Here is a 68,976-nt window from a genome sequence, read left to right as displayed (position 1 = left end):
AAATAACTCCCTGTTAGCTTATCACAATTAGCACACCAGATATTTTTCAGCTGTTTGCTCCAGCTTATATATTTCTTTTGCCTCATGAGCATCATTGTACAGATTCAACACAGACAGGTTGGATGGAGATGGAAGGCTCCTATGAACAAAAATCTTTCACCATGATTGGTTGTACCTTGGTTGCTTCATTTCTGAACATTCTTATGATTTCTGCTCTTAGACTTTCTTACTGGATGGTTGTTTTTCATTTTAATCGTTGCTTCATTTATATTCAGAAATCTTTCATTAAAAAGTCTTCCATAATAAAATGGAGAATGACAGAAACACTCACATTTCTGCTTCAGAGCTGCTTCCATTTGGTAATTGTTACCCTCCCTGCGTATGTACATGGACCCCCACCTACTGTCATGGTTCAGTTTGGGTAAATTCAACTTTTCACACATTTTTCTGAGAAATGTAATTTCTAATTACTCACAGTAAATTTGTATATTCAAGGATTTTCCTGTTGAGCATATCTGTAATTTTCAAAAGAAAATGCAGCTTGGGAAGCTGAAACACAGTCACAATGGTACTTGACATGTTATTGGCTGGTGCCAATCCAGGAGCGTCACTTTGTTTTGATTGGCTGTATTCCTAAGAGCAGATATAAGAAAGACTGTAGATATTAGCTTCTGCAGTAGTGCTAAGATGGCTTCCACTGTGCCATACACAGTGTGTGGTTTTTGAACAAAAAGTATTGTACTGCGAAATCAAGCAGGTGTAAGTGTTTTTAGAGGAGGTTTCAGATTCTCAGATTTGGAGGTGGTTGTGGTTTCTAAATGCTGTGAATACAGAGGATCTACTGTACAGCATGTACAATACTTCCCTATTTCTTTAGTCAATGTTCTTTGGAAACTGACTTACCTGTTGTTTTCCTGTTGCTGTTGCTGCCCTTGGACATTCAGTTAAATACTATTAAATACTTTCTTTACCAAACTCCAGCCTCTACGCACTTGGGTGAAATTTCAAAGTAATTTCAAAATTTGACCAGTTGAAACCTGGAGAAATATGTAATTTTAAGGTTGAGTTGTAATCAAGTCTAGAACAGGGAAGCTTTTCTAAAAGTGTTGAGATTCTGCCATCTCCCTTGTTGCGAATGGGGGGTCACTTTGTCAGGGGTCAAAGTTGATCTTGTTCCCTGAAAATTGTTGACTGATTTTCCTTAGCTCACATTGTAGAATAGCCCCATGTTATCAGGCTTAGAAATTCATGCTTTATGACTTGTATAATTTTATGCTTGACTCCTGAGTTGCAGCACCACATACCCATCTTTTAGCCTCCAGTTATCCGAACCTCCCCTTTTGCGCTCTTTCGAGGCGCATCTGACTTGTACCACATTCCCACAACCACAGCGGCTTGTGGTGATCATCAAACAAGATCTCGTATGGCTGTGCTAACATTTGCTTTGTACTTGTCATTATTACACAAGATCAGCTTTGTGGAGTACCTGATATCTTGGTAGATTCATAGTTGTGCCATATTCTTTCCATTTTAAGGGGATTATGGAATAATATTCTGTGAGATCTTCTAAGATCTCACAGATCTTTTCAGTCTCTTTTAATATTTTATCCCCAACCATTCTGGTGTGTCTCTTTCTCTTCAGTGTCAGATCAGAATATGGGATAAAATGTTCCATGAACTTACTTTCATGTTGTGTTGTAAACTTCGAGATTGTCATTTGTCCTTCATTTTAAACAGGCCTGAACTGCAAATCACTCAAAGTTTCTGTTTTTTCATGCAGACATGTGAAGGTACTGACTTGTTTAAACAGGATTTAAGCTTCCAGTTATCTAGAAGTCATTTACTTTATGCAACAGTTGCTTGGATAAATCAGCACGTGAGAAACAGTGAGTGTGCTTCTACTTTCACCTTCTTCTCCTGGTGATCCTCTCTGCCACTACGCTTCCCCCACACACATGCTTCCCACACTAGCATGGATTAAAAGCTAAAGAAGGTTGAGAAGTCAAAGCTTGTCAGCCCTTCCCACTTTTTTCCTTCCCTTTACTTATTCCCTCTCTCAAGCCCTCAGCCTATCAAGCCAATCTATTTTTACCAGTCCAAACTCTGGAACCTTGTTGCACCTCTTCTCATGTACCTGTGGTTTGGGGTGGGTCCCAGTCCAAAACAGGGACAGCAACAACTAAACCAAGAAGACCAATTCCCTGGAATTTTGAAGTTTTTTTCACTCAGCCTATTTCTAATAACTTGGACAAAAAATTATATAAACTTCCCGGTAGTTCTTTCTTTTTTATTTTTGTTTTGTACCTCACATAAGTTTAGGATTTATATTTTTCACAATGCAAGACAAAAGATAATCTCATCTTGAGTACACTTAATTCACCTGGAATTTGCATGGTGCTATTTAACGACAGACTCAAACCCTGACATGGCTCCTGTGTTGAAAACTACTCCAGGTAAGATCTCTATTAATTTGACATGGTTATGTGCTGTGTAAAAATAAACAATTCTTTATTTTCTGAAGCTTTGCTTAGGCCTGTCTATGCTCGCTACAGACTTTAAATAAGTTTAATTTGAAAGCTTTGGATATTCAACAGTACCAGAGCTAGTATATACTCTAACTCTAACTAATTGGGTAACTATAAAGTCAATGTCAGTATAAATAACTTAAAAAACTTCTTTATGAATTACATATTTTGGTGAAAATGTTTTAAATTCTGAGTTTGTAGATGTAAATTACACAATATATAAGCAACAGACATGGTTCAGGAGACTGGTATGACTCAGCAATTTCTGTTTAGCTATAAAGTTAAAAAGGGATTTCATTTAATATAGTTTTAGTCCAGTACAAATTTCATCACACTATTTTCAGAAAAGGAAACCTTAATTTATACCAGATTACATAGAAGTACCACATGTATGACTGGATTAGACTTGAAGATGGCGCAAAAACCTTGAAAAGACCAAATCACAGGCAAAGGAGTTAGCATAGCAAAAAGAAGGAACAGTATCCAGATTTAGCTGATGGTTACCTGGAATTAGCTCTGGCAAAGCTAATGAGCTTCTTACACACATGCTAGTAATTCTCCAAGGGACAGCACGGGCAGCGCGTCCTCAGCGGTGAGGCCATATCGATGCTGATAGGATTCATAATGACATTGTGTCAATGGATTTTCAAGGCTCATCTCTGATTGATAAAGATTAAATCAGAACAAATATTCAGTTTCAACAGAATTATGAAATATTGTGTCTTATGTCTCCTTCTAATATATTTTCGTTCTTGTCTCCTGGAGGCAGTGATGTCTTGGAGTCTTCCACCTTTGGACTAGAGGCCTGCAGAGTGCCAAGGGAAGTAATCCCAGAACCAAAGAAAATCTCACCCACCATTGTAAACTCTCAGTTCACCTTCTGTGTCTGAGGCATCATTGAAGCTGGATGTGAAAATGACAAATCAGAGAGACCCTCAATGTCTGCACAACCTAGCCTACCACCCACGATGGAGGCACCACTCAGTTAAAGTGATAAGAAAGAGGCATATATGGACGGTGACTACAAATAGTTTTGCTGGCTGTAGAAAGACTCAGCTATCATCAGCACCATTATCACTGTCATCAAAATCCTTGTCATCAACACCACAGTTGCCATCATCCCCAGTGCAGCAAACCAGAAGATCAAGGGGGAACTGGTTTTATCTCCTATTACTCATGATCTCATTACTTCCTTGTCAAGCGTGGGCAACCACTTTCAAGGTGGCCCTGGTTGGACCTTGGACATGTGACATCTTATACTCTAAGGCTCTCCCTGACTTGGCAGCCCGCCTTGCCACCAGCCGTATAAACAAGAACCCCTACCTTAACAAAGGCTACTGGTATGACTACACATTGATTAATGAGGACTGCAAGTCAACTCGTGCCCTTGTTCGCTTTGCTGATCTAGAAGGTTACGGTGCTGCTTTCTTGGGTCCTGCTAACCCAGGCTACTGCTCCTCTGCTGCTTTGTATGCAAAAGAGTGGGATGTTGGGATTCTGTCTTGGGGTTGTCTCAAACCCAACATGAAGACAAGAGACATGTACCCTACCTTCCTAAGACCACTGCCATTGTCTGCCCATGTAATTTTTACTGTGTTAAGGTATTTTCGATGGGCTCATGTGGCCATCATCTCAGAAGAAACTGATATTTGGGAAGCCACAGGACAGGAGTTAGCCACTTCACTCAGGGATCTTGGCCTACCTGTCAACCCTGTAATCACAATGGAGAGTGATAAGGATGGGCCTCGGAGAGCTCTGACAAGAGTGAGGGAAGCAGATCGAGTTAGAGGTAAGATGCACTTTACTCAGAAGTCAAGAACTTAAGCCCATGCAAACTGTGCAAACTTGTTTTGTTAATCTTTTTGCAGTAATCATCATGTGCATGCCCTCTGTCCTGATTGGTGGCCAAGCCCAGTACCAACTCCTGACAACAGCCTTAGCTATGCGTATGATAGACCGTGGCTATGTTTTTATTACCTATGACACGCTTCTGTATTCCCTACCATACAAAGACGCAAACTACTACATGCTAGGAAATGATACCAAGCTCCGAAAAGCCTATGATGGAGTTCTCACCATCACCATGGAGTCTGGGGAACGCGATTTCTATGAGGCCTTCAGAGAGGCTCAAAACACCTATGAAATCCGCAGCAGTACTCCACCAGAACAGGTAAGACTTGTTGAGGAATCTAATTATTGAAAGCAAGACACCAAAGTTAACAAAGCATTCTTCCTAAAATGTGTTGTCTGACTGCCCTTTGTTAGGTTTCTCCATTCTTTGGCACCATTTACAACATGATGTACTATATTGCTATGGCTGCTGAACAAGCCCGCACAAGTGGAGACCGTTGGGTATCAGGTGCTGTCCTGGGAGAGAGTGAGGGAGGCTTTGAATTTGAAGGATTCAATCAGCAGCTGCAGGCAGGAAGAAACGGTGAAGGGATGCAGGCTGGCTATGTAGTGCTGGACTACAGCGGCATGGGCACCTCGCTCTACTCCACACATTTTCTTCATGGTAGTCACACAGACGGCAAGACAGGAGGCTTGCAATATCTTGGTCGCTCAGTTCACTTTGCAGGCAGCACTCCCTACACAGATTCAAGTTGCTGGTTTAGCCCGTACTTTGCTTGCACTGGAGGTCAGTGTGTTAGCAGACTAGCATCCATACACTGATGTAATAAATGTGGTAATTTACACAAACGTTTGTTCCTTTTTTTTTCTTTCCAAAGGGATGGATATAATCACATTCTTTTTTCTATTCCTGTTATTCATTTCTTTGGTGGGAGGTGTAGTAAACATCTTTCTTTACTTGAAGTAGGTATAACAGAGTAGGAAAATTACATTTCAGCTTGCTCAGTATTTGTGCTTTCTTAATTATACATGATGTTTTTGTGCACAGGAAACAAGGCAAAGTTGGGTTCAGCTTTGGGAGTAATGGAAACGGTGGCTCATCGAAGGTGATCCTGACTCTTGATGATCTGGTTTTTATCAATACTCAAGTCAGCAAACGGGTCAGTCTCACTGAATCAAAACTGACACCTCTTTGCATTTCCAAATGATTTGCTCTGGCATTACCTTTTTTTCCTCTGTGTGAGCAGAAGCTAAATGATGAAAGTATCATGAAAAGCCAAGGCGACATGAAGACACCTCACCACTCTGTGTCTGGCCGTAGCTACCTAGCCTCCACTCCGGACAGTTCAAACGTTGCTGTGTTTGAGGTAAGAAAATCACACCACGCCAGATGTAATGGATATGTTTCCCACTTTTAGTTCTGTCTGGAGCCTCTGACATTCAAAATGATGCTTATTTTATCTTACAGGGTGACTGGGTTTGGTTGAAGAAAAGTCCCACAGGAACAGTTTCTAGTGTGAATGGCAGCACAGAGGTAGTCTTTGTGAAAGTAAGTGAGCTCTTGAAGTTTGGTCTTGACACATTCTGGGCAGAACCTTTTTATATAATGTGGTGTCAGAGAAATATGAAGGTGGTGTGCTTCAGTAGGAGAGATATGTGAGGGCTTCCAAGGTGTCCAAGAAAATGTCCTGGCCAGAAAGAACTTTGTTCTTGTTCTTTCAGCCTCTGGCAGAAGAAGAAAGTTTTCTGTTTTTGCCAGGTAGACGCGTTGGCCTTGAGGATGTTTGTGTGAGAAAGATTTAATGAGATACAAATCAGAAGTTTAAAAAATTAACAGTTTGTCAACCCTTTTAAATGAGAAATCTTTTACTTTTTCACATGAACTCCCAAATTATGGCAACTTTTCTGTTGTTTTTTTCCCCTTTTGTAACCTGGATGTTTAGATTTTAGAGTAATGATGATATGCAAGGTTAAATTGCATCTTAAGATGGAAGATGCCATGATAGTTGATTTCTTTATATATATAAAAAATTTGGCAAACTGAAAAAGTTGTATTTGTATTCGCATTTCAAAATGACTGAACTTGGGAATCTTTGTGTTCATTGATGTGGAATCTCCATCTTTGATAAACCAAATAATTTAACAACAATACTAAATACTTTTTGGTCACAAAAGAGCAGAGCACAGTGGTTTTGTAAAACATTGAAAAAGTGTTGCTTTTTCCCCCCCTTTCAGCTAAGGGAGATGAGGCACGAGAACCTAAATCTTTTCCTGGGACTGTTCTTTGACTCGGGGATCTTTGGCATTGTTACTGAGCACTGCAGCAGGGGAAGTCTGGAGGATTTGCTGGGCAACGAAGAAGTGCGTCTTGATTGGATGTTCAAGTCTTCCTTGTTAATGGATCTGATCAGGGTAAGAAAGAGTTCTCTCTGTTTTATTTTACACATGACCAGGTTGTCTCATTACATATATTTTTATTTTTTTTTATTATCATCAGGGAATGAAGTACCTGCATCACCGCAGCATCATCCATGGGCGGCTCAAATCCCGTAACTGTGTGGTGGATGGGCGGTTTGTGCTGAAGGTGACAGATTATGGGTTTAATGAAATATTGATTGCACAAAGCATAGACACTGATGATGAAAAGCCTGAGGGTGAGAACACTTACAAGTTTGGAATAAAAAAGTTTCTTTATTTACTTATGCATGACAATTTGCTTATCTATGGTTGTGCATTTTTGTCCAATAAAAAGACTTGCTCTGGTCGGCTCCGGAGCTGCTGCGAGACCCAAGTCTAAGGAGGAAAGGAACTTTCTTTGGTGACGTTTACAGTTTCTCCATCATTGTGCAGGAGATTGTCTCTCGCTCTTCGCCTTTCTGCATGCTGGATATGCCTCCCAAGGGTGAGTAACGTCAGGCAAGATGGTGGTAGATTTTAAGTAATTTTATATATCTAAGGTCTTTCTAAAAATCCTCCTCGTACGAGACAAGGACTCTTAAACTAAACTGTTCCCTTTCATTTCTTCTGTGTTGTGTGTGTCTAATATTTTGTTCGTTTTTTTGTGTTGACAGAGATTATCAACAAGGTTAAAGACCCTCCACCTCTGTGTCGCCCCATTATATCAGTGGAGGAGGCCCCTGTAGAAGTAATTCAGTTAATGAAACAAGCCTGGAGTGAAGATCCGGATAAGAGACCAACCTTTGAGGATATCTTCAAGCAGGTAAAAATCTGAAAATACGTTAATTTGGGATTCTATAATGAACTGAAACTTACTGGGAACCAACCTTCTCATGACAGTTCAAGCACAAAGGAAAGAAGACTAATATTATAGACTCTATGTTGCGGATGTTGGAGCAATACTCCTCTAACTTGGAGGATCTCATCAGAGAGAGGACGGAGGAGCTCGAGCTGGAGAGACAGAAAACAGATCAACTGGTGGCTCAGATGTTGCCCAAGTAAGTATTCATTATGTGAAAACATTACAAAGACATGATGCTATACTCAAAACTTCAGTTGACAACGAGCTACAGATTAAAACAGATGCAAAGGAGGAACATTTTCACTACCAAGTGATAAAAATTAAGTGATGCTGCTTAGTCATAGTGATAGAAAGTCAAATGCTGCATCATTAAAGTGACTGATGGCAATGCAGTTTTTTTTCATTGTGCCCACCTTAAGTTTGTTTTTGTGTGCAAAAATGCACAAACTTCCTAACAGACAAGGCTCTCTTTGTCCTGAAGCAACAGAAGATCCATTTGTGTTTCATGTCATTGAACATAATTTCTATTCGGATAATATAGAATCGTAAAATAAAATTATATATATATATATATATACCAGTCCACATCGGTGTTAAGTGATTATGCTCCAAAAATGTGAATTATTTTGCTGACAGGGTTGTGTTAATTCATTTGACTCAAATTAACAGGGTTAGGTTATGGGTTTGACTCTGTAAAAGTAACTACTTTCTAAACATAAAAGCCAACTAAAATGTAGGATTAGAAAAATCCATAACCCGGATTACTAAATAACTAATATTTTGTTATATTTTGTTCACTCTGCTCCCTCTTCAAGGAACTTGTTATAAGGAACTTTTAGATCAACTGAACCCATTTTGTTTTATGCTTTTAAATTTAAACAAAAAATTATTGAGGCCGATTCTATGAGCCTGTTTTTTATAGCTTGACATTGACTTTTAACTGTGTATTTTTCTGTGTTGTATTTGTTGCTATCTCTTGGCTAGGACTTCCTTGAAAAAAAAGATTTTTAATCTCAATGGGGTTTTTTGTCCTAGTAAAATAAAGGCTAAATAGTAATAATAAAAAATTGGGTCAAAATTAATTCATTTTATTTTTATTTTAATTGGAATGAAGCAATGTAAAGATGACAGCCTCGTCATGTATGAAAAGACTCGACAAAGATCTGAATTTGGAAACCAAAATAAATAGGCTCAAAAATTGAAATAACTTTTCAATTAAAACTGCTACAAAATGACAAAGATAATAAACACAAATAAATATAGATTCATAGCTTGTCTGCTAGTTGAATTTATGACAAATATTTTGGTCAAAGTGTAAATGTTGAAAATGGCTAGCACTAGCTAGCTAACTACTTAGAAGCTAAAATGCTAATATTATCTTAATGCGAATAAACTCACTCTTTAGAGTGAAGAAACATCATCAATGTGTTCAATGAAGTCTGATTAGATTGTAGTATAGTTACATTTAGTGGCCATTGAAGAATGATGAAGCTAATTAGTCACATTTTGTTGAAGTTTTGAAAACACAACTGCAATAGTTGTTAAGAGACCCGAGCGGTGTGTCGGCGCTACAAGCTCGCCTTTCAGCCTTCCTGTCCGTCTTCCAGGACTGTGGCCCAGGCGCTGAAGCTCGGCAAGCCCGTGGAGCCGGAACATTTCAGTGTAGTCACGCTGTACTTCAGTGACATCGTGGGTTTTACAACCATCTCCGCGCTCAGTGAGCCCATCGAGGTGGTCGACCTGCTCAACGACCTCTACACGCTTTTTGACGCCATCATCCCACTGCACGACGTCTACAAGGTCAGCATTTATGGGCTGTTTGCAGCGTTTAGTAAGACTTTATTCTCAATTTAGCATTTTTTTTTGAGTAGTATTGTTTGCATGTCAGAGGAAACTCAAATATTGCTACTTTTTAAAAATGTTTTTGAAGGTAACAAACAACTATTTTACATTGTGTGACGCATGGAATCAAATGATAACCCTTATATCTGAAATGGATTTTGTTCTTTATATTATCTGTTTAATTATTATACAGTGTTATATATGAGTGGATCATAACTTTTTTGCTTTTGACCTACATCACCTCAATCAGACAAATGGCGTCCCTCTGTAAATCTCTCAAACATTGATCTGAGGCTCCTTAAACACGACCATGAAATTATACTTTAAAAAAAAATTGTTAAAAACTGATATACTTCTGGAAAGAGGAATAATAAAATGTGGTGGTGGCCATTATTTCATTTTTTTAATTTAATGTCTGAATATTATTTCAACCAACCCATGCAGTGTTTAATGATACAAAGAGTTGAAAACCTTCTATAATACCATTACATTGTGTAAAACCTAAGAATATAGATGTTCTCTGTAGTAAGGAAAGGAAACTCATCTTGTTTGACCTAAAATAAGAAATTAAAAATAGGCTTTGTCATTTTGAAATTGATTACACAGTTCCTGTTTGTATTTTTCATTTAAATGTGGCCAGTACCCAGCAGCAGATATGGAGTTACTGCCATTAATATTGCCTTTAAAGGAATAAAATACTTCATAACACATTAGTGATTTTTCTTTTGAATGCAGGACAAGGCAGGAGGAGTAGCATCTGACTGTTGGGTTGATTAGCTGATTTCTATTTTTTTTCACGTGTGTTACTGATGTTAGTAGAAATTGTTGGATGATGATACAATGCACTGTTTGTACTCTCCATATCTTGTATGGACTGATATTTGATGTTGTTTTGGCACACTGTATTGCCCCTCATTTTTAAAACTCCTGAGTTTTAATGTCTTTCTTACTTTTTTAATAATTGCCCCTTGGGACTTGAATAAAGCTGAACATGAATTAGCTCTTTAATCAGATATATTTATATTTATTATTTCAAGACAGATGTTCCTTATTTGACACCTATTGGTATTGAGTTGACATTATCTTCACTTGTTAGTTTTCTAATTGTCTTTAAATGAAGGTTGAGACAAAAATCCCGCTCTTGTGTTTGTTCACTTCTTCATTTTTGTGGTGCTCAGGTGGAAACCATTGGAGATGCGTACATGGTGGCCTCTGGAGTTCCCACCAGGAATGGCAATCGTCATGCAGCAGAGATGGCCAACATGTCCCTTCATATTTTGAGCCTGATTGGGAGCTTCAAGGCTAGACACATGCCTGACCTGAAACTCCGGCTCCGTGTTGGCCTGCACTCCGGTGAGCATCAAGTTACTACTTTCTGTTCAGTAATAAAGTCCCAACATTACAACTGCACACCTTGAAATAGCATCTGGACAATTCCTTAAAACAAATGATTGCATTTTGTGTTCAGCGAGCTCTCATGACTTCATGGTTTGCAGCATATACAAACAATGGATCAGAGTTTTCCAAAGCTCTTTTTCAATTATCTAACATGCTTGGCTGCTGCACATATTTATATAGATTAATTTCTCAGATTGATGCATCGTCTGAGAATAAAAATAGCCTTAACTTAAAGACATACCTCTTCTTTGTGTCTCCACTTAGCAAATATTTCCCTTCTTTTATTGCATCTACAAAAACTTACAAAAGCAAAACAATACAATTTTATAAGAAAAGGATCATCCTATCACAGTTTAGCTTTACTTCAGATTTTGTAACACCAGGAAGCTTTAGAAACTATAGGGGAATAAATGAAGAAACTAATCCAAAACATGTTTCAGAAGTAAAAAAATAAAACACAACAAAAAGGCAGGTCATTCAGAGAAAACTTTAAATAAAAGTAAATGATCTCAGTATCATTGAGCCAAAGCGTAATGATCTTTTTCAAGGACCACTAAGAACTGAACCAAAGCTTTGGAAAGTCATTCAGAAATCCCACGGATTCAAAAAAGCGGTACTGTGCAATATTGGATAAAATCAACCTAAACTCCACTTCAGAGTGAATAAGAGTTAAAGAGGAATCTGAGTCCCCAAGCTGCTAAGTCAAGGAGATATTTTTACCTCTTTTATCCTCGTCTGAAACGTGTTCCTGGAACGGTGAAACACTATCCACTTAGAGTGCTGTCATCCTATTAAGACACCGCACACGCTGGACGTCTGACATGGCCCAATGCATTTCTGTTCTCTCCCGGTTAGGTTAGAACGCCATCTGCATTTATGAAAATGCATGTTTATAAACATCTATAGTTACGTATATGTGTTATTCTACATACGACAATCACAGGTCCAGTCGTAGCAGGAGTGGTCGGCCTGACGATGCCTCGGTACTGTCTGTTCGGAGACACGGTCAACACCACATCTCGAATGGAGTCCACCAGTTTGCGTAAGTATCTTTAGATGGCTGCATTAATTTTCTACAAAAAAAATTTATGAGCGTCCTGGGCTGGAGGACAGGTGTATGGCAGTCCGAGTACACGTTGCCTGAGGTTAAACAGGGCTTTAAGTGAGCGGTACCTGCTAATCCTTTAACACTATCAACAGAATTAAAGGGCATGTTGAAGTTTTGGGATAAATGCCAATAATTACCACATTTATATTAATCAAACTCCGTGTACATTCAAATTTAGGCATAAAGCTGAGGATTTACTGTGAAAGTTCTTGTGGCCTTTTAATACATGAAAATTTTTAAGACTTTCCCTACAAGCTACAGTTTATGAGATGTAACTTTTTTGGAATTTAACCAGATGCTTTTGTTTGCTAATTTAAACCATATGGTGGATATTCAGGGATGAACAGATGTGTAGTCAGAAACTGCCCAGTAATGATCTACTGCCACCAAGTGGAGGAAAAACAAACAAACAACCAATCTAACCTCATATCACTGTCATCAGCTTCGGCTTCCCAACTGTGTCCCAATGTACTTACAATTTGAGTAGCATCTATAAAGATAGATTATCCCAACACAAAGAGTTTCTATGTGGATATGTCATAAAGCAATTTCCCTACTCTGAAATGATGTTTCTTCTGCACATGCATAGCTTACAGAATCCATGTGAACCAAACAACAGTTGATCTCCTGAACAGCTTGAATATGGGATACAAGATTCAGGTCAGAGGTCTGACAGAGTTAAAGGTATGTACACTGAAAGACTGACTTTTTAATAATGTGAGAAAAACTGTAAGTCCTTTAGAAGTTAACGCAAACTGTGATCTGATTTTAGGGAAAAGGTATTGAGACCACCTACTGGCTGGTGGGGAAGGAAGGTTTTAACAAGCCTCTGCCAGTTCCCATCGAGACCAAAGAGTAAGAAAACCTTTTGTTTGCTCCCCCAAAATACCTAAACGTTATTTGTCTCGGTGAACTCTTCCTTCCAGAGGTATAGAAGATTTTGTGGCTGCTAATGGCCCCTTCTAGGATCTGCGAGCGCTTAAGATAATTTCAATTGAGTTTCAAATGAGTTACAAATGCATCAGTTGAACACATCTGAATGTTAGGATAACAGTTTTAACTGAAATCCTGTAGTTTTAGCTCCCTGTGCCAATGTGCAGGATAGTTTTATTTGCATTGTAAATGTTTAGAAATAGATCAGTGAGAAATACTGCTTTTACTTCTCCTACTACTACAAAATAGTTTTTTTCTTTTCATGTCTGATTTAGGTCCAACCTCAATATGCAAAAATGTATTCTGTAAATATATATTAAAGTGAATATACTAGATATATTTTGAAAGGCTAACCATATTTATTTGCATAATTGACTTAAGTGACAGAAACGTTAATTGTAAATCTGGGAGTTTCTGAACAAACCACGTTTACTTTCATACTTGTGAACACATTTCAAATAATTTTTTTTAAATCGACTACCTTATCCTGCTAGTTTAGAACTCAATAAATTGTCATCATGAAGGAAAACCTTCTGATTAGGAAATAAGTCTGTCATGCACCAGAACCAAGAAAAAAGCTCAACTGGAATCAAATACAATCTGATCACTTTGTTTTTAGACTCAGTTGCTTAATGGTTTTCCACTAATTTTATTTTGCCTTCGCACACCTGCAACAGAGACATGAAATCCGTCTTGGCGATGTCATTCATCCTTTCCATCCATTTTTTTTCTTTTAAAGTTAGGTATTTAGAAGTTTAAATTATGCACAGAAATACTTCTGTTTCAATTTCAGAGACATAAACTGACATAATTTGTCATAAAATCATGTCTTTCAGCAGCTAATGAAACTCCAACTATTTATGCTGAGTTTCTTTCAGAAGTCTTCCTGGTAGTAGTTTGTTTGTTTTATGTTTTGTTGCTTCAATTGATCCCTAATTAGTATAATCATTTAATTTCAACTCAAGTGTTAAATTTTAAATCTTAAAATAAATATATTTGGAATCCTTTGTGTCTAATACGTAATAAAATGAGTTGCTGACCAATGTGTTTTACCCTTAAGATTGATTATTAATAGATATCAGACTGATAAGAAAAATAATTTTGTTAATGTGACTAAAAGGAATTTTAAAACAAATATAAACAGCCTTACAGTTGTTACCTTTAATGGTTTGTTTCATTAATACTTTTATGTTTTGTAAAGTATCTGTGAGTTGTATTGTGAACAAACAACATAAACCCTTTTTCAGAAGGGGTTTATTTTCTCTAGTAATGTTGAACCTACTTTACTAGAATATAGTTTTTAATAATACTTAGACTTATATTTTGAGTAGTTTCTTTAAGTGTTAATTTGAAAAGACAGTGTGATACATTAGTGGAAATTACTTTTGCTTTAGTCTAAACAAGTAATTGAGGCTTTTATTTTTGAAGAATATAAGTCCTAATTTGTAACTCTTCTGACCACCAGTGTAGGTTTTCATTCCTTATTATAATAATAAGTGTTATTATTATAAAGTGAAGTGACTGATGTGATTGTCACACAAAATATATCCTATCATAGAATCAGTTTAATTAGTTTTCCTCACTGGTTCAGTGTAGAACAAGCTGTGTTAAATGGAGAGTTGAAAAATGTTCACTCCTGCTGTGTATTCCTACTAAATATGCCGTTTAGTCCTGTATTCTCCTCACAGATGCATAAAAACTGCTTTTCCTCTTACAGCGGTGTCAATCATGGTATCGGGCTGGAAGAGATCCCTCCAGACAGAAGACAAAAATTCCTGGATCGACTGAAGAAGGCGAACTAGGCCGGGATCAGGGGCTGATGTTCGAGATCTGGGAAAAGTCATGTTTCTACCACGCCAAAGACGTGCGCGTAACGGGAAGCAGCAAACCCAGGAAACAGAAGCGCATCTGGAACCAGTGATTTTCACATTATGCGTTTTTTGCATTAGTAGTGAGATCACAGCACTTCAATGAAGAATCCAGACTCCTCTGTGCAAAAAGGAGGCAAGCAGAAAAGGATCTTCAATTGATTTCACATCAGTTGTTTTTGAACCAAAAATGCATAAAATACAGCAAGGTCTTTCATGCACATAGCAGGTCTAAGGTGTCAGACAACCACCCAGAAATAAGAGATATCTAGCACTGCGTACCATGTGTTTGGTAGCTGTGCTTCTTTTACTGTACGTATTCCTACTTTTGTGCGTTATAAAGATATTGATCAGATTTTGTCAGCAGCCCAAAAGCTCAGTTCTCCCAACTGCACTTCAGAAGCCCTCATTGTCAAAACTACACATATATTAGACATCAACTCCTATTACTATGAGTTTCATTAGGATTTATTTATCAGCGCCTGGCTCAGTCCGGGTAGTTGAGGAATACTCCGGTCTTTGCAGTACAAATCACAAAGTGGAGTAGATTGTTTATGTGGCATTTCATTTTGAAATTATCTAACATAATCTAAAAGAAGTAAACTAAATTCCCCTGGTGTAAAGTATCTGCAAAGACAGAACAGAAAACGCTTCAGGGACCCTCTCACCATCCAGTACCTGTAACAAAACTGCCAAAATGCTCCATCCCACTGCTTCTGTGGTTTCAAGTCTTTTCAAATGACATGCCAGGGAAAGTGCTGGAGTCTAGCGCCCCCACCTGTTGACTGAAAAATGGCTACATTAGCTTGCACTTACAGATTAGATGCATTTGTCTCCCCAAAAGTACCACCTATAACTTTTATTTTGGCAAGCAGTTAAATCAAATAGATGTTTTTGATCATTTTATGTTAAATTCTCATATTAGTACCCTGATACTGTAACACTGTGTTTTCATTCAGGGTTATCATTTAGTGAGAATTTACTGTATGATCTCAGCCTATTGAGAACATGCGTTTTAAGCACTTTCCGAAGCGACTCACAGTGTTGTTTTTGATGGTGTGCATACTGCTGTAAGCGCTGTATCCTATATATGGCCGCTTGGTTTCATCAGTGCCGTTCCTCTATAGGCAGTCTGTTACAGTAGCATGCTTCATGCATGGCTGATTGCAGGCCTTTATTTAATACAGCATGTTTCTTCCACAATGATGCGCAGATCTTTAGAGTCAATTGGCTGAAATGATCGTTTCCCATGCTCTGCTTCAGCGGGCTAAACTCGATGGATCTCCGTCGCTCAGAGGGAAATGTCCGTGTGTCTTTTCTTCAACCTAGAACTTCTGCTTGGACTCCTCAAGGTTTTTTCTTTGGCTTAATTTGTATATAATGTAAATGTGTACATAGTTTGTGTCCTGCACAATTAGGTTTTTTTTTTGTTTGTTTGATTTTTCTGCTTGGATTTCCTAATTATTTGACTGAACTGGAGATGCAAACAAATCCCAACGGTTCAGTCACAGTCTGCCACAAATCTTATACTGATGTATCAGCAGGCAGGCGATGTCAAGTTATGAACTTCTTCTTAAAAACAGGCTGCAGACTTTTTTTTTGGCAGCTTGCTGATTATCACTTTTGACCTTGCTGCAGTAGTTTAGTGTATAGAGACAAAAACAAAAAACAAAAAAACCTGGACGCCTGATGACTTAATTATCAGGCTGCATATGATGTATTACACACCATTAACTGTTTAGCAGTTCTGACTCTTTCAAGCACGATTAAACCCATGACAAAGAGAAAATCCTGAATCAAGATGAGCAACATGGGAGGAGTGGTCTTTTCTTTCATTGATGGGTATCTGAACAGCAACATGATTAATCCTATTTTAAAGGCAATACCTGTTCTTTTTTTTTTTTTTTTTTTTTTAGATTTATAACCAATTTGCCAAACAGGTAGGTCACGTCAAAACTGAATGGACTGCATTGTTCATTTTGAAAGTGATCTCAGTGTGTTTCTGTAAATAAATTATGGTTTTAGTGAAGATTGTGTCCTCTTATGTCTGACTCGCTGCCCACCATCAGTTCTGCAGAGGCTCATCTCCCAAGTGGCGGCCTGACAGTTGCCTGAATCAATAAAAACGCTCAGTGATGCCAGTACATCAGTGTTAAAATGGCTAAAGAACTGCATTTAAACATGTCACAAGTAATATATTTCCTGTGGAGCCCAATCTCTCAGACAGTCGTGGCTAATTATTAGTTCTTGTTTTGTCTCTGTGAGCCTCAGTGATTCTGCTTTACGGTGGAAAATACTCTTAAAGACATAAGAATGGATCTTAAACAACACAATATCTACAAGAGCCTGTGCGAGATCATTTTAAGAGGTTATCCTCTGAGATATGCTATATTTTACACTCTCACCATCTTAAATGTTGTTTGCACAGTTTGTTTTTTTGTGGCGTCTTTTTGCTGATTGGAGTTCCAGTACCTGACCAGAAATGCGTATTTGCATACATAGATCTTCTACTTGTGTTTGGCATTTAATACTGACCTATAAGTTACCCAAACCTTGTAGGACTCGAGAGATGAGCCAATGTTGTGTCCTCATAGTTATCCAAGCAACAAGCCAAGTTTAACCTGGACGGGTTCCGAGCTATGTGTCATTAAAAACTTCATTTGTTGTTGTTTTGTTTGTTGAACCTTTTTAAAATAACCCCCAGAAATGAAATTGCTTGTGGGACTTGAAATATTATAGCATCAGTGAAGAGATTTCCAAACACCTTTAGACTGAAAACATGGACCAAAGGTTAAAGGTCGACGCCTGTCTCTGGTCCTGCTTTTTGTCTTCTAGTTCCAACAGGCCTAACGTATTAATCTGTAGATACCGTCCATGATTGATTCCTCCTTTTTGCCCTCCCACTTCATTGTCATTGTTCTTTGCTTTTTAAAAACACGCACTCCACACAGTTGTGGTTTTTATTTGGGAATTTGCCCAGGGCAGCATTAAAAGGGACATGAATGAGCTGCAGTTAAAATAAAACGCATGCTACAATCATGTCCCGATTAAGTGCTGTGCTGCTTTTATGCACATGCACTGATGAGACGATAGCACCACCGTGTGTTGAGTTGGCACCCCCGGCTTGCTGCTGGGATTTGGGAGCCTATACTATCTGCTTTCAGCAAAACTGCCCTGCAGTCTATCCCACTCCAGAAAGTTATCTCACACAAATTATGCACCTGTTAGATTTGAAACCAGAGGTCTAGCGCAGAGCAGATGGAGGCAGTCATTGTTGAAAGAAAGCCAATAAATTTGGTCTGAAGACATGGGGAAGATAGAAAACATGTGCAAGAACGTTCTTGAGTGGAAACTGCTATATCTCACCCTGAACACATCAACTTGCCCAGTGATTGTTGGTGGCGGCAGCATCACATTACATGTATGCACTGCAATATTTTGATCTGTTCCGTTAAAAACAAAAAGATTAAGATTTTAAGCGCTGTCACACCTGAAAGTCATGTGAAATTGATTCAAGCATCTCATACATAGTTATTGTTTCCAGTTCCCAGATGCAAACTGAAATAGGTTTCGTTAGATGCATAATGAGTGAATGTTTAAACTTCCATAATAAAAAGTTAATAGTTATTCAGCAGTGATGATAGCCGAGGGTAGAAGGTCCTGCATAACTTTAGATTGGCACAGATTTAATTGATCAGCTCCACCTGTATGCTAAACTGTTATTGGCAACATCTGATACATTCCTGATCAGCTGGTGGCTGAAATAAAATCTTTAAGTTTATATTAAACAGAGCTATACAATGATAAGCAACTTGCTTAATTACACAACAGTAAAACAGTATAATTAGATAGCTATGGTTACAATAAAACAACAGGCCATATGCTCACCACTATGCAGGATGTTCTGTAAACTTTTCCTCTCTAATAAGCATTTAGAGGTTGAATGACAGAACATAGAGGCCGCAGACAAAATTCGACCTCTGGAACAACATGTTCAGCTGCTCCGTTCCTGTTTTTGTGAAATCAAGAAGCTGAATTAATAAACACAAACTGCCTGTTCCTCTGCACGGTCGTGAGAGCGTTCCCCGGTTAAACCCCAGCCAAGCAGCCGCCCGGTTAGGTTTTATTTTATTTTATTTTATTATTTTTTTTCTACCTACACACCGGCTTGGAGATGCCAGCTTTCCTGCGTCAAGTTTAACAAGGGCGATTCCGGAAATCATGCGACGGTCTTGCACAATAAAAGCACGAATAGGTAAGCTATTAACCTGATGACCCTGCACACCTGGACTACACTTTAGCATATTTTTAGCATATTCCAGTTTCACAAGCGGATTACTGAGAAGACATAAGATCATATTTGCACCCTAATACACAATTTAAAATGGAGCAACTGCTACTCCTATAGAAAAATGACTTTCAACATTTATGTATTTATTTCAGTAGCCTGCCCACACAACCTTTTATGCCTGATATTCTGAAATGCATGAAACAAAGAGGTAAATAAATGACACACTTTATTTGTTTACTTAAATATGTTCTCCTTTTTTGTCCTTCAAAGCATCCAATTTCGAGGGAGTTACATTTAGCTCCACTCACAAGGATCACTTATATATGTTACAATTTATCCGTTTCCTAAAACCATTGACACTGAAAAACTTGTTTTACTATATCAAATCACTTTTTTTGTAAGTTGTACCATGACAACATAGATTAATAAAACTCTAAAGATTCTGTTAAGGTACTTGGATTTGGTGGAGCTTTGCTGAAAACAACTGTGATCTCTGTCAACATGCAACCTTTTAATTTAGCTCGGAGCTCATCTACAAACGTGTTTTCTCTCCCAGTTGAAGCCACTAGAGGAAACAACACAATGCACCTGGCTGTCCTCTGTCGCTACACACTTAACTAGATTGAATTGCCTTTTTTTTCTGATTTGAATTGGTGCTACATAAATAAACTGAATTGAATTTTACTTATTTGAAATGTGCTTTGCCTTTTTTGTTTTTGTCTCCCACCTTAACATGACAGAGATATAATAAAACATAAAATTCTGTTTTTGGTCTGTTGGAGATTTCGGTGTGCCATGCTAAGGTTATTAGAAATTCTGGCCTCTCCTTAGAAAACAGTGTGAGGTATATTTACTGTAGGGATGTACAAAGTGAGAAATGGGGGACGATTGTGGCCCCTCTAAATGACTTCATGCAATTGTATAATGTGGGTGGAAGCACATGCGGTTGATGTAGACGGACTCATTTTCATCTTTTATCTTTCTTTCACATGTCCGCACATGTGAAAGGAAGTGGTGTCGGTATAGACGTCAAAACTGTCTCAAGACCTGGGCCCCCCATTCTCACTCTGCACTGCATTTATATCTTCAGCAGAACCACAATTGAACATGTATTAATTTTCGAAAGTTTGAATTGGGAAAAGACTTTATTTTGAAAGCTCATAACGGAACTTGTTTGTTTATCACTACGTCTACGTTGACAGTGTGTTTGTGAGGAGGGGAGGAGGGGGGGTCTCCACAGGCTTTGGGGATCCTCAGACAGGTGGAGGAGACGTCCTCAAGCAGCTGAACTGCACCGGGCTCGGACTTGAGGACTGGGCTGGGCTGCAGGACGAGCGGCGGCGCTCGCTGTGCACGCTCGGTGCACGGATCCCCCCCCCTCATCCCTCATCCCTCATTTGCTCCCCTTGCAGCTGATGCCAGATACAAAAAAAAAAACATGCTTCGGCTGATTTCCCCCGTCCTGATCCCCCGCACACATGCTTGATTTTTCCAGCGTGCGCACGGAGAAGACGAGGGATGTAGCCGCAGCAGGACAAATGAGGAGAACACATGGACTTCAGCTTTTCCCCTGAGATTCTTACGGTCTAAACCGGGCTTTCATCGCGCTGCTCTGGTCATGGAGAGCCAAGCGGTCGAGCCGCAGAACTATGAAGATGTGCAGAAAAGCGGCTACCTCCGCAAGCACAAATCGATGCACCGGCGGTTCTTCGTGCTGAGGGCGGCCTCGGAGCATGGTCCCGCTCGTCTCGAGTACTATGAGAACGAAAAGAAATTCCGCAGTAAATCACCTGTGCCCAAGAAGGTCCTGAACCTGGAGACCTGCTTCAACATCAACAAGCGGGCGGATTCCAAGAACAAGCACATGATCGTGCTCTACACCCGCAGCGAGAGCTTTGCCATCGCTGCGGACAGCGAGGAGGTCCAGAATGAGTGGTACCAAGCCATGCTGGATCTTCAGTGCAACTGTAAGACATGAAGCGTGGGCTGTGACTCCCACTGTCTGTTTCTCCATCAGGCCTGTCCTGCCCTATAGGCTGGTTGATCTCCATATATCTGTCTCGCCCATTCCAGATTGTTAAAAAAAAAAAAAAAAAAAAGAGCACAGCCCAGCTTTATTGTCAGAATATGTTGATTTTTTTATTTTATTTTTTATTTTTTTACTACATGCGTGGTTTAGTCGTTTGTTTGCTTCATTTATTTTTAAATCTCACTGTATTCCGCAAATCAGACTGTTTTTAAAGACAGGAGGTGGTTCATCTGACTGAGCGGGGTAGACCATCACGCAACGGGCGGCATGCGTTATGTGTTTGTGCAGCAGTCTCACCAAGCTTCAACATAGAGGATCAATTCCAGTCGGCAAAAAAAAAAAAAAAATAATAATAATAATAATGTGATGCATATTTAATTGTTCGTGCGTACAGCAGGGGAAAACCGCTACCTCTTCTGACTAAAATGAAGCCCGCATTCGCACGATGGTGTGCTTTGCATGACGCAGTGGGCATATAGCAACCATCCAAGGGATGCATCATATAGTAGTAGCCTATCGCGGTGCACTCCGCTGCAGCCTGTGTTTTTGTTTTTCTGCACAGCTCTGACTTGCCGCTCGCCTAACCTACATTCGCGCTGTGCGGCGCGGCGCGGTTAAGGCAGGATCGGGACGGCATCCGACTGGAAATTATGTTTCTGTTGGCTACCCTCGTGTTTACGTTGTTATCCTTATGATGGGAGCAGACCACCACCACCCGCCCCCCTCCCCTTTGCATTTCATGCGTTTCAGTCAGTCAGTGTAGACTGATGGGCTTGCCCCTCTCCGACGTGTTGTTGTGGAAGCCTGAGCAGATACGCGCTCACAGCGTAGTGCGTAGACCACATCTTGTTGCTAGGGACAGCATCAATAGAGCCGTGGTGTGTGTGTGTGTGTGTGCGTGTGTGGGTGTGCGTGTGTGTGTGTGTATGTGCATATATCTCTATGCGTGCATGTCTTGTTTACATTTTCCTATTCAAAAATAGCATATCGTGCGTTACTGATCCACTTCTCTGTAATCAGTTAATGAAATATCTATTGGAGTTGCAGCCATCAAACCATGTTTATAGTCACGTAACTTTTTTTTTTAACTGGTATTTAATGTTTTATCTTTGATGATGATTGGTGATTATTATTCACCCTCCTTGGATTCTCTGTCAAATTCATGGTATTGAAAAACATGGTATTGAAAAGTTAGCTTAAGCCAAACTCTAATCTTTTTTTTGAATAATGTTGGGCTTATCTGTATTTAAAAGGAAGTTGTCCTCTGAGATTTTGGTCCATGTTAACATGATAGCAAGCACCCATGATGCCAATCTCTAACACATTTCATTTTCAATTTTGAAATACTTGTCATGCAACTGCCTTTTTTATTCAGATTCAGAACCAGCAGTGGTTTGTCTGCTTTATTTATTTTGATCCTCAGTAGTCATTGTCGTAACAGTGGCACAACTTCCTTGTATACTAGAAATATTTTCATCTTAGATATTTTTCAACCATTTTTTTTTTTTTACTTTTTGCGCCTTTTCACAGTCTTGATTAGCACTTTTTAATATTGGACTTTGCGGTTGAGATTGGTGGAAAAAACCCTATGTTTCTCTATTATACACTGGAGGGGCATCCTGTTTATTTTTACATTTGAATTTTGGATATTCTTGCTCCCAACACGGAGCTTAGATGAAAACATGTTTGTAAGAAAACAGAAACAAAAAGTGGAAAAAATCCAACTCCATGTTGTAATACTATTTCAAAACAGCATGACGATATGATGGACAAACATGGAGTTTAGTGAAATGCTCCTTGTTTAAAAAGCTGTAAGAACCTCTGGCCAACGTTTATTTCAGTGTTTCTAAAACCTTTAAATGGAAATAACACCTTACTAAATGTGTACTTTTTCAAGTAACAGTATCTTTACTGGCTTTTTGAAGACAAAAGTCAAAAGTTGAACCACTGAAGTAGGAAAAAATAACAGAGAAACTCCTCAAAGTTGAAATGCTGTGTGGGCAATGTGACCAGCCAACCTTCTGAGCTCTCCTACCCACAATACGGTTTTTCTTTGTGTGGCTCTCAGGGGATGAAGAATGAGAAATCACAAATTGTGCTTTAATAAATGTGAATCAGAACGATTTATTTAATCTGGCCCATGAAAAACGTGTTAAATTTGGCACTAGATCTAAACCTGTGAATTTTATGCCAACTTTAGTGTCGTTAGCTTTGCGTGGTGAATTTTGTTTAACTGCCTACGTTGTATGGTGTCACGTCCCATTTCACTGGACATACAAATAATCAACAGAAACTTTGTGACAAAAAATAGTTTGGTTTTGAACTATACTGCCCTGGGTGGTGAGCCATATCACTCATATCCAAAACTACCAACTATTTTAGAGAAAATGTTGCTTTAAGTTTTAACTAATTCCTAGTTTTACTGTAGTCGACTACATATCTTCATTTACCTTGAAAAACAATGATCACCTATACCACTGTGGTATTACTTTTCAGCTAATTTATTCTAAGCCTCTTATAGGACATAAATAATTATTATTTGCTGGAGCTTAAAGTGATGCAGATTAATTGGCTAGAGCGCAGCTGCTAGGCAGAGACATATTTTGCAAAGTTTTTTATATCATGACAGACAATAAATAATCAAATTCAGTGTTGTTGTTTTTTTTAATAACATTTAGAGGTGTAATTGATTAATATATGTTTTCTGCTCTGTTTCTTTCGAGGTAAAACTCCTGAAGACTATGGCAGCAGTGGAGAGTGTAGCTCTCCATCTCCCATCCCGACTTTTAAGGAGGTATGGCAAGTCAAGGTTTGGCCTAAAGGTCTTGGACATGCCAGGAACTTGGTGGGCATCTATCGACTGTGCCTAACTGATAAGACAGTCAACTTTGTCAAACTCAACTCGGATGTGGCTGCTGTGGTGTTGCAGCTGATGAATGTCCGCAGGTGTGGCCATTCAGAGAATTTCTTCTTCATTGAGGTGGGACGCTCAGCCATTACAGGCCCTGGAGAGTTCTGGATGCAAGTGGACGACTCTGTTGTGGCTCAAAACATGCACGAGACTCTGCTGGAGGCTATGAAAGCCCTGAGTGAGGAATTTCGTCAGCGCAGCAAGTCTCAGTCTGTGGGAACTTCTTGTGGTGGCGGTACTGCTTCAAACCCCATTAGTGTCCCGAGTCGGCGTCATCACCCAAACCTGCCACCAAGCCAGGTGGGCTTCTCCAGACGAGCACGCACTGAGACCCCAGGAACAGGTGGCAGCAGCACAAGCACATCACCCACGTCACGTCATGGATTTCCAAGGGCACGAACAGCCAGCATTGGAGCCAGATCGGAAGAGGGAGGAGCGAGTGCCAGAGGGACGTGGGCCAGTTCCAGCCCGAGCCTGAATGGATCCTGCTCAACTACTCCAACGCTTAGGCCCAAACCCACAAGGGCTCCAACACCTGCTAAGATTACCTTAAGCCTTGCACGTTACACACCTAACCCTGCTCCCTCTCCTGCACCAAGCCTGTCCTCCAGTTCAGGTCATGGGTCAGAGTGTGGCCTGGTTGGGTCCGTAGTGGGAGGCATGTCGATTTGCTCCTACGCTCGCGTTTCTCAAAGAGTTTCTGTTTCAGGTTCACCGAGTGACTACGGGTCCTCGGATGAGTATGGTTCCAGTCCTGGTGAACACTCTCTGCTCATACCAAGTTTATCAGGACATCATGCACACGGAGAGGGCTCCTCCAGTTATATAGTAATGGGACAACGAGAAGGTCTGCTTGGTTCCCATCATCATTCAAAAGGCAGACGGATTCTGAGACGCTCATCAAGTCGAGAGTCTGAGGCCGAGCGAAGGCTGCTGAGTAAGAGGGCATCCCTGCCTTTGGCATCCCATGAAAGACTAACCCCGCACAGAAAAGATGAAGATGATGACGATGAGGAAGAGTATGCCATCATGTCACAGAGTGCTAACAGAGAGAGTGCGGATCTGCATCAAGGCTCAGGGAATCCAGCAGTTCAGGGTGGGCAGCTTGACGCAGTAGGGAAGAACAGGAAGAGGGCTGACAAAAGCAGGGGACATGGGGACAGAGGAGCAGCTGTAGACAGTGGCTACATGTCAATGTTACCTGGGGTGACATCTCCACCTGTTTCACTATCTCTTGCAATGGGTATGTACGACGCCAGTGCTAAACCCGGGGCAGATGATGAGTACATGGCCATGACCCCCAAAAACAGTGTGTCCCCTCCTCAGCACATCCGCCAACCCTCCTCAGAGGGCTACATGGTCATGTCTCCTAACAGCAGCAGCTCCACAGACCTGCATGGACTGGGCATATGGGAGAGCAGAGCCAGCATGGAGAGCCGAGCAGCCAGTGACTACATGAACATTTCCCCTGTCAGCAGTCGCTCTGCCTGCAGCACACCACCTTCACACCCTGAACAGCACCAACTGCAACCAAAAATGTTCAATTCATACTTCTCCCTGCCACGAGCCTATCAGCATACCCTTTATACTCGCTTTGAGGAGGACTTGAACAAAGGGGAAGAAAAGAAAGACAGCAGTGGGCATGAAAGTGCTGGTAGGGGAGGGAGAACAGGGTACAGCAAAAGAAACAAAATTGCAGTGGGCTCTGCAGGAGGCTGCCAGCTCTCCATGTCTTCCTCTTCTTTCTCCTCCAGCTCTGCTAGCAGTGAAAGCCTTGAAGATAAGACAACTTCTGGTGGGCGGGGGTTAAGTTTATTAAGAACTGGGGCGGAATACAAAAGTGCAGGAACATCCACAAAGGATGGACGTCACCACCAAAAGCGTGCATCCAGTAGTAAAAGCCCAAAGCAACAGAGGAGGGGGCGTCCTTTGAGTGTATCTTCAGACATTGCTAAAGCGAACACCTTGCCAAGGGTTAAGGAGAATCTACCACCATCAGGGTCCCAGAATGTAGGGGACTATGTAAGTATTATCTTTAAGGAAGATGGTGCATTCGATAAAGAACAAAGTGGAGGGTCTCATCACGGACCGCCTTTAATCCATGGAACTCTTTGGCCCATAAACCAACCGCTGCTCTGTCATGATAACCCTGCTAACCTTCCCCGCAGCTTCTCGGCACCACTCTCCACCTCCGCTGAGTATGTCAACATGGATTTAGGGAAATCCTCAACACCACTGACTCATGTTAGATCCACATTCAGCACCCTACAGGACCCACCGGCAGTTTCCCCCAAGGCCCGGCATGAACACAGCTCGCCCTCTCCGCTGGTAGCAGAATGCAGCGCAGGGTACAGAACAAAAATAAAGATGGCAACAGGGCTGACGGATGTTCCATTTATAGACAGCAAAATTTCCAATTCGAGCAACTTAGCAAGACCTGCCACTCACTCTGGTCAACCACTATCTAGAGAGCAGGATGCAAGTTTGGGTTCTTCCCCGGTCAAGTCCTTCCAGTCGCCTGATAAGAGCAGCAGACTGGTCCGAGGTGATCAACAGAGACACCTGAGCCACCGGTCAGAGACGTTTAGCTCACCGCCATCTTTGCCACCATACGCATCTTCTTCTACCTCCCTCTTCCCTGAGGGCAGCCATGCAGCGAGTCATCGGCAGGGTTTGGACTGCTCACTGTGGGAGAATGGCCAGACTGCTGGTTTGTCTGCCACGCCTCCACCCCAAGCCTCCACCACATCCACTGAACAAGGCCTTAACTACATAGACCTTGACTTAGCCATGAAGGAGAGCCCTCAAGCTGGAGCAGAGCGCACCTCTCCTGTCTACAACGTCGGAGCGAGTACCAGTGCCGGCTCTTCCCTCAACACTTATGCCAGTATTGATTTCTACAAATCAGAGGAACTACGAACGAACCAGAACAGCAGGAAGGATGGGCAAGGTGAGTGCTGTGAGTCCTCAGACCACAAATATCTAAAAAGTATTCATTCTGAATTGTAAAATGACAAATTGACAATTGCAGACATTCAGAACATTGTCTGGCATTCACAATGGCTTTATAAGCAAAGTAAGAACCAGCTGCAGTCCCAACAGTTATGAAAAAACCCTGTCAATGATGTAAACATTTCAATATAGCTAAGAGGAGAAAAAAAACATTTAACACTAATCAGATTGGATACATGGTTTGACGTGATGTTAATAGTCATCTGATAAAATCCTCGTCTGGATCTTAGTCACTGCTGCTTTCATCTTGCACTGATGTTTTCCATGGCTTCAAGCTGGTGGGCAGCGCTGCGCTTCCAGTCTGTGGGCTGTCTGTAGAGTCTCTTATTATCACAAGTGGGTGTTCAGAGAGCAGGGCCAATTGATTTGTCTGCTGGTAATGAGCCATTTCACATGAATGGAGGCACAGGGGACAAAACGCGGGCCAGGTGTTTATATGTTTATATGTGGGCGGGTTGATGGCTGCTGAATTTCTGATGGCAGCGTTAAGTTGCATTCCAAAGATTGGCTTAGTACTGTTTAAGGTTCACTTTTTTATTTATTTTTCATAAATTGACTTTCATGTGCAGATCTACAAAAATATGCACTCTATCAGCAATATGATTCTATGGACAATCATATTCTAAATGTGCAGCTATTTATTTAGCATTTACATAATTGAAATCAAGGCTCTGGGAATACTCTGTCCATAAGTAATTATTTATGCTGCAGTTAATGACTGATCATGCCTTCCAGTAATCCAAACCTCTATAAGCCCATTTATCCTGGTTTCATTAACTGTAACTGTTTTCTGATAAACTGTACCTCAGAGCAGTGTCAGTACTTCATTATAAACCCAGAAAGAACCTGGTTTACTCCATTTCCAATCAGAAGTTGACATGCATTCATCCCTGCCATGATTCTTATATTGATTTTTGGGTTTTTAACTATTTATTTGTGGGTTTGATTTTCTTTCTACAGCGAAAGCTTGTACAATATACGGCTTCAATTACGTTAATAAGATTTGAGTGCACAAGTTTGAATTAAGGATTTTCTGTAATCCACACAGGGTCAAAACTATACATACAGGCTCAGGCCTATAACTGTATTTGGTCAAATGTCCCATAGAAAGTTGTACCTTGGCATCAAATATTTTTTAACCATAAAAGAGCTTCTGACAAATTCTGGCAGGGTTTCTGACCACTCTTTTTTAGCAGAATTGGTATAATTTATTTAAATTGGTTGGTTTCTCTGGCATGGATCTGACTTTTATGCATAGTCTGTAAATTTTCAACAGGTTGTGTTTGGGGTGACTTCAAGCACCTAATTGTAAATCCTGGAACACCAGCATCACTTTCCACAGTGAAGTAAATTTAACATCAAAATGGAGACAAAACCTGCCAACAAAGAGAAAGCTCTGCTCCAAAACTATTGGCATCAAGCTCTCCTAACATTTGAGGCTTGGAGCCCAACGCCATCCAGAGACGTGTTTTGTTATCAAAAATGAAGATATTTCATTTAATTGAGAAGAAGTATGTCTAGATAAGTCGGGGTTAGACATTCAAATTTGAGAATGTTGAGCCAAATGCCAACCATGGTGGTCTTAGATTCTTCCTGATGGTCTAGTTTACAAGTACTGGTCGACTACATGAGGAAGAAAACCCCAATTCTTCAATGTTGACACAATTGTTGATAGAACTTACCATTAATATCAACCTTATTGAAAATATTTTCTTTAAAGCTAGATCCATGTTGGGAATTTTAAATTAGTTCTACAAGTTCTGCATAGAAAATTGAATCCAGAAGTGTGTTGCTGGCTACAAAACCCACATCGGTGCTCCACAGCTTGTTAATGGATACTACAGCAAAATCAACAAAAATCTGTGGGGATGTATGTATATATATTTGAGTATATATGACTCTGTGTGGATTACAGAAAATCCATAATGAGTTCAAATTTCTGTCTTACTTTTTAAGAAATCATTCATTTAACAATCCAGACATGAAAACCTTGGTTCAAATAAATCATCTAAAGCCAAACGTTTAGACCTGTGACGAGAATTGTAGGTGCTGCCACTTTATTGTATGGAAATGATCAGATTAGATCAGTGAACACTTTGTGCTGTTCAGGTGGTTATCAAGAAAAGAAGAAACAATAATCTGTGGAAGTGATAAAGCTGTCACAAACACACACAATATTGATATCTGCAACAACGGCCATGAGACCAATCAGAAAATCCTTCAACAAAGATATCAAGCGTCATGTGATATTTACTCAAGCTGCCAGCAGGACTTCTAGATTAAACAAAAGCAATATGCCTGGGCGAATATATAATCTAGACAGAACAGCTTTATCGGCTGTAACATTCTGTTCTCAGGAAGTCTACCATAGATGTGCTGGGAGGAGAGAAAATTTTTATGCTCTTAACTGCATGAAGATGACAAAATTCCTTGTGTCAAAAATCTATCTATCTTGAACATCTCTGCCTTCTTTTGATTCTTTCATTCCAGACTGTTGATCTCCGTCTTTGTCTTTGATGCGACGGCTCGCCATGTGTTGCCACAACAGAACTGGACGCCGGAGTCGGAACGCTGAAACTATGGAAAGCTCATCCCTTCCTGTTTGGTGTTTCCTGTCAACCAAATGTGTGCCAAACACACGCACGCACACGCCCACACCCACACACGCACACACACACACACACCCCTACAAACTCAACACACAATCAAAGCGTAAGGAAAAGACGTTACGTTGCTTGAACTAAGGAGACACTTGATCTTTTTTTTTACTTGGTACAGAGAAGCTCACAGGTGACAGGCTACAAAATATGGTTGCCACATTTTTTTGTACTTCATTAAAAATCATAATTGTTCCAAAATGTTTTATTATGTGTGTTAATGTTAGTTTCATTGAATTTTATAATTGGCAAAAACTCCATGTGTCATTTTTGAGCGAACCAGTTCGTTGAAGTTCTGTGCCACAAGATTGGAAAGTAATTATATGCTAATTAGTACGCTTATTTAATTTTACATTCTTTTTCTTTGCACACATAGTTTAAATGATCAACAGATGTCCCTTAGGTTCAAGCAAGTAAGAAGATAACTGCTGGACATACGTTTCTTAAACATTCACACCATCTCACTGTAAACAGTTTTAAATTATTATCTACTGTAAAGTTGCCCCAAAAAAGCTTTTATACTTTTAGACTACTGCTCTTGTGTTACTGAGGTGCTCCAAATACTGGCCAAATGCTTTGAAATGTAAATTCACTACAGAGCCCTTCGCATTTATTTGCTCTCCTGGTGAGGATGTTTAAAAATCTTTAAAATAAATTTGTCCTTTATTGCAGTAGCAAAATTTCACATAAGATGATTCTGAGACTAAAATGACGTTTCACTGCAAGCTGCCCAAAAAACTGCTGGCATGTAGCTAGTATCCAATGGATGTAATACAAATCTGACAAACTCTTTGTTGGAGTTTTCAAACTATAAGTTTGCCTCGGCAAGCCTTGTTTGTTCCCTTTCTTGATTTTAATTGTTGCTCTTTCTGCAGATATGGCCAAATTTAGATCATCAGCTGGGTGTTTGTAGTAATTTTCTAACACATAAAAGTTTCCCCAAGGAAGCCGCAAGTCACGCATTACAAATTAAAGGCTTCCCAATACAATAGAGATTTAAATTATATAAAAATAAAATAGGAATTTATTTTAAGGCTTTTTGCACGTCCTTACAGAGATGCCAGTTAAAGTGAAGGATGCTTTCCCACCATTTACCTATCAATCCCCATTGCTGTGACGCAAATAAAGTCCAGCCCCCTTCAAGTGGGAAAAATACTTTTGCTTGTATTTATGGAAATGTCCTGGCTGATAGGTGCTATAGACTCCTGAACATAAAACTAGCAAGGCTCTTCATGTCCCACTTTAAGTGTTCAAAGATTTGCCCGATCGTTAGACGCATAGAAGTTGAACAGACGCAGCCGGTCTGCGACGTCTACACGGACAGAGAGCTGCAAATATTCCCCCCTCGTCCGCCTTCGGATTCCTCTTAATAACAGTGTATCAGATGAGGCTGACACATGACTGTCAAATCAATTACATGATGTCTGAGTCACACAACGAGCGCTTCAGCAGGAGAGACCACCAGAGGAAAAGAAATAGAGATATACATTGCTTTTTTTTCTTTTTTTTTAGTTGAAGACTTAAAATCATTTTTGAACTTTTAAGTAACACAAACTTAGTAGAAACATTATAAATGCTTTTTTTTGGCATCTCAGCTTTTCTATTACAACTGTATATTACACTATGGTATATACTATAGTAATAAGAGTAGAGTGACAGAAACTATAGTACATACTGTGGTTATAGTTTTCCTCATTTCCGAAACAGTTAACACAATTTTAATATAAAGTGACACACTACAATGGTATATAAAATATACAGTATACATATAATGAATAATACTATATAGCCTAGATATCTATATACTCTTTTATAAAGTGCCTCATTTTTGATTGTAGCTGTTTTTACACAGGTTATCTTAAAGTGGGTTGTGAAAATGGGGCTGGGGGAAAACAATAACATTTCTCTTCAAAGCTTAAATTTGTGGAAGGAGGACAGACCAGAAACGTAAAACTGCTGCCATTCAACAGTGATTAGATTGCCTTAAAGTGTTTTATCAGAGACATGAAAAAGGAAGCAGTTTTGATTTTGTTGCAGTGCCTAACACTGAAGCCACAATGTAAGCACATGCACCCCTCTCGCTATTTTATTTATTTTTTTGGTTGGTTTTGTCAAACTGAGGTTTTGCTAAAAAAAAAAAAAGAAGAAGAAAAAGAGAAAAGACAATGAAGAAAAAGAAGAAAGAATCCTCTCCTCATATATTTTTTTGTAGTGGTCCCGTCTTTCTATTTCACTCTCATGCACCCACCTGAAAAAACAAGCATATACGATACATTAGTCATACATTAGTTTAGCCTTGCAAAACTATTCATTGCTTTTGAACATTACAACCACAAACTTCAAACTGTATTTTATTGGGATTTTATAAAACAGACCACCACAACATAGTGCACAGCTGAAAAGTTGGACAAAATTTATTTCTTTTCCGAAATAATTACAAATTCAAATAAGAAAGGTCTTTTGAGGTACTTCAATCAGCTTTGCTCAAACAACGTAGACATTCTTCTTTGTAAAGCATCTGGGAACAGTAAATGTCCAAGTCACAGATTCCCAATTGGATTTAGGCCTACACTTTTCAGATTTTTATTAATAAATCATTTTTGAGATTTCTGTACTCCACAGTTATACTGTATTCATGTTAGTTTGTCAGATAAGATCCTAATGTGGAATTGATGAATACCTTTGCAAAGCACTACATCTTAACTTTCCTGGTTTCTGCTTCACGAAGAAGCTGCCATCTTGTATGTAAATAATGAACACGATATTAATGAATTAACTTTTACGTTTTAAAAGCACTCCCTTAACAAGCTTTTGGAAAAATGGAGCGTGCTTGTGGCTGTGAGCTTGTTCGTGTCAAAACTGTATGAACATGCTTTTCAGTGATTTGGTGATACAGATATTGATTGAGCTTCCAGTAATTGTGAGTAGTTCTGTTTCTCTATCATATTGTCTTCTTTTCTCCACCCACAACATCTGTTGGACTGTGGACCAAGTCTTTACACTCATTGCCTCCTCTTTTATAAATCCTGCTGCAGCTAATCAAAGTATCCAAAAGAAAAAAAAAAACAAAAGTCTAAAATTAATGAAAGGTTTAGAATAATTTGTTGGTCTAATTTAGGAAACACACACATCCAGATATCAGTCAAGATATTCTTTCCTTTTTAAAGCTCATATTGTGTTTCTCTGACTGTAGTACTTTGACTGGGGGGTGTTTAATCACGGCCACAGGTGGCAACATTTATTTGGCCTTGTTGTGACATTGCTGAAACTGCAGACCATTTTAATTGCAAATACTTTTAGAAAGAAAAAAAAAATGTCTGCTGTATTTTGTTGATAAGGTGATGCAATGATGAACCAAACTTGTTCTGAGTCCAGGGTTCTGGCTGAGTGCACACAGGGTAAAAACAAATGAAAGGTTTTCTTGATGGAGTTCTGACATTTGGTAGCTTTTCCCACATTTAGATTGATTTAAATTTGTATTTATTTTTATTTTTTTATAATTCAAAGGACTCAGCACCAGTGTGGTCAAGTCAGTTTAAAGTTTATCTCGAAAACTACATCTGTTTCTTAAAAGTATTTAGCTTTTTATTAGTACTTATTGGTGCCTGATTGCCTCGTTCCTCTTAATAATAGTAATAACAGGAGCCACTCCATTAAAATGAGGAAAAGGCGGGAATCACCATGGCAACCAATGTGCATGCTTCATAAAAAATGCAGTAGTTAAAATTGGACTTCCACAGTAAAACTAACAGGTACTTTTAAAAAAATGAATACTACAAGTAAAGAAGGATACAAATGACTGTTTGGCCTAGTGAGCCGCCAGCAACAAGTTCATTTGGATTTTCAAAATAAGGTTGCCAATCCTGCTTTTAAAAAAAAGCAATTATGGTAAAGTAAAACGCATTTATTTTCTTCAACATAAGAAGTTTCAAACTTTTGTATATTTGCATATTGCAAAATTGGGCTGACATACACACCTAAATTAAGCATGACCTTTATTGCTTTTTCAAAATAAATCACAATTTTTTAAAAATAGATCCTGCTATTTCATAGTTTGATTATTACAATTATTATATTTCTCATCCTTTGTCACCAAAGATAATATTTTGGGCTCAAATCAGACATATTAAGCACCAAGCGTTGGGCACCACTGAGGCTCCTTCAGGATTCCTTACAATTTTGATATTTTTAACATAGTCTCTGCACTCTCAGTGTACACTCAATATTGACAATCTTAACCAAATCCATACAGGAGCTTCTGTTGTCATAGTTTATCTTATCGGAGGTATGTTTTAATCTGTTTGTGTTAGCCTCCTTTCTAATTGGGGATTAGAGAGAATCTCTGACTGTACCTTATAATCTCAAATCAGAGCAGACGCAACAGTTGGTGTTACTGTAAAGCCCCTGGGAGAGCCTGATGTTGGCTCAGTGGGAGCAAACGCATAAGAGGAGTGCAGAACTTTACAACCAAACCCACTGTAGCTTAATATGTTAATATCTGCTGTATTTCTTTTTTTTTTCTACCATTGGAAGATAGGTGGCTGCTTTCTTTAGCTATTTTAACACGGCGCACAAGCTGCTCCACAGACTCTAAATGTGGGAAATGATACTGTATGTACAATCAGGATACCTGCTATAACTACAGTAAAAGAGCATCATATGTATTTTAAAATCAAATGATCCTACTTTGATAATGATGTAATTGTAAAAGATGAACAGGAACTATAGGTATGTAAAGTTTAATGTGTATAAAGAAGTTTGCTTCAAGGGAAGGGAGGGGACGGGGCGGCATGGGGTTCATTCTGTTTATGGCAAAATTGTTTCAAACAGAGTATTGATGATTTTTGTCTGTGATGTAGACAACAACAATGTTTTTTTTTTCTTTTGATAAAAGGCAAAGTGATATAAAAAAAAAAGTGTTCTGTGATTCTTTTATTATTTTTGAATTAACGACATGGAGTCAAATGAGTCTAGACTGATGCACAGTAAGCCGCCATACAGGTCTGAGTTTTAAAGGATAAGCTTGTCGACGGAGTTTCTTTAATCCCTGCCTCCTCTGTTTAACAGATGGAGTTTGGGTGGTTTTGGGGTAAATAACTGAGTGAGGTTTCTGCAGCTTGACAGTTTTAGTTTCAGTATTTATTACCCTGTGAGTAACATCAACGTATTTTCAATAGGACATTTGTATTTCACAGAATCCACAAACATTGTGTTTTCATTAAGGTGCATAAAGCATGACTCTGGTTGGATGTTTGTCTTTTAAGAAGCTTAAAACTAGTTTTGGATCATTGTCCTGTTTGATCCATACTTAATTTTGACAGTTTTAGTCACGAAACTAAATTTTTGACCAAAATGTTATTTAGTTTTAGGGACTAAAACTAAAGTCCCTAAAACTTGTTATTGTAAATTGCAAGACTTAGAGGGATATGTTTCATTCCTCTAAGAGCTCATAGTTTACAATACAGTACTATTCATTTCTTTACACCTTAGTGACATATTTATCTTTATTTTCATCTCAATTTCCCTTTTCAAGTTTTAATCTCACAAATCTTAATTGTGATAGGGTTCTGTACAAAATACAACATTCCTTATTTAATTAAAATAAAAAAAATCTGATTTGTTCTACCTAAACAAAAAATGGATGCATCATTTATTAATTTTTTTTTGGTTGTAATTATGATGTTTGACCATGTGTGGATTAGAAAATAATTCACAATCATATTTGATGTTGAGGAGCCAAATCTTGTTTTTAAAAAGTCCAGCTGTTTGTTGGGTGTTTGTTCTCCACTGAGAAAAAAAAAGACATTTGAATGTATCATAAATGACCTAAAATTAAAATGACATGCATTCTATACATTAGCTAAAATAATACAATAGATATATGTTCTCTGACATGTATATTTTTATACATGTCAGAGAACAAATGATAATCTTAATTTTTCTGTGTAGTCTGCTGGGGTTGTGAATTTAGACTTCTTTTTGTTTGTTTCTCAAAACAAAAACCTGCAATCAAAAAATGTAGATTTTCTCTAAAGTTTGGATGCAATCTGTTTCCCTTTCTACAACAACAGATCACACAGATTAAGAAAAGCAATAACTTCAGTATTAAAGCCTTGAAGACACCCAAAATCTAATAACTCCTGGAATCTTAGTTAAGGGAAACAATAGTACTGTAAACAAAAACTGAAAATAGAAAGAGACTTGAGGTCGTCACTATGGAGAACTAGCTGCCATAACTGGAGTTCATCAGTCCACTGATTAAAAAAATAAATAGGGGGAATAAAAGGTGTTTCTCTTTAACAAGTCTCATCTGATCTTGTTTTTTTCACAGCCCTGAAAGTGTGGGATGTTCCTGCTTCAGAAAAAGAAGGACATGTTCCCTCAGACAGCCCTAATATCAGGAAAGGCAATTATGGATGAAGCCATTTGAAGAGCAGAGATCTCAGAGTACCCTGGATTGCTGTGATCAAGAACAGGACATTCTGAGAAGTTCCTTGATAGGACTGCATTTGACGCCTGCACTGTTACATATTTCATAATGGCTCCTGCAAGAGTCCATTCTGAGGTGGCAAGATGTTTTTTGGTAAAAGAAGAAATGCATTGTAACATTTATCCATTGTGAAGGATTTCACAATGGATAAATCTAAAATAAGTAGTATCTAAAATAAGTAGAATTAGTTACTAAATTTCCAAATATTTAAAACAATTTCTTCTAAAAACACAATCAGGTTAATATAAAGGGAACCCTCACTATTCCCACCTGTTCTAATACTAATCTGCATTGATACGTTCAATTTCTTTAAAAAGAGAATGGATTCTGAAGCACTGATATTCGTTGAACTTGTTTCTGTATTCTGTGTGACAGAAAACTAACACATCATATTTCATATGTTCATATTTTTATCTGTAAAAAAAAATTAAAACCGCTATGCATTTTCTTCCACTTTACAATTGTGTAGTATTTTGTGTTTTCTGATTAAATTTCAATTAAACGCGTTTAAGTTTGGGATTCTAACATAAAATGGGAAAAAGATCAACGGATTGAAGGCACGTTGTATTTATAAAGGTAACACACGACGGCGCTGTACTCCCCTATAATCAGAGGAAACTTTATTTTGAAAAAAAAAAAAAACAACAACCGGAACTTGTAGTTCGCTCGGTGCCATGCTGTTTCTAATCAAAGATCTTAAATTAGGATGAACACAATCACACCGTAATATTTTCAAACCCACCGTTACGTATGCTAAGACTTAGAATAATGTAAAATAAAACTCTTCTAACCTGCTATCCTTTTGTATTCTTAGTAAACAAAAGCTGCTTGTGTTAACGTAAAGTATTATTCGTCGCAAACGTACGTTTGTTTGTCGCGCGGACGCTGATAGATTTGGTACCTGAAATTTAACTCAGAGCGAGTGGTCTGTAGCTTTTGCTCCTCCTCAGATGTGAGGGAACAACCGTAGATTCCCATCATCTCCCATCGGTTTGACATCTCTGATGGCCGAGCCGTTCAGTTGGTTTTGTCGGTGAACTCGGCGGCTGATGTTGGACGCCATTAGATAGCATTAACACAAACCATGAGGCCCACCGTGGATGCTAGCGTCGGTCAGCAGTTCACAGGGTCACCGTTACTCTTAATGTTTGACTCACAAACTCCGACTTCAACCTCCGATGCTCTGTTTTGAAGTCCTCGCTGTCCTGCTAGGTCTGTATATGCAAACAACAGTCCGTTTTAATATTTCAGCTTTCAGAGTGGAGTTAATGGAGTGCATTTTGGGGGAAATAGTAACTTTCTTCTAAGTTGGCATTCACCTTTAGTATAGCAAAACCCATTCAAAGAAAAGTCACATTTGACTCTTTTTGTTCTTACGTGAAGTAGAAAAAGACAGATATTGGCGCATGTTCGCCATTTAAAATGGTTTGAATGCTGGACAGATGGTAGCATTTTGGCGCCTTCTACTGGTAGCTCTTTTAAGAGACGTCAAAGGGGTCTATCAATAAAACCTAAAACTACTCTGTCTGGCGCTTTACTCTACTTAAACGCTGTGTGTACATATTCGATAAGGTTGTTGAAAACAACAAAGACAAATTCCAGGGAAATTAGGCTATGTGGGTTTGCATTTTGTATTAGTAATGCAAATTTGTTTGTTTTTTTCCACCAACATTCAGGGTTTCTTAACCACTCCAGAACACAGTGAGGGGTCAGGGTGACCGGTTGCTGAAAAACTCATTTGGACATGATAGCAGCTGCAAGTGTTGGGGGGGGAAAAAAATGTGTGGCTCAGCTGCTGCTCTCTGACCCGATCCAGTCCTTAGACGAAAGCGCACACATTCCTGCAGACAGCCAAGTATTGAATAACTGCTCACAGCTGGAAGTCTGTAACAAAATGTGCTTTTTTTTTTCTTGCCTCTAGGTTGCTGAGAGAAGGAGAAATCCACTCAGGTGACCATGGCTCCACACCAAGTGGTCCAGGCCATCATCGATCTCTCTGCAGGAGCAGTTGGTAATTAAAAGCCTTAAATGTTGTGCAAACAATTGCTCTTGACACGAAGCGTCTCCGGCAGTAGTTACAATGCCTCGCCAAAGGACAAATATTCATCTTTCCGTATTTTTCAACCACAAACATTAGTATGTTTCATTGGAATTTTATGTGAAAGACTAACAGAAAGTGGCATACAATTGTGAAGCAGGAAAAAAATTATACATGGTTCAAAAAAATGGTTTTTTTACAAATAAAAAGCTGAAGTTTCAAGCTTTTGTCGTAATTACAGCTGCAAGACTTTTAGGGTGCGTCTCTCTATCAACTTTGCACATCATGTTTATTTTGTGTTCGTTGTATTTTATGTTGTGTTAGCAAACCTTCTTGCATATATGCTGCATCCCTTACATGGATTGAAACAAACTGCAAACACATAGTGTATTTTTTGTCATTTAAAATTTTAAAATTTTTCCCTGCTGTGCTGTCTGACAAACATCTGGAGTCCTTCACATAACATCTGGATTTCAACTGAGATTAAATTAAACACAGGTTGATTTACTAACGAGGACGTTTCTGAAGGCAGTTTGTTCCACTGGATTTTATTTAGGGATATCAATCAACAGGTTTGAATACAAATGCAGTTATTTTGAACAAACTATGCATTGATTTTCTTCTACTTCGACATTACTTTGTATTGGTCTACCTCATAAAATCCGTAGAGGTCTGTGGTTGCGATACGCCGTACATGTCTTAAAGGCATTTTAGTTTCTGTCAGATTTCTCCAATGTTAGAATTGATTGAGCTGCTAAACCAAATGTTGTTTTTAGTGGAAATAAAACCGGAGCTGAACTGAGTGAAGTGATAATAAGATGGTTATGTGTCTGACAACCCAGATGATCATTCTGATGATGCCTGACTTTTTCCGGCTCGTTTCTTGCTGCTGGTTATTCCGCTCAGCCGAGTGCAGCAGTCTGCATCGCTCTCAGATCTTTATCTCTCCTTACATAATGTGTACCTTGCTCTTTTGTGTTTGTGTGTGGTTTCACCCCCCGTGTCGTAGGAGGGGCTGCCTGTGTCTTTAGCGGTCAGCCTCTGGACACAGCGAAGGTAAAGATGCAGACCTTTCCCACTTTGTACCGGGGTTTCGTCCACTGCATCGTCTCCACCTACAAACAAGATGGCGTGCGTGGGCTGTACCAGGGCACCATCCCGGCGCTGATGGCCAACATCGCAGAGAACTCTGTGCTGTTCATGAGCTACGGCTTCTGCCAGCAGGTCATCCGCTTTGCAGCTGGACTGCACCATGACGCTGTGCTGAGGTTCGCCGCCTCTTAACAGTAAAAGAAGCATACGTACATGTCCAGTTTCTAAGTGTGGGTTTGATTATTCTTCCCTTTTCATCAGCAACATGCAGAAAGCCTGTGCTGGTTCTGTAGCTTCTATCTTCTCCTCACTCGTCCTCTGCCCCACTGAGCTGGTGAAATGTCGACTACAAGCCATGTATGAGATGGAAATGTCTGGAAGGATTGCCAAAAGCAACAAGTATGTTTTTTTTTTTTGTTGCTTGTTTTTTTTGGGGGCGTTTGCCAGTATTGTTTAAGTTGACTGTTTTGTGGTCACATACTTACGTTTTAGAAAAAGATACCCAACAAAGGGCTGTGTAATGTTATTGATTCTACAATATTTATCGATATTTTTTTCCTCGTAAAGTATCGGTTTTTCATCCGCGAGTATCGATACATTGAAACCTACTCAAATCCCTCGTGTTTCAACAAGCACATGTACATTAAACATGACATGAAACGAAACAACCAGTTACAATTTATGAAATAATGAAATGAAATAAATTACATTATCTAATATAAGTGAGTAAGACAAAAAAAAGAGGTCATTTTCTGCATAACCAAATGCACAAAGCCACACAATTAACATTTAAACAAAGCAAATGTATAACAAAAACAGCATTTATTACACCAGTATTACACCATCAGTTCATTGATGTAATGCAAGTCTATGGAACTGTCACAAAATGTCACCAAATTCACTCTGTCCCTCTAAAATCTTTCAGAAAATATATAGAATCGTACTGTTTACTGAATATTGTGATATATATTGTATTGTGAGAACATTGCGTATCGCTACAGCCCTACCCAACTATATGCTGAATCTCATCTTATTTGATGAATTTATTAGATTAAACTTTCTAGTTTACATGCAAAATGTAGTGTATAGCAAAAACATAATGCCCTGAATTTCTATCCATGCATTCTGGTGGCGGCATCATTCTGTAGGATGCTTTTCTTCAGCAGGGACAGGGGAGCTGGCCTAGTCAAAGTCCAGTTTTAAATCTAGTTAGAAATCGGCTGCAAAACTTAAATTTAGCTTCAAATTCATTTTCAAACATTCCTGTTCAATCCTGTTTATACAAATACAATGCAGCCATGTAATGCCAGTGTGTCCGCGCTTCCTTAAAAAGTATTTAAAAGTCTGAAAGCATAAGTTAAGATACAAAATTCATGTATCTTAAATTAATTAAAAAGTGACGTAAATTGGTTTTGGGTACATCAATCGCAGGTCTTACATTTTACAAACAGGAGAAATCTTGCGTTCATCTGTTTATAAAACGTTTCTCCATTTCTCTTTAGCCCAGTCTGCAGCTGCGTCTTCATTACAAATGTGTGCAAAATTTTGAAAATATTCCGCTAATGTCGGAAAAACGCAAATTTGCTATTGTGGTGTTTCCATTTAATAAGAATCACAATTAAAATCACATATTAATGGGTTTGTTCATGCGGTCAGTCATCTAGAAACATGCCATGATGCCAGCATTCCTACCACTTCCTGTCATCTTCTCCGATAAGGTCTGGTTATTGATCACATGACCTGTCTGATAATAAAAGTGTTTCCATTGGAGTTTTGTGAAATACCAAAAAACCACCTCATGCTAGCATGAAAACTTTTTATCGAAAACCAAGATTTTTTTTTTTTTTCAAAATTGGCTTTCTTCCAATAAGGGAATTCATTTTTGTAATGGGAAAATTTCCGAAAGTCTAATTTTCGCCATTATTTTATCAATAGAAACGCAGCTAGCGTGTCCTTTGGTGAACTCTTAACGTCTTCAGATCGTTATTTTCTAACAGCAGGACTTGCAGATGGTTTGGCTTCACATGCACACAACCGGCCGCATGTACGGCACGACTGTGTGGTCAGTGATTGTTAAGCACATCTGTAGATCGACTACAATGTGTGTGTACTTGAGCTCGGCTAATGTCAGAGTGAAAATGTGTCTGGTGTGTCTGAAGCTCGGTGTGGTCGGTGGTGAAGTCCATTATGAGGAACGAGGGTCCGCAGGGCTTCTTCCAGGGACTGACCACCACTATAGCCAGAGAGATTCCCGGGTACTTCTGCTTCTTTGGCGCCTACGAACTCTGCAGGACTGGATTCGCAGACTACATGACATGTGAAAAAGATGATATAGGTACTGGGAGCGGAACGATAACTCTGTTTCGGTCCGATTCCGATGCAGTAACTTTGTGTTTGCTGCATGTCCTGAAGGTGTGGCTCCGATCGTATTCAGCGGCGGCATCGGAGGCGTGTGCCTTTGGTTGGTGGTCTACCCCATGGACTGTGTCAAATCTCGGATTCAGGTCATGTCCATGACGAGGAAGCAGGCGGGGTTTTTCAAAACCTTCATGACCATCGCTCGCTCTGAAGGTAGGCACCGGCAGGAAAGGGAGGAACTACAGACATGTGGCGTTCTGCTTTCTGAGCCGTTTCCAATCTTGTGTGGTGTGTTTAGGAGTGAGGGCGCTGTACTCCGGCCTCACCCCCACCGTCGTGCGCTGCTTCCCCGCTAACGGAGCGCTGTTCCTGGGTTACGAGGTCAGCAGGAAGCTGATGATGAAGCAGTTTGACAACTGAGCTGCTCCGTCAAACTGCCACACTCCCTCAGTTGCACTGCCTATAAACCAGTGATACAGTATTTACAAACATCCTTATCTGGATTGTCAGTGTTTTTACATTTTATAACTTGGTTTCTGAACATGTGACGGAGGAAAAGGCGTGCAGTGAAATACTGAAGCTGTGAACACTCCAGCTGGTGGTTTCTCTCCTACCTCAACAACATGGTGTCCGCACAACTTTCTGCCAGAAGACACATAAAAGTGAGGAAGACTCCGTTAGACTGTGCAGTTTACTTAAATGAATCAACTCCTGTTTTCAAGCTAACATTAAGATCACATATGAAAAAGGTGATCGTAAAGTGTCATATTAATTGATATAGGTTGCCTAACATGTAGTAAGATGACTGTGTTTTTATTTAAACAGGTTCCTAGTCTGCAGAAAGCTGGAATTTGATTTCATTTTTTCCCATGTCTCCATACGAAAAAGAATATGATTACAGATTAATATTTCTGTTTCTTATAGTTTTTAACCCCTGTGCCTTGAAATGTTTTCCTTTCCTCATCCATGCCTCCTTCCTTTGGTGTTTACTTTCTCCATTCTCTTTCTGACTTCTCTTTTACCTTTCCTGTTCTTTTTGTCTTTCCTTCTTTCTGATATTCCATCCTTGTCACAAATCCCTTCTTTCTTTTATTACTTTTTCTTATTTCCTTCCTTCCAATCTATTGTTCTCAGCTCCCATATCCGCCAAATGTAGAGATATCGGCCATAAATCCAAAGTGAACATTAATACTTTTTTAATGTTTTGCTTTTAACAGTAAGCACAGGTTAACTGTTCAGAGTCAAGCGTGGATCATTTTTCTACATGAGAAATATGCAGGAACCTTGTTTAAAGAACCTTTTCCTGATATTAAGGAACCTTAACGTTTTCATGCAATAGACCTCCTCAGGACTTTTTCCTGTACATTTTAAAAATAGGAGAAATCTTGCTTTCATCTGTACTTTTTAAGTGTTTTTAAACCTCCTGAGATTCTATTAAAAACACTCAGAAAACGATTACTTTCAAATACTTTTTTTTCCACGCTGGTTTTGTTCTTTTATTTCACTCCTGCTGTTCACGTCTCTCCTGTGTTGGTTTTTGTTATATAGAAGAAAATCATTAACATATCAGCCTTGTTACCTGCTCTTTTTGCTCTTTGAGCCTAATTCCATGTTCTGTGTTTTTATTGTTGAATAACCTACATTTTAATGCAAACATGGTCTTGCATTAAAATGCATTAAATAATAAATGAATAAAAAAAAAGATCTTGGGGGTTTTCATGTATTTTATTTTCTCTTTAAGGAAATCACTTTAACAATTAAACACTAAAACAGAGGTTACACTTTTTTGATAAAGTTAAATGATAAAAACATAGCTGCATTTTTGAAGCCGCATAAGGACAGACTATAATATAATTTCTTTCACCATAAGTGCAATAAAGTTTTTGGCTAGTACATAAACATCACAAAGTTTTTTGTTTTTTTTTTAAAGAAAAGGATTATCCTGGTTCTCTGAGCAGACTTTACTTCTCTCACTGAATTTACTCAACAGCTGCTTAAAAGCAGCTTCTTCAACGTGCAAGGTAAAAAAATCAAACGACTCATAAGGTCCAGTGTTTCATATCCTCAGTCTCTGAGAATGTTATCCTAATTTAATAATGGCATGAAATACAATTACAAACCTGTACATGGGTATAAAATGAGCCTCTTCTAAGCAAAATGATACAGTCTTTCAATACAGAAAGGCTGCTGAATGTAAGTGCAAGGCAGTACTAAAGTAAAAAGCATAAAATTGACAAAAACATCAAACTTTTAGTTTTAAGACACTTTCTGTAGCTTTCTGCAGTTCTTATTGTTAAAGGATGCAGCAGGGGGCGCCAGTGAGAAACTCGCAGCAGCTGGGAAAGAGAAAAAATAAAAGCGTTAAGATTTCACTCATTTATTTACTTTTAGTGACTACTTAAAACAGCAGTATTAATGTACAATTAAATACGTTTTGACTCTGATTAAACTTGTCAAACTAGCAGTTTTGCTAAATATGTTGGCATTAAATAATTATTCATTTTCAAAAGTTACCTAATTTTGACCAAACTTGACCACAAACGGTAACAAATCACGTTCATACGGGTGATTTGCAATCAGCTGTTCGTAAAGTATTAACATTTGTTTGTTATTAAATTAAAAAAAAAAAAAGAAACTTAAGATTCATTGCGCCCAGAATGAAACAACAGGTGTTAATTTGTTTGAATCAGACTCGGTGCAGCGCGGGCATCTTAAACGCTCATGTTGCGTTTAAATGTGGCTCGGAAAAACACGCCACGACACGTTAACAACGGCGTAAACTGTTATAATGGCTGAAAAAGGTGCGGAGGACAGAGGGCAACAAATACAGTGCGAGGAGTCCCTATTAAATCGAGATAGGAATAATAGAAATTTGGCCACTCCAAGGTGAACATGTTTTTTAAAAAACAGTGTCAATGCCCCCTGATGCACGCCCATCCCGCCGGGGCTGGTGTGAATTGTATTGATTATGGCTTGCAGTTGCAGATTAATGAAAACTTCAAATTACATACATAATAAATTAAAACCAATAGCAAATGTTTGAACATATAGCTGTCATAATGTGGTGACTTTGAAAGTGGACCAAGCGCTGAGCAGTTGATAATTTTAAGGAAAAAGGGTGACGGGTAACAAAGCTCCTGCCTGCTGGTTAAATTAAAAACCTGAAACCAGAGACACGAGGAGAATACCCATCAAAGTGACGAGAGGAACAGGCAAGGAGTGACTGAGGATAAGGTGCTTAAATCCTGTGGAGGGTGAATGCTAAATAAAAGACCCAGACTGATGAAATAAAGGGTTGCAGGTGTAGTGAGGGGGAGCCTACACTGGAGTCTCGGAAATAAATCTAACAAAGAATAACTAAAAAAAATGTAAAACTAGAGTAACTAAGAATAACTTGATAATAGAAATAAACATAACAAGAAACACGAAGAACTGAACTGAAGTAAAACAGAAACAAGACTGATCTAAACAAAGAAAAGGCATAGAATAATAAATTAAACTCCAAAAACAACTAAACAATCAGGATCCTAACAATTTCCTTATGTGTGGTATTAAGTTATACTTAATGCTTTAAGTTGAATTACTGAAACCTCAATGAGAAAAGGCTGATGTGGGTACCTGCTGGTTTTAAATCTTCAGATCATCCCTTCCTCCTTCTTGATGCAGGTGCCGCACAGACAGCCGCAGAGCCCATTGATCATCTGAATGGCACAGAGGATTACCTGCAGGCCGCTGGTCACCAGCAGAGTGCTGAACAGTCCGATGTTGAACTGGACGATGTTCTCAGGCTCAGTGCACCTCCACCACATCGAGCTGTCGCCCAGGTAACTGTTGTCACTGTGAAAAACAGAAGCTGTTATGCTACAGACGGCACACCAACATTAGCACCTTAGAGTTCTGGGTCTTACCTATCTTTGAAAGGCCTTGCCCAAACCAGTAATACTTTACACAAAGGTCCGTTGTGCAAGCCGAGCACGGCCACAACGAAGCTATACAGGGCACCGAGCACGCCCACCGCAGCGAAAGCGATAGATAGGAACATCTGCAGAGATTAGAGGAGAGGATCAGGATCATGTTTGTTGCAGTTTAATACTAGATTTTATTCTCCCCAGTTGTCTATTTACATCAACAACATCAATATGTGTTTGGTTTTCACGCAAAAGCATAAACTCAAATCTAAACAAATTATGACTGTTTGACTTTGTCCTGTCTGCATGGGAAGATTGATCCCAGTCCTCAGTCTAAAATCAACTTCTTACAAGAAATCTGTAGGGAGTTTGATGCCTCAACATGTTTCCTCTATTTAAAAAAAAAAAAATCCTTCCTAAACCCAAGATGGTGTACTCAAACAATGATAAAAACCGGAATAAATTCTATCTTTACAAATTATATTGCAGAGCTCTTTTTATCCCGTAAAATTTCTCTGTTATCACAAGCTCCAGGTTTATGTTATTGAGACTTCGCTTTATGGGCCGACAGAAAGCATTGGGTACTGAAGTGGAAGGAAAATGATCCACAGTTTTCAATATTTTTTGACAAATAAAAATCTAAAGTTTGTCAGAAAATGCAAATGATCACAGTAAATGCTTATTAGTTGAATCAAAATAAAGGGATCTGGAAACATATGTATGCTTACAGTAAATTGTTCAGAAATACAGTAGTTACTGTACATTTAAGTTGGAATCATTATTTGACTAAACTTGACTCCATATATCATATATTTGGGGAATATCTATTTTTGGTGACTCGTGTAAAGATTATTTAACTCTGTGATACAATTTTGACATTTTTATATCCAGTAGGCGCTTTATTCAGGAGTTCGCATCGTTAATCTGTCACTGTTTTCACTGTTTCCTGTCTGACTCACCCCACAGCGATTTCCACAGCAGCCCTGCTTTCCAGTCAGGTGAATGTGAAGTGCAGGGATCAGAACCTGTGTGGGAGGTTATTTTAGCACGTATTCAGACTCAGGTTTTATCATGAGGTCAGAATCAGAATGCATAAATTGTTTACTGAAAATATAGGAAAGACAACATTTACTCAGGAGACAATAAATATTTAGCAGTGAGATTCATGTGGTATTTGTTATTCACCTTAAAATGAATAAGAAAACATTATACTGGACAGATAAAACTAAAGCTGAATAAAGGAAAAACTCACCAGTATCCCTCCTCCAAAGACTCCTCCCATGTACTTCACCTCATCTGTAATGTGTCCATCTTGAGCATACTGGACGCTTCCATCAGGGAAGAACAGCACAATGTTACAGATGATGGAAATGAGCACCAGCGGGTACAGAGTCACCGCAATGCAGAGGGAACACTTTCCAGTACACATGTTGGCCGATTTCTGGAAAGAAAAAACTTCCTTTGGTTAAAAATTTCAGCTCAGGCGACTGCTGTCCTCTGACCCTGGAGCGATCGGGTCGTTGTAGTCCGGTTTGGAGCGGGGCGTCTTTTGAAAACGGCTCGACTGTGGGAGGTTTAAATCTGATAAGATAAGAAAGGCAAACAGAGTCAGGGATAGGCTGCAGAAGTGAATGTGACTCACTCTCTGCTGTCATGGAAATGGGCAGAGTGTTGTTTTGTTGGGTTAGTAAAGCTAATGTGGACATTAAACTTTTTATGGCTAATATCAATGCATTTAGGTCATCTCACCCGGACGTGCTGTTGTGCCGTCCCTATGGCTGCACCAAGTCTTACTTTCCTGAGTGATCGCATGCTGAATAAGAGATATAAGAAAGTTTGTGTTTGCATTTTGCTGTAACAGGTGATTCTGATTGATTGTTGTTTTGCTTGACACCCACAACATTCCTTAAAGGTCCTTCAGCTCATAATGTTTACTCTGTCACAGTAGGAGCTTTGAGCAGTTGAACTTTGCACTTGCAGCTGCAGGAGCGAGAGACAAACAGAACATGTTTGGCTTCGGTGAAAACCTGGAAAATATCCAGACTATGAAGAACCAAATACAATTTGGACATTGATGCGCGCCTCTCGTTGTTTCTCCGGTGTTCATCAAATGATTAAAGGTTATTGTCTCTAATCAGTAACGACAGGAAGTGAGTGATTTGAGAAGAAGCTTGGTCTCTTAGTAACATTTGGGCGAGGCAGTGTTACTCATTGTGATAAGATTTACAACCAGGAAAGGCTCCTTGAAAAACTGGAACCCCCTTTCTATAGGAGTACATTATGACAAGCCCATTATTATGAAAGACTCATGGATATTCACAACTTTTTTGGCTTTCAAATACAATTAGCAGTTATCAAAAAAAAAAAAGAAAATTCTCTGTTATGTAGAACCACATCTTTACTTTCCTTTTTAAAAACTTTTATCTGATATCTCTGGCCACAGGCGTCACTGCACAAACTTTCACCTCAGACTTTATTAGCTGACTGAAAAAAAACAGGAAATAGCAACTTCAAAATATTAACACGAGGAACAAAAGTGTGCTACCTGTTAAAACATTTTATTTCATTATTCAATTTATGTGCATGGTGTTTCCAACACTTATCTCCTCAGATTAATACACTGCAAGCAGAATCAAGAATTTGTAATATATTGTGGAAATAACAAGCCAATACAGCTGAAGAGAACATCAGTGTTAAAGTAAGCATTTTCTTTAAAAAGCCACCAGGAGCCTATATCCAGATGTTGCACGTCGACAGCTTTTTGAACTCTTCATGCCTACAAACTCAGGGTTCCTGTAAAGAAGAAGAAATGAGACAATGAAAACATGCCTGAATGAGGAAGTGGAAATTAGGACGTTTTGAAGTCACACAGCTTTTTCTGACCTGCTTGTCGTTGCAGGTTCCACAGATGCACCCGACGAAGCCGTTGATCACCTGGCTGGCACAGAGGAGACCCTGCAGAACGCTGGCCACCATCAGGGTGATGAACAGACCCATGTTGAACTGGACCACGTTCTTTGGCTCTTGACACTCGCTCCAGGAATTAGGGTTTTTCAGATATCTCAGGTTCCTGAGGATAAGACCAAAAGGTCGTAAATGACCAAATCGCAACAAGAACAGCCACAGATGCATTTCAACTTATTACTTGTCTATAAACGGCTGTTCCCATGCGAGAGATGAGGTTCTGCACAGAGGCCCGTTAGAGAGGCCGAGCAACGCCACAACGAAGCTGTATACGGCACCAGCTGCACCCACTGCGGCAAATATGATGGAAAAGAACATCTGCCAATATTAAATGAGAAGCAGAGGTCAGTTTAAAATGGAAGATGATTTTAAAATAGTTAATCATGAGTTTACCTCCTTTTTCACTCGTTTTAAACAGGAAAAATATTCACTGATTCCCTCTCTTCATCACAGATTTACATATATATATATATATATATATATATATATATATATAGAGATATAGATATATATATATATATAGCAAATATATGCACACAATGAAACAATTTGCAAATATTTAATTGTTTTATGCTAAAGTTAATGGCCACAGTGCATATGCATCACACCTACAAAAGTGAGGAAATGTATGTTGTGTACTATGGTAAACTGTGGTTTTGTTATCTGCATCAAAAGTACCTTGGTGTTGTGCAATGGTGATGCAGCACAACGCAGCATATTTCTTCAGCTCAGGAACAACTGAATTAGTCTGAATTTAGCCTGTTTTGTTGCAGATCTTCCTTAACTTGGTTACAACTTGTGTTTGCTGCTCCGTTTCACCTGAAATTAGGTCAGAGTAACTCACCCCGAAGCGATTTGCACAGCAGCCTTGTTCTCCAGTCAAGTGAATGTACAGTGCTGGGATCAGTACCTGTATTAGGACACATTGGGTGGATCAGTGGATTGCATTCAGTTTGCATGATAAGAGTCAGGTAAAGGATTTTAGCGGCACACACTTTCTGCAGCCCCCGGTTTGGTTTTAAGACATTTGATAATGACTTACGTGACAACAAAAGCATTTATCAAATCCATTAAAGATGTGCAAAAAGTTTTAATTTATCCCCCCCCCCAAAATTCTATTCAATAATAATTTCACAAAGTCTAGAACACCTTTCCATTTGGAGTCTCGTTTACCAACCAACTACTTACCAGGACACCACCACCGATGAATCCTCCCATGTACTTTACTTCGTTAGTAATGTGTTCTTCTTTGACATACTTGGTGCTCCAGTCAGGAAAGAAGAGCAAAATGTTGCAGAGGATGGACAGAAGAACCAGGGGGTACAGAGAGATCGCAATGAAAAGGGAGCACTTTCCAGTACACATGTTGTCTGCCTGAAAACCCGCCGACTGCAACAAAAACTCCAGTCATGTACGTTTTAGCCAAGTTAGTTCCTGTTTTCAGAATAGTCCCACTTTGAACATGACCAAAAATGCTCAACGCGCTTGCCCTTGTGTCTGTGTGACTGTGACGAAGAGGTTGAATAATTTATTTTCTAATAACTACATCGTTTTAAAGGACAGTTTGCCTATGCTGCAGTTGTTTTGCGATACATGTTGGAAATAAGCATTTGAGGGCCTAGGGTTGAGCCTTGTGGTATGCCACAAGTTCTTTAGAATGATGGGAATACTTTTTTTATTTTGCCAGAATGGGGGCAGAAAAGAAACAAAGAAAGAATTATTTAATTTTAACACAACATGGCAGTTCGATTGTTTTCTACAGTGTCCAATTGCAACTGAGCAATCATTGTCTCAGCAATGACTGCGACATCACTAATAGCCCCAAGTACAGCCTCTGATAATATTTTGAATAGGAAATACAATTTCTATAAAAGGAAACCACAGCGCATTAACTTGTGTCTCCATCTTATCAAACGTTAACTCTGACTAAACTGACTAACTGGAATAATAAAAGACCAGTGAAAGGAGACATGAAGTCAAAATCTTGTTGGAAGTATGTTTGTTTTTAAGAGCAATTTGTTTTCAGGAATATGGTTGCCTGGTTTTGAAAAGTAAACTGGTCATAGTGCATGATAACTACTCTTTCATAAAATAGAACCTAATTTTAATAATAACATGTGGTATTTGTGTTAACCAGAAATTGTTGGAAAAAAATTTTTATTGATTTTTTTTTAACATATTGTAACATTTGTCATTTGTACATTTTCTTTTGTGAATCTTTTATTTCATGTGAAACTCATTTTGAAATTTGACGGTGTAAAATATGGCCAAGTGGACAGTTTTTCTGTACTTCTCTATATTGACCGTAATCTGAATTTTGCATTTATATTAGTAGTAAGATTTGAATACAGAACAAACCGGTATTCAAATTGAGCACACAGACTGTCGGTGAAGCGGGAAAAACATTAGTGTGGTAGATGAACATTAGTTGCAGATTAATCATTCCTAAATTATTAACACAAAGATAGGATTTATAATCTAGTTTGAATACAAGCATTGGACATTTATAATGGACCAACAGTAGGTGGACCCATCCCATTGGCCCCAATGCAGCTCTAAATAATTTACATCTTGCAACTCCAAAGCTGATCAAACAACAAAAAAACTAAAGACTAAAAATTTTATTTGGATATTTATCATTACACAATTATGTTTAGTTTATTCCCTTTCTGAGACCAAGCCCTTACAAAAAAAATCCCATAAAAATCACGTTTTCACACGTGAAAACGTGTGATTTTACCACGAAACGTTCCAAACTCACACATATACATGTGCTTTCACATGTGATTCACATCATTCACATGTAAAAAGTTGTATGAACCACATACTGCACATGTGGTCGCATGTAATTTTCATGGGATTTGTTTTTGTAAGGGTCAAAGTGTGAATATTGAATATGACCAGAATTAGCACGTGGCTATTAATGAGCAGTTAAAAGGTAAATAATAAGTTAAAGGTAAAACTTTTTGGTCAAGAGAGGTCATTAACAAAATTCACTTATATAAACAGCACTAGAAATATACCATATTTTATCCCGTGGAAAGAATTAAAGTGTGATAACGTCATTCAAAATGGCGGCTTGTATTAATTGATTAATCTATGTCTAGTGTTATCTAGAAACTATCCACCGTCTGCCTCATGAACCCTGGGTTAGGTTAGGGTTGCAGAAGTAACCCTCCAGTTTTTGAAGTATTCTGTCATTAAAAACACGCAGGGTATTTTTTAAATGTTTTTTTAAAGAGCGAGAATAAAAAGGACGGACCATTTTCTTCTGATTTAAAGCGTGACAGCTCACTTACGGCGCCCCCTGTAAATATCTGGGAAGCATTGGACCACTCCCCCTGTTTCAGCGGGTCATTCCCGTCCACAGCTGGCCCACGATGGACACGTCTCCCTTGAAAAGCCTCCTTGTGGGCCGTTTAATGCCAGAGAAATGCTACGAGGAGCTTTTCGTCCGCTTGCATTTGCACGGTGAGGGACGTTTGAGGTGAAATATTTGAGGGGGGAAAGTTTCCAGATGTGCGGGATATGGCGGCCGCAGAGGAGTGGAGAACATGTTGCTCTTGCAAACTTATTACGAGTTTAATCAGAAACGCATGGGGAGATGGCATTTAAACTTTACTCACTGTGTGGTTCAACAGTTTGATGTGATCTGAATATCGCTATTTCTTACAATGATTATTTTTCCAGGTCCCTGTCTAAAGTTTGTGTTGAACAAAATTGTCGGATTTTGGATCATACTGGACACATTTTTGGGTAAGACTGTTTTATATCAGAAAATAACAACAAAAATGGATTATTATTTTTTTTTTAAAAACGTGCAGTGGCTTGAACCCCTAAACGTTTACACATTCCTCATATTAAAGCCACAAGCTTCAATTTATTTTATTGTGATTTAATGTAACTGATCAAGTAAAGCTTCATTTGGAAATTGCAATATATATATATATTTTTGCAAATAAATATCTAAAAGGTTCAGCTTGCATGTGTATCTCCTCCTCTTTACTCTCTCATGTCCCTAAATAGTTTAGGGTTCATTCAATTAAAAATAAATAATCCACCTGCATCCTATAATGAAAACCTCAGAAGTTTGTTAGAGTAAATTAACGAACACAAACAGAACAACTGAAACCACAGAACACAGCAGACCAGTCAGGGATTAAGTTATGGAGAAGATTAATGCAGGTTTAGGTTGTAGGACAACCTGCAACGTTTTGGTCCGTCAAATAAAAATGTTCAGCTTAACTATTAGGTCAAGAAACAAGAACATTTATCAGAAACAGCCAAGATGTTAGTATTATCACTGGAGGAGCTGCAAAGATCCCCAGCTCAGGTGGGAGATTTTTTTTAGCAGCCCTAAACACACAGCCAGCTCCAACTAAAACATGGAATAATTTATATCAAAATATATGTATGATTTCAAAATCCAGCACCAAAACTTAACTTGTGACAAAACATTTGATGTTTTCCATCCAATCTCACTAAATGGGAATGATTCCTTTTCCGAAGCACTTTGGGGTTGCCTTTATTTCCAATGAGCCTAAATCTAAATTTGCTCTTTCACTTTTCGTTACTTTGTGATGGAAAGCAATGATCTAATTAGAACAAGAGCCCGTGAACTCAGATAAACAACAGTGACAGGATATGTCTCAATCTTGAAAACAAAGATTGTTTGTTTTCAAGTTTGGTCCTGAAGCCACATCATTGTCATGCTGCCTGTATGCAGAAGCTGGGTGTTTCAGCAAGCTTCCACTTTATAATGCAATCATGTTGTTTGATGAATTCAGCAAGCTGCTTACAAGATAACCATACATGCTTAGTAGGTAAAGCATAGAAGTCATCATGAATAGCTCCTGCGCACATTCTCATTTTCTGTTTCCACATCGATCATCTGTTGTGAGCAGCACAGTTTGCTCAGCTGCTGAAGCTGCTGTGGAGAGGAAGTGCAGAAGGCCTGAGTCTGACCGCCTTCCTGCTGCAGCTCTATGCTTTGTCATGTCCGGTTGTCTACGCTGCATCCAACAACTTCCCGTTCTTGTAAGTAATCGATTACCACTAAATAAGCAAGTCAAGGGTTAGTATTCCGTTATTTGTTTGTGACTTTGTTTGTATTTTCTGCTTGCTGAAAGGGTGCTGCAGGGTCTCTTCATCATAAAAAATTCACAAAATAATACAACATTTCTGGATAGGATCTAGATTGGTGCAGCTCACAGCTGAGTGGATTTAATCAGATCCTCTAATTTGAGGCTTTCAAAGAGAAATATTTAGAGAACAAAAACGTGAGACTACAGATAAGAATAATGTTTGTTCTATTTTAAAGTGACTTGTTTCATTCGTTTATAAAGAAAGCTTTTACAATTATTAGTAAGACTGAAGTGGAATAAATGTAGCTGAATTTGAGTCTATCTTTATGATCAGATGGTTTATGTATTTCTGTTTATTCACTAGATTTGTTAGTAGTAAGGTACTTAAAATGGCCTGCGTTGTGAATTGATAGTGTAAAAATGAAAGAGAGGGAAGAAAATAAAATAATACAGAATTGAGCTTCATCTATATGTGGCTGGGCTCTGTCTTAGAAATATGGTGAAGACCTGGTTCACAGTAACAAAGAGCCGCTTCATCAAAAGGACTGATGCCAGTCAGGCTTAGTGTCAGGATGCCTTCAGGGACCTGCCTATTGAAGGATTTCTGGACATTTCACACTTAGGGGGATCTGAGGCGGAGGGACTAGATGTTCTTTTCTGAGATCCTCAGAAATACTTGGGAGTTGATTTACATAGACTCATTTCTCTGCTATTGATTTCTTAAATCGCTTTTAGGGTTTTATCAAAGCATTTATCTCCTCCTTGTACTTATATATATATATATATATATATATATATATATATATGAAAGATTTCTTTCAAAACAGAAACATAACAGGAATTTCCCAAAGTAAGGGTAAGGGTTTTATATTTAGACATTACCAACATGCATGACTTTGAATATTATTTGAGCTGAATTATTAATTGTTAATTTTGTGCTTTTCAGCTTTCAATTTCCTTCACTTCTTTTGTAATTCATAGTTGTTTGGTAATTTAATCTATTAACTTCTTTTCCACATATTTTCTTAGATTAAATGTGTATTATTAAACAGGATTGCACAATGAAATGTAATTATTTTGGTTGTCTAATGTGGGAACTAATGATCATTATCATAAGATTTAAAGTATTTTTTTTTTTAGCTTTGTAGTTTTTGCCATTTTATGCCATGTTTTTAATGTAAAATATACAATTGCTCCTGAACTATTCAGGAGGTTTTTATATTTCTCTTCACCGACTTTTTGATGTAATAGTTTTGAGGACTGATTTCATTTAATCTGTCTCTGTTTTACTTTGCAGTTTGATTTACATTAAGCTGCTCCAGGACCATCGCATCATTTAACTTGCTATTCATCTCCGTGTTGCAGCACTTAGATGGTTCATTTGTAAATACTTGCTTTATGAATACAACCATCAATGGGAGTGCAGCTGTTTGCAGGGTTTCCTGGGTGGTCGTCCATTTTCCGAATATTTAGCTTATCAAGTCCGCACTCCCCATTATGACTGCATTCAAATTCAAAGACTCCGGTTCTATTAGTGTCCAAGCACTGCAGAGTAAGTAGCTTTTTCTGTTTAATGTCTGGCAGAGAATGTTTACCAGTATGTCTGCGCTTTCTGTTTGAACGTCTGCGCAGTGCCTGGGCTGAGAGGCTCTTCACTTTGGCTCAGACAGCAACCATCATCTTCCTCATCCTGCATTATCGCGGTGAAACCCTCAAAGGTCAGATTTGAATCAGTATTCATCCTAAATATAGAAAATGAAGGGAAGCAGGAGGACATGCTGATTATGATTTTGTCTTCAGTTCGTAGTTATCGAATTATATACCTCAACATACCAATATCCCATGGCTGGGATCATTCACGACTACCTTATACCTGGCAAACATTTTATTGGTTAAATCTTTCACAAAGTAGTGAAATGTGTGTATAGCACTTTAAAAGAAAATACAGCTGTACACTGCCACTGATAACACTGATATATATGTATGTATATATACATATATATGTACATATATTGTTATTATTCTAAAATCTTAAATTCTTAGGGTGCAAGTCCAAACTGGATAATTGTTCATAGAGCTGATTTCTTTTAGAGTCCTGCAGGCTTTAATGCAGCGCCACCTTGTGGTGTCTTTTCAAATTAACAAACTTTTTAACCATGTTTGTAACTATCAATTCAAAAAGGTCTTGCTTTCTCTCTGGTGTTGCTAGGGTCAAGTGTACGATTTAAATCTTAGAAATGTGTGTGTATGTGTTTTTCAGGAATGCTTCTGCTCTTGGGTTTTGGTGGCCTAATCCTCCTCCTGGTTTCGTTTGCGGCTGCGGCCGTCATCAGACTGGTGTACACCTCCACTCTGGCAGCTTTCATTTTAAGCAAGGTAGCAATCTATCAGTCTCTTCTTTCTGCAGATGCATGGACTCTTTTATGTGGACAGATGTGTGTCCTAATTACTTTTTCCAGGTTGTTCAAACTGTAACAAACTACCAGAATGGCCACACAGGGCAGCTGTCCAGCCTGTCAGCGTTACTGTCATGTACAGGTGCTCTTGGTGCTGCCTTTGTTTCTGTACAGGTAAGCAGCTAGAAACGGTTGAATGTTGTACTCTTTTTCTGTCTTATTTGGGATTTTTAACTCCAGCTTTGTGAATCATTTTCTTACAGGAGAGCGGAGGATCTTTCACTACTTTGTCTCACATACTGTCCACATGTCTCAGCTTTGTCCTAATGGCTCAGATAGTCTGCTACAAGAGGAGCACTGGCTCTGCTGCCAAGAAGACGGATTAGCTTCAGAGGCAGCAAGTGTTTCTATGACTTAAGATATTGATGTATGAATGATTTTAATAATATATAGTTGTTGTGCAACACTGTGTGAAGGATATTTCCTCTCTAATACAAGGCGCATGTTGTGTTTGTTATTAGAATTTTTGTGAAGTTTTTAATACCTTGTGTCTATAGGTTAGCTACAACTGTTAAAACGTCATGTGGCGTCCTCTAGTGGCTTTGCGAAAAAACGACATTCTCAGATTTCAGTCCTAATGAGGATCTGTGAATGCCTTCTTTTTATTTAATGCCAGCCTGTTCTTATTTATCCTCAGAATATCCTCCATTTGTGTGTTTGGTATTTGAAAGGAGCCGTGTAAGTGGCAGTCATCTGCATAAAAATGAAATATGACATAGTATTGGGTTATGAGGGGAAAATACAAATTAAGATGAAGACAGGTACAAGACAGATAAAGGGAGCAGAGGATTCCTGGCAGACAACAGAATGTTTTTAGACTTGATAAAACACAGTACCAGTAGATGGCATAGTTCCCAAATCATATGTGACTGTGAAGACTTAACACACGATTCCTGACTCTGGGATCTTGGTTTCTATGAATTTAAAGAACAGCAGACGTTGGATCATTGTCGTAACTGACATCTTAACACGACGAAAGCAACAGATATGGTGCATGTCCTGTTAATGCCTCTGTGTGGTCTGCAGTCATCCCTGCTGCCAGTTAGACTTTTACCTTCCACTCAACTTTCCAATATTATGCTTGGGTACAGCACTGTGTGAAAAGACAGTTTTATTAGCAATTAGCTTTTTTAAGACCTTTTTTTTTTTAGGACATTTTTAATTCTAAGTGTTTATGAACTTTCACCAAATGAACCTCTACAGGCAACACACCCAAGGTTAGATGCTGTTTTCTGCAGCTGCTCAGGAGCTAGACTGTCCTTCCTTATCATTGGTATAAAACTGTTATTTTGTCTGCCTGTTGTCAGAATCCACACATAACCAACTCTGAGGCTCACTTGGACCTTTAATCTGTTCATGAGTTTTTGATCTTGCGTCTTCGGTATTGAATAAACCTGATTGAGTGATTTTCACCTAACAGTGCTTGGCGATTAATTTTTTACGCAACAATTGTTTGCTGGACAACTGTCAAAAAATTTTCCCATGACGGTACAGGCCATAACATAACATTTCTGTGTCAAAAATCCATTGAATGATGTAGTGAAACTCTGAACGCGCTATACCACCAATCCACACGTGTTATGTTTCCAGGGGTAACATAATACTTGGAGAAGTCCAGCGTGTATTTTGGTGTTAATAAGCTCATGATCTCAGTCGTTTTCCTTCAGTTTCTAAATTAGCAATTTCCTCAGTTCCAGTCTGGTTTCGTGTTGTGCAAACCAAAAATAATGCAAGAGTGTAAAGTTTCTGAACACTTTCTGTTCTCGAACAGCTGCTGCAGGATTCTTTTGATTTCATATTTGGTCCTGTGTCGAGTCAAACACTGGTAAACCTCAAAACCTTGTGAACGTTTGGGTATTTTCAACAAAAGCTGATGGCTCATTATTTGTATTTGAACAGAAAGCACAAAAAAGGATAAACACAATAGGAATCAATAAAAAAAATCCTTTATTTGCTCTACATGTCCATCATCAAGAGAAAATGGACAAGTCTGTTGTTACACATCGACTGAAAAAAGCCTCAGCTTTGTCGTCATTACATGAGACGCATCTTTCATATGAATGAATATGTTTCAGACGAAGAATCGTTTTGCGTGAATGAAGTCATGTTACGTCTTTGCAGTGTTTATGTCATGTTTGAAGATCCTAAAACAAGCAAAATCCCTTAAAAGACAAACATTTGCTCTTTTTTTAGGCAAGTTGGCACAATATCCTGACTTCTTGATTGAAAGTTCAGAGCAGCTGCTTTTTTAGATTTTATAGAGGTTCATTTTGACCTTCTTCACCCACTCTTCCTCCACTGCTGCGATGTGTATTTTTAGACTACCACAATCGAGATCAAGCAGACATTCACGATGGGGATTAAGGATTAACACGCTGGATTATAGTACTCAAGACTGCATCTACGACATTACAACCAAAACAGCTCGGCTCTATGAATAGCAACCTCCACATTTGTTTGTACCCTTGACAAAGTTTCGTACAAAGCCTAATGACTAGCATTATTTCTCCCTGAGAAATTCGTTACAGTTCTTAAGCAGAGATTTAAAAAATTTTTTTAAACTGCCTCCATCGTTGTGCTGACTGTGCATTTTAGCAATGCTAACTTAGGGCGTTAGAGGTGGGAGTTTGGTCCTTTTCTGTGTGAGATTATACTGCTGCCAAATATTAAGGAGATGAACCTAAATTATAAGGTTTTTTTTACATTTTTACACTGGATGCTACAGATGTGAAGAGGAGACAGAAGTGTAACTCTTAAGTCAAGGAGCTCTCAGCAGTATGGCATAAAAATAAATATTATGATTTGTCAGCATACTCTTAATAATAGCTCAGTGTATTTTTTTATGGAACATAGATATAATATATCTATATATAATATACAGTAGATTTCTGATCCTTTCTGGTCATATTGTCTTTAAAAGGTATGTAACACACTAGTCTTCAGTACACAATTCTGCTAAACAAAATATTAATACATAGTCTTGCATACATAAAAGCCCTCACAGGGAATCATTCATAGTCTCAAAGAAGCTCTGCGTAATATAGCCAAGCTACTTTTTAAAAGTAGAGAAAATGGCAACAGGTCTGCTTCGCATCAAATGGCCAAAAATCTAATTTACTTCAACAAATCTCACTCTACCTCCCGCTTCCTTTACGCACACAAAGAGGGAAATCACAAAGTGCTTGCATGCTGAAGGCTTTTCAAACACAGCTCATTACATTTATGACTCTTGGAGGTAGGGGTGCACTGATTGCAGTTTTCTGGCCGATCGCCGATCTTTAAAAAGCCTGACCTGCCGATTCCAATTTTGGCAGGTGTCACAGCAGCGCAGCAGAAGACAAGAGGCAGAGGAATTTTAGACTTTTGCTGAGGTAGATAAGATCGGTGAATAAGCTCCGCTTCACATTTTAGTATCGGCCGAGGAAATCCACATTTTATCGGCTGGCCGATTTATCGGCTACCCCTACTTGTAGGTGGAACCTACATGTTATTAAGAAAGCACCAAATCTGCCTGACAGATGAGACATCAGCTTTGGAAACCCTTCTGTAGAGGATAACAAAGCATGTTCCAGATTGTCCTCTGATGAGAGTTGTTCTGATGATGTGGATCTGCTGAAGGCAGTGAAACAGACCGACACGGGTCAGGGATGAATAATAAAGCTCAGTGGACAACAGCTTAACAAAACTTTTGTTTTAAAATGTTGCTAAATTTACAGCTGTTATTTAATCTGTAATAAAAAAATTAAACAGTTAGTCTAAAATGAAATGTCACTTAAATAAAAAAGTGGACAACTTATGTCCAAGATGTCTCTCGACAATATGGAGGCAGACACCAGCCCCCCTGCTGACCTGACCCAAGGATAAACAAACGGTGAATGGATGGTCATTTATGCCCTGGATGAATTTTTAAGGCACAAAAATCGTTATTGCGTCATATTAAATATGCCTTCAGAGTAACAAAAATAAGTCCACTAACTTGTAAGTGTTTAGGCATTTTCAAAGTACTCAGCACAATTGCTGAAAATCTGGGAAAATTGTAACGAAAAAATTTCATCCACAGGAAAAGAAGGTTTTACGCTAAAATGAAAAATCAAGCTCTGGTTCTGGAAAACAAGAATTTAGTAATAAACGTTCATTCATTACCATTGGCAAGTACTGTATAATAAAAACTGATGCTGCCTGACACATGTATCACTCAATCACCTAAAACTATTTTGACATTTCTTTCAGGCAACTTTTGTTTCTTTTACAGAGTTTTTACAACTCTTGGTCCTGTCTGTTATTGATACACATCATGGCTTTTGGCCTCAGTGAAATTTGTTGATTTCATAATGCATAAAAGAGGTAGCCCATCACATAGGAAACACAGCACCCTGAGAATGGAAAAAGGGAAGATACATTTCTTTTAGTTTCAGTTCCCGTTTTAAAAAATTTCCATGGATCAGCACTGGATCCGTTTTACTTCTCCCACTCTGGACACTTCAAAGGATTTTTCTGTGATTTATTTCTCCCGCTAACAATCCTGCAACAAATCAGTTTAGCCTCTAGTTTCTATATACAAGTTTATTTTTTTTATTTGACCACTTTAAATAACAATTCTTTCTTTTATGCACTTCATCACAAACTCTTCAGAAACTAATTCAAGGAATTCAGGTTTAACAAGCAGCACTTGCACTGAGGAGAGATTTTCCCTCAGCAATTAAAGCATTACGCTGTTTCAACATGTGAGTCAGACGGGGTCAAAGTCAGGCTGCGATGGGATCACAGGTCTATTCAGAGAGTAGAAATTATTTGGCTGCCACATTGGCTCATGTGATGCTTTCTTCATAATGCATAAAGTGCACATTTGAAATGCATTGGAATGATGTAATTAGAGTCATAAGGGGTAGATGTGTTTGCCTATATGACATACTGCGTGTGTTTTTGTCTGTGCACACATAACAATGAGACAAATCAAGACGGTTCCATTAATGATTGAGCTTCTGGGTGAAGTTTCAGATCTAATTGCATATTTCGGGTTTAATGTGCTTTCTCGATGGAGTGTTAAAGGTAACCTTTGCTCCTTCGCAGTAAAAATAAGTAAACAGATCAGCTCCTAGTTTTTCCTCTGCCTCCTTGAATGAAGATTCATTTCACCTCTGCATAATGAATTACCCTTTTTTTTTTCTCTGGTTTCCCTGATGTTATCTGAGCTTCTGGTACAATTTGCGCAGCTCATCCCAGAAGAACAGGGACAGAATGGTGTGTGGGCCGAGTCGGAAATAAGAGGCTCCCAGGCCTTTGTAGAGTCCTGTGAGGCCCTCCTTTTTCAGAGTCTTGGAGAAGCAGTCACTGAATCCTTTGTACAGCTGCCCCTATACCAAAAGACGGGAAAATCGCATCAAATCAGTAAAACAGAAGCTCTCTGTCTTTCCTTTTCATTCCCAAATCACGTTACAAACGCAAACTTCAACATATTTTATGGGGGTATTTTATGTAACAGAAGAATACAAGTTATGAAAGGCAACAATAATAATAACAAAAGCATACAATAAATAAAAGTCATTAGTCCCTCCGCAAAAGACTAAGCAACTATGTGCTCTGGTCAGATGTGATCAAGAATTAACTTACATTTAAGATATTTTGTGTGGCAAGAGATTAGCATCGCATATCCTTCTGAGCACACCGTCCATGTGGTTATACAGGGTGGTGGCAGCATCATGCTGTGGAAACTGGTCAAAGTTCATGGAAATATAGACGGAGCTAATCCTTAGAAACTGATGTTTAGACTCACCTTGGGTTGACGTGGCAAAATATATGGCTTGTGTACGAATGCACACACCACACGTTTCAGGTTTTTATTAAACAAGAACAACAAAATAAAAAAAATACTTTGTGTTGGTCCACCAGATAAAAAGGTTTGTGGTTATAATTTTACAACAATGGGAAAAAAGTCAGAAGAAGAGATAATGTCTTCTTATCTCTCACATTTCTCCGGTATCAGGTGTCCTTGTGTTTGAGTTTACATGTTTCATGCTCCAGATGATATAATGACACGACCGTCACAGTTTAACTTACAACACCTTGAAGAGCAAAGGGACAGTGGACACTATAAATAACCTGTAGACTAAGAGCTTCAGGGAGCCTCAACAACGAACTATGACTTTCCCACAAGAGGAATGCAGCAGTTACTTGCACACCTTTGCATTTTCAAATGATTTGGCACAGAGAGAACATTATGTGCCTTTGAATCCTGACTAAAATTTGGAGGCGAATGTAAATGCAGAGCTGGAGCCCGAGGCATCCACACACACACAGACTGGCCTGAAAGCTACAATGTACATAAACCTGTGACAGGATTAGGTAAGGATTAAAACACAATCCATGGCACTGACTAAAACAAAAAAGTCATCCTTAGAGAAAGTATTTCTTAATTTAATATTAATAAAAATTTGAAGCGATCAATTTGAAAGTAAAACTTCTTGTTATCAACAGAACATTGCTCAAGTTGCCATTCATCATATTATATCATCTGAAGCAACTTGCAAGTGAGCACAAGCTAATAAGCTCACACCTGGAATGTTTTCACGTCAGAACGTAGCCAGAAAAATTTAACCGTCAATCTTCTCATTCGAAATCAGCCAAGCCACAGCAGCTTTCACACGGCTTCATATCTTTTGTAATTTCTGAAAACGCCTCTCATGTCTACAAAGTATTTGTGCGGCTTATAATAAACCCTTGTTTCCTCCACTCAGTGTGTGCTGGAACATGTGTGACATGTACAACGCGGTACACGCCTCAGGACAGAGATGCCTTCACCTCGTAGCACTTTGCCAGACTAAATGATCGCCTGACTGTCTTGGGCTGAAAGTTAAATGGATCCAATTGGCACACACAAGGGATGAAATTATTGAAATAATGATCAGAAAATACAGAGTCATTTCAGCCTCTGAAAGCTTTCTGTAGGCCTTCATCTACGAAGTCAGAGTCTTCATTAGTGAAGACAAAACGTCTGCATAGCATAGAAAGAAATAAAGTCACATTGTTTATCAGAACGTTGTGACATTCAAGTAGTCCCTTTGTCCATTTTGTAGCAATGGTGCATATTTGCAGAAAATATGGCATCTTTTATTATGAGTTGTAATTTTTTGACAAATCCAAGTAAAGATTAAATTATCAATTGGACATAATTTGACACATCAGAAATGTGAGGCTTGAGCAACATTTACTAAATCTATACTCTTTCTGCCTTATTGTCAATTTATGTTGTGTAATTTTTTGCATTTAGAAAGATGAATTATCTTTGTCTCGCTTACAATATTAACTAAGAGCTTGTCACATAAGGTGAAACTGCTATTTTGGAGGTTTTAATACCACTTGGTACCCCTGTTGTTTTACATTATGCAAGCTTACAATATTCAAAGGTTAAAACTGATCTGAGTGTCTAAATGGGAATCTATTACATTACATTTTAGGGTAAATGTATATAAAAACTGTAAGTGAAACCATAGATGTTAGCATCTGCGTGTAGCGTAAACACAAGGCATCTGTAGGTCCGATGTACTGAAAAACACCGATAAAAAGTTCCCCCTAAATGGGCACCCAGTCGTTTCCCTTTATTTTTATTTCACTTACTTTTCCCATCTGGTCGACAGGCTGGTTGTAGAGTCGCGTGCTAACCACATCGAAAGGAGTCATTGCCAGCACCACCATCACGCTGCTGATCATGCCGGCACTAAGAGGCACCAACCAGCTGTCCTGCGGGAAAACCTTTGCAAAGATGGAAATGTCGTAAGGCATGCGATGAGCGAGTGAGAGGTCTAAAGCAGTTCTGAGAAGAGGTCTGACTGTGCAGTGGCAGAAAATGAGCCCATCCTTACATAGAAACTATATCTAATTTTAACTAAGTGAAACAGAGGACTGGATCTAAACTTAGCACCTGTGTTACATGCATACTACAGTAGCAACTGGTTACTGGTTTTCAGTATGATAAAGGCATGGAGAAAGTCTTAACATACATTTCTCAGTACTGTACTTAGATTTTTAGAAAAATCTAATTAGAATTGCAGGAAATTGCTTGCACTGTAAACAACCATCCTCTGCTGCAAAGAGAGAAATGCTGTTAATGTTCATTCAATATTTGGAAGCGTGACCAACACGGACTAAAAAGCATTGTTCATTTCCTCTGCTGCCATTGCTAAAATTACAGATTAGTATTCTCAAACAGCGCAGGAAATCATCGTTCACAACTTCTTGTGTTCACTGATTGGCCCGGTAGAAAAATCTACCGAAGACAATCCAAGTGAATGGGAGAAAACCCAGATTTTGCTGGAAGCGAAAGCAGAATTGCACAGGAAGACGATGGCTAAACTTAAGATGTCTTCTCTAAACCCCACAGGTTTCAGACAAGGAACTGAAACGGCTCTTTTTTGGGTCTGGGTGAACCATTTCAGTACGCTATCCATCCATTTATCTGGATGATTAAATGGATGGATATTGAGTTTATCATTATCCAGCTTAAGTAAAAACTATTTACATTTTTATTCATTTTTCTTAACTGCACCAGATTTTCCATTTAAAAAGTCCTCGTGTTTTAGAGACTTCATAAAGAAACACAAAGTTACACAACTTTGCAAATGGTTGAATAATTCCTAGAATTCTTCCTGTCAAGTAAAGAGAAACAGGCAAACAGCATCAAATATTATCCAGTGCATAACTGTGAGCACAGTTGTTTTGTCACATAGTAGCAGCTCTCACTCTCCTCCCTGAGGAACTGGAAACAGTGAAACTCGCTAAGCGACACTGAATTTAGTATTCAATGTAGCTGCACACATAAAGAATGTAGTGTCCTCAATTATATAAGCCATAAACTAAGCATTTCTGACAGTGTATATTTTAATAAACTATTCCTTTTTTTCCCCAAGTTCACAATGTCTGTACTACTCTGCTTTCTAATATTGGTCAATAAGAGCAAGATCAGGTGGTTTCATTTTTCTTCCTCCACTGGAAAAACTGCATTTTTTTTAATGTCCTTTCTAAATGTTTCTGTGTAAAATGCCTACCTCCTGCAATAAAAGATGAATTTGTTTAAGGCTTACTGCACACTTTACCAGAAGTACCAATAAATGTCTCCGTAGGGAACAGATCCACATTACACTGGCTAAAACACCTTTACCTATTTAAATGTGTTATAGTTGTAGACCAGTGAGTGGCAAGCAGCGTATGTGTCTCTTTATATAAAACACAAGGCTGTCCTGTATTTCAGACGTTTAGCAGCTTGTAAATGAGCCAATGTTGGCGGGGATGTTGGGAGGAGGGGTTCGGCCCCCCGCTTCCTCCCGGTGACTTTTCACAGCGCAGCAAGTTACACAACTTTGCAAATGGTTGAATAATTCCTAGAATTCTTCCTGTCAAGTAAAGATAACATTCTTTAATCATCAGAAAACGTCTGGAGTATCAAGGACTCCCTTCAGCTAGAGTTTAGGCAGCAAGGCCCACCAGTAAACTGCAGCACTGGTTGTGCAAGTCGAACGTTTTCAGCCACAGGGGCCCAGTAAAAGGTGTTGGATTTCTATTCCAGTGGAGTGCATCACAGAGCGTTTTGTCATTGCAACAATGACTGTTTGTGTAATCGGTGCACAGCTACTGACTACAAATGATCGCCTCTGGATCAAATGATTATATTAGTGACGAGGGAACCTGATAATCTTTTTAACCCTAGCAGCTAAAACAGCTGGAACAATTTGTTCTGTAAGGCTAAGAATAGGCCTTGGACCACAAGGTATGATAACCTTGAGTTGCAGAAAATGTTCATATATAAATATAGCGCCTTTAAAAAATATATTGCAAGTAATATTTTTTTTACATATTTGTTGAAACTTTCACTGTCTCCTCTGCCTTCTCCCAGTGCTCCCTGCGCTCACTACAAACAACCAATCAGAGCTAGGAGGCGGATGTTAGCGCTGTCAATCACAATCTTGTGTGGCGCTGCTCATACTGCAACTTTCACGTAGTAACAGAAAAGCAATAGTTATATAGTTATTGCTAGAGAAGCACATGATAACTTTTACAGTCATAGTTAAACATACCTTGACATTTCTTAATTGTTATGATGATTTTGGCATGTAGAGCTCAGTAAAAATATGTAATAAACATCTACTAAATTTAGTATTAGTTTTTGAAGAGCCTAGAAAATTTTACCTGACAATTATTTCCCTCTTTATAGAGTATAGAGCAACAGTGGGAGTATAACAAGCAATAATAACTGGTTATTTAGTCAGGCTATCTGCTCTGGTAGAGACTGAAGTAGTTGCTTTACAGAAACACTGCAACACCCTTCATCTCATTCTGATAAATTCCTAGGTTCAGAGGCCAGTCCCTCCAGTGAGTTCTGAGTTTTCCCCAGGGTCTCCTCCCAGTGGCATGTGTCCGGAAAACCTCCTCCCCAGGAGAACCACCTCAACCGACTCCTTTCAATATGGAGAAACAGTGGCTCTACTTCAACCTCAGCCTAGATAAAGAGTTGCTTTGTCTACTAAGGCTGAGTCTGATCACTCTATGAAGGAAATTAATTTTGGCCACTTGTAATCAGGATCTTGTTCAAACTTTTGAAACATTTGATTCACCTGATTCCAGTAAACTCACAACCTTAAATCCAAAAATATTCAGACAGCTCTATCACGTTATATGGTTAGTTAACCCAGATACTTTCAAACAGTGAAGTCATTTATAAAACATGCACACACACCCTAGAAAGCTTATAAAACAGAATTTTACACGTTGGCAGGATGCCATCTTCATCAAACCCGAAGAATGAATATTTTCTAACCTTTAGGTCGACGACTAGCTCCTTAGAGGAGGAGAAAGTTGAGAGCTGGGTCGCAGAGCCAATGCTGACCCTTGGTATAGCAGCACTGGAGCCCCTCCACAGTCCCAGAATGCCATGCTGCCTGTAGATGGCTTTGAGAGCATGGATCATCCCCTGTCCGGAGAAGAAGCAGGGGGAGGAACACATGAAAAAACTGCATTTACATTTTCACTATCACTTTGTGCCACTGTGCTTTACCTCGTGTCTGTGCTGATGTCCCACTGCGATGGAGGAGGTAGACTGACTCTGCAGATGTGTCTTCACCTGTCAGTGAGGAGAGTTCATCGTTATACGTCAGAGGTGACACCTGACTAATTCAAAGTGAAGTCAGACACTGACCAGGTACACAGGGCTGCCCATGATGGCGCCCACCACCCCAGCACTGGCTCCCGCTAACGTGGTTTTCACCGCGCTGACCCTTCCGTTGGTGTGGATGTAACCTGCCGACTCAATGATGGCGTAGGAGCCGAGCCGGACTCCATTCATGAAGAACTGATAAAACAGCCCGGGGACCAGCCCTTTCTGCAAGCCGGCCAGTCCGTCCACTTTACCGATAGTGTAGAAAGCGTGGAAGACGTTGCGATAGTAAACCCGGTAGGTGCCGCGGCTCTTCATTTCCCCTTGAAGTTGCATCCGCGTCTTGACGACCTCCAACGGGTTGGTGAAGAGACACGCTCCGCAGGCCGCCGCGCCGCCCAAGACGAAGTCCATCCCGGTCAGATCGACACAACGGGCAGCGGCGGAGTTCGGGCTCGCTAACACTGGTTTCTGTCCTTCATGTTTGTGACGTCTTTGCTCAGCCTCGATGTCCCCGCCCACGTTTACTGTACAACTCCCTCACGCGCTGTAATATCGTAAGCCGCAGATACATGGCGGTTAGCTGAAGCGCGCAGACGTTGCTGCTTCACGAGCTTCCTGTACAGTCGGAATTTTAATAAACAAAAGTCAAACGCGAAATATCCGCTGAATGCGGAGAAAGAAAATGGCTTCTTCACAAATGCATCTGAATTTAATTCTTATTCTGTGTGATTTCCAATTGATTTGAATCTATTTTGTATGTTTAAGCCGCATATTAAGAAACACAAATGATAGATTAAAAACGAAGAAAGAAGAAAGAAAGTCACTACTTTCTGTGCTTTCACAATCAAACATTAGCGGCAACATTAAACCCATCATAACTAGAAACAGTAAGTTCTTGCTCTCTGTTTCTCTGGCACACGATACAGTTACATCACCCCACATTTACGTCTAACCCAGTTTTTAACCCACATTTCATCCTTCCCTTGAACATCTCATCTTTTAAAAAAACAATACGAGTGTTCGTCATAAAACGTCTTTAAACCTTATCGTAGACCACGAACAGGCTTTGTCTTGTTACAGATTATATTTATAGAATCGTGCATAAAGTAACTGAAACCAAAGCTGTAAAGCAGCGTGTAAAATTGGACAGTGTTTTATAAATAAATGTATGCGCTTCACTGAAAACACATTTTTGCTACGCTGTACATTAATCCTCCAAAAAAGAAAAATAAAGTCAACCCAAGTTTACCAAAGTAAAATGATGGTGGTGAAGAAAAGAGTTTGAAAGTGGGAAGCCAAATATTGACTTTTGACCTTAATTGGCCACAATTCCTTTACACTAGGGGGCGGCAGCCACCTGTACCTCAAAGCGAACAGGCTCAAAAAAAGAAAGAAAAATAATAGATATTAATCATAACTGTTATAATAATAAAGTAGTTGTAAAATTCTAAAATAGTAATAAATTGTCCATTGCTTGCTCACATAGAAGAAGACCTACAACAGCATCACTGGTTAAGCTGGGAAAACAGCCAACTCAAAACTACAAACTACTTCAATGTAATAACAAGACTGCTGTTTTTTAAATGAGCCAGTGTGTCCTATGAACTGATTCAGGCTTGGGTTTATTTCACACCATTTAGATCAGATCATGATCCAGCACACTGGTTTGAGTTTCCAACTCAAAAAATAGTTTAAAGCCAATAATGTACAACGTAATGGCAGATAAAAATTGGATTTAAAACTGAACTAAAGCTGA

The 68,976-nt window shown here is 38.9% G+C and overlaps 7 protein-coding genes across 7 annotated transcripts; 4 read left to right on the top strand and 3 right to left on the bottom strand.

Moving 5' to 3' along the window:
* Positions 1–3,306: 3,306 nt before the first annotated feature.
* gucy2d (guanylate cyclase 2D, retinal) lies at positions 3,307–16,796 on the top strand. Its single transcript, XM_032575735.1, has 18 exons — positions 3,307–4,314; positions 4,394–4,695; positions 4,791–5,163; positions 5,255–5,339; positions 5,425–5,536; positions 5,624–5,743; positions 5,845–5,925; positions 6,612–6,788; positions 6,874–7,030; positions 7,129–7,278; positions 7,448–7,596; positions 7,674–7,831; positions 9,243–9,435; positions 10,656–10,830; positions 11,819–11,917; positions 12,573–12,667; positions 12,756–12,838; positions 14,634–16,796. The coding sequence occupies exons 1-18, from the start codon at positions 3,441–3,443 to the stop codon at positions 14,716–14,718; spliced, it is 3,468 nt and encodes a 1,155-aa protein (XP_032431626.1). The 5' UTR covers positions 3,307–3,440; the 3' UTR covers positions 14,719–16,796.
* A 3,429-nt stretch (positions 16,797–20,225) lies between these two features.
* On the top strand, positions 20,226–33,555 carry LOC116728752 (insulin receptor substrate 1-B). The gene is made up of 3 exons (XM_032577050.1): positions 20,226–21,042; positions 23,828–26,965; positions 29,518–33,555. The coding sequence occupies exons 1-3, from the start codon at positions 20,694–20,696 to the stop codon at positions 29,523–29,525; spliced, it is 3,495 nt and encodes a 1,164-aa protein (XP_032432941.1). The 5' UTR covers positions 20,226–20,693; the 3' UTR covers positions 29,526–33,555.
* A 3,541-nt stretch (positions 33,556–37,096) lies between these two features.
* slc25a15b (solute carrier family 25 member 15b) lies at positions 37,097–43,596 on the top strand. The gene is made up of 7 exons (XM_032575791.1): positions 37,097–37,386; positions 38,096–38,185; positions 39,222–39,480; positions 39,566–39,703; positions 41,464–41,639; positions 41,717–41,875; positions 41,961–43,596. The coding sequence occupies exons 2-7, from the start codon at positions 38,131–38,133 to the stop codon at positions 42,080–42,082; spliced, it is 909 nt and encodes a 302-aa protein (XP_032431682.1). The 5' UTR covers positions 37,097–37,386; positions 38,096–38,130; the 3' UTR covers positions 42,083–43,596.
* tm4sf21a (transmembrane 4 L six family member 21a) lies at positions 43,369–47,171 on the bottom strand. Its single transcript, XM_032575794.1, has 5 exons — positions 46,823–47,171; positions 46,530–46,595; positions 45,571–45,704; positions 45,281–45,499; positions 43,369–43,998 (listed from the first exon to the last, which is right to left on the bottom strand). Exons 1-4 carry the CDS (start codon positions 46,997–46,999, stop codon positions 45,298–45,300), a joined length of 579 nt encoding a protein of 192 aa, XP_032431685.1. The 5' UTR covers positions 47,000–47,171; the 3' UTR covers positions 43,369–43,998; positions 45,281–45,297.
* A 936-nt stretch (positions 47,172–48,107) lies between these two features.
* Positions 48,108–49,946, bottom strand: LOC116728052 (transmembrane 4 L6 family member 1-like). The gene is made up of 5 exons (XM_032575795.1): positions 49,723–49,946; positions 49,379–49,444; positions 48,716–48,852; positions 48,454–48,640; positions 48,108–48,363 (listed from the first exon to the last, which is right to left on the bottom strand). Exons 1-5 carry the CDS (start codon positions 49,897–49,899, stop codon positions 48,355–48,357), a joined length of 576 nt encoding a protein of 191 aa, XP_032431686.1. The 5' UTR covers positions 49,900–49,946; the 3' UTR covers positions 48,108–48,354.
* Position 49,947: 1 nt separating this feature from the next.
* Positions 49,948–57,491, top strand: LOC116728050 (mannose-P-dolichol utilization defect 1 protein-like). Its single transcript, XM_032575793.1, has 7 exons — positions 49,948–52,005; positions 52,225–52,290; positions 53,439–53,571; positions 55,251–55,336; positions 55,879–55,994; positions 56,078–56,188; positions 56,278–57,491. The coding sequence occupies exons 1-7, from the start codon at positions 51,915–51,917 to the stop codon at positions 56,398–56,400; spliced, it is 726 nt and encodes a 241-aa protein (XP_032431684.1). The 5' UTR covers positions 49,948–51,914; the 3' UTR covers positions 56,401–57,491.
* Positions 57,492–58,003: 512 nt separating this feature from the next.
* Positions 58,004–67,832, bottom strand: slc25a35 (solute carrier family 25 member 35). Its single transcript, XM_032575792.1, has 5 exons — positions 67,260–67,832; positions 67,119–67,184; positions 66,882–67,034; positions 63,689–63,823; positions 58,004–61,428 (listed from the first exon to the last, which is right to left on the bottom strand). The coding sequence occupies exons 1-5, from the start codon at positions 67,629–67,631 to the stop codon at positions 61,258–61,260; spliced, it is 897 nt and encodes a 298-aa protein (XP_032431683.1). The 5' UTR covers positions 67,632–67,832; the 3' UTR covers positions 58,004–61,257.
* Positions 67,833–68,976: the final 1,144 nt, after the last annotated feature.

This window comes from Xiphophorus hellerii, chromosome 11, assembly GCF_003331165.1.
Source record: "Xiphophorus hellerii strain 12219 chromosome 11, Xiphophorus_hellerii-4.1, whole genome shotgun sequence".
In the NCBI taxonomy this organism is placed as follows: domain Eukaryota; kingdom Metazoa; phylum Chordata; class Actinopteri; order Cyprinodontiformes; family Poeciliidae; genus Xiphophorus; species Xiphophorus hellerii.
Note: the sequence above shows the minus strand (reverse complement) of the source record. Positions and strands in the feature narration are given on the sequence as shown.

Coding starts and splice junctions, on each gene's coding strand:
- gucy2d (XM_032575735.1), top strand. CDS start 3,441: ATGACAAATCAGAGAGACCCTCAATGTCTGCACAACCTAGCCTACCAC. Junction 5,926..6,611: donor CAGAGGTAGTCTTTGTGAAA/GTAAGTGAGCTC, acceptor CCCCCCTTTCAG/CTAAGGGAGATGAGGCACGA. Junction 12,839..14,633: donor GTTCCCATCGAGACCAAAGA/GTAAGAAAACCT, acceptor TTCCTCTTACAG/CGGTGTCAATCATGGTATCG.
- LOC116728752 (XM_032577050.1), top strand. CDS start 20,694: ATGGAGAGCCAAGCGGTCGAGCCGCAGAACTATGAAGATGTGCAGAAA. Junction 21,043..23,827: donor GCTGGATCTTCAGTGCAACT/GTAAGACATGAA, acceptor GTTTCTTTCGAG/GTAAAACTCCTGAAGACTAT.
- slc25a15b (XM_032575791.1), top strand. CDS start 38,131: ATGGCTCCACACCAAGTGGTCCAGGCCATCATCGATCTCTCTGCAGGA. Junction 39,481..39,565: donor CACCATGACGCTGTGCTGAG/GTTCGCCGCCTC, acceptor CCTTTTCATCAG/CAACATGCAGAAAGCCTGTG. Junction 41,640..41,716: donor ATGTGAAAAAGATGATATAG/GTACTGGGAGCG, acceptor CATGTCCTGAAG/GTGTGGCTCCGATCGTATTC.
- tm4sf21a (XM_032575794.1), bottom strand. CDS start 46,999: ATGTGTACTGGAAAGTGTTCCCTCTGCATTGCGGTGACTCTGTACCCG. Junction 46,596..46,822: donor TCTTTGGAGGAGGGATACTG/GTGAGTTTTTCC, acceptor CCTCCCACACAG/GTTCTGATCCCTGCACTTCA. Junction 45,500..45,570: donor GCAAGGCCTTTCAAAGATAG/GTAAGACCCAGA, acceptor TGTTTTTCACAG/TGACAACAGTTACCTGGGCG.
- LOC116728052 (XM_032575795.1), bottom strand. CDS start 49,899: ATGTGTACTGGAAAGTGCTCCCTTTTCATTGCGATCTCTCTGTACCCC. Junction 49,445..49,722: donor TCATCGGTGGTGGTGTCCTG/GTAAGTAGTTGG, acceptor GTCCTAATACAG/GTACTGATCCCAGCACTGTA. Junction 48,641..48,715: donor GAACAGCCGTTTATAGACAA/GTAATAAGTTGA, acceptor TCTTATCCTCAG/GAACCTGAGATATCTGAAAA.
- LOC116728050 (XM_032575793.1), top strand. CDS start 51,915: ATGGACACGTCTCCCTTGAAAAGCCTCCTTGTGGGCCGTTTAATGCCA. Junction 53,572..55,250: donor TCCAACAACTTCCCGTTCTT/GTAAGTAATCGA, acceptor ACGTCTGCGCAG/TGCCTGGGCTGAGAGGCTCT. Junction 55,995..56,077: donor CAGCTTTCATTTTAAGCAAG/GTAGCAATCTAT, acceptor TACTTTTTCCAG/GTTGTTCAAACTGTAACAAA.
- slc25a35 (XM_032575792.1), bottom strand. CDS start 67,631: ATGGACTTCGTCTTGGGCGGCGCGGCGGCCTGCGGAGCGTGTCTCTTC. Junction 67,035..67,118: donor GACATCAGCACAGACACGAG/GTAAAGCACAGT, acceptor TTCTCCGGACAG/GGGATGATCCATGCTCTCAA. Junction 61,429..63,688: donor CTGTCGACCAGATGGGAAAA/GTAAGTGAAATA, acceptor CTTTTGGTATAG/GGGCAGCTGTACAAAGGATT.